Source organism: Triticum aestivum, chromosome 2B (genome assembly GCF_018294505.1).
Source record: "Triticum aestivum cultivar Chinese Spring chromosome 2B, IWGSC CS RefSeq v2.1, whole genome shotgun sequence".
NCBI lineage: Eukaryota > Viridiplantae > Streptophyta > Magnoliopsida > Poales > Poaceae > Triticum > Triticum aestivum.
Window position 1 is genome coordinate 604,397,105 of NC_057798.1, and position 72,089 is coordinate 604,469,193.

Consider the following 72,089-nt stretch of genomic DNA (forward strand, 5'->3'; position numbering starts at 1 on the left):
CCCTGCCTGATGGTGACCTTCTTCCTCCCTATGTTCACGCAGGTAGCGAGCACCAGTGGCACATAGGACTCTGGAACTTTTTGAGCAAAATTAGTGAGAACAAAGCAGCAAACAACTAAACACCTGAACATCAAACAAGAGGAGCAGCCGGCAATTTCTTCTTTTTCTGAAAGGTCTTTTTGTACTGAGACTTGAAAATGCCAAATGAAGTTGACATGTACTCGTTCTTCTTTCTGAGCCATATTAACTTCATTTTTCACAGAAAAATAGCGCCGGCTCACCACCCAGGATCCTCCAACGTCTTTGTTGTCATGCCGACATCTCTAGGAAGAAGATTTTGTTCTGCTCTACATACTCCAGCTCCTCCTGTTTGCATTCAGATAAAAACATAGACGATGTTGGGTTTGACTGAGATGCAGTACATCGGGGCAAGGATGTGTTAGTGGGGTGAGATGCATGGCAGTAGTGGTATTCAGGAGGCACTGCAGTTGTGAACCTCCAGGGGCGCGTAGTTGAATGGCCGGAGTGTAACGGCGACGAGCGCCATTGGTGCTGCGGCAGTGGAGCACCATCGAGAGGAGGCGGAAGGAGCGAGCAGGAGGGGACAACCACGAGGAGGCGGAAGGCGGGAGCCCCATCGTAGGTTGCATGCGCGCAGGGATGCAGGCACTTGGTGGCGCCGTGAAGTGGAGCTTTGAGGCACTATTGTTGCCGTCGTCGGTTTCCTGGGAGGATCCTTGGCCGGTGGCAAAGCACAGGGATCTAGGGGTGGCTGTGTCGCGTTGTGATGCTTGGTCTCGGTGGCGCACGGGATTCCAGCGATCTGGCGGCGCGCGAAATTTCAGGATCCGGCGGTGATGCGAGGGTCCGGTGGCGCCGGGAGGCGCGTCGGGCCGGGGGGAGTGGGTGCCGGCAGCGGGTGACGTGCTGGGGGCCGGTGGCGCCGTTGGGAGGTGGTTGGGTGGATCGGGCAGAGGTGGTGCGGGAGGGGGTGGGCCGGCCAGGCCCTTTTTTCTTGTTTGGTCGAGTTCGGGAACAAGTCCATCGCGTCCTTATAGGGCTGATCATGATCAGAATAACTATTCTGATCCCACGATCAAAATAGTGTTACTCTCTCTCTCTCTCTCTCTCTCTATATATATATATATATATATATATATATATATATATATGGGCTATTCTGTTACCCTTTTTGAACTAACGGTTGCAGGTGGTTGTACTGATGTTTTTGAAGTGGTTGAACTGATGCTTTCAGCTGTGTTTAACGGATCGTCTTCTTTAGTTCAAAAACCTTTTGTAATTTTTTTGTCGGAACGGGGCGTGTAATATATCGCTGGAAAGCTCTTGACAACCATATTTCAATTATATTGAACGTTTTTGCAAAATAATTATGGATTAAGAGCAGTTTTGAAAAAACCAATTTTTTTCAAAACTGAAAACGTGAATCGTATTTTGTTCTCAATTTTCAAACGGTTTGTCGGAATTGAGCAAATAAGATGGCGTTGGAAAGCTGGTGAAAATCCGCATCTTCCATATATGTATTGTTTTTTCTAATTCTATATGATTTAAAAGTAATTTGAAAAACGGTGAAATTCTGGGAGAAAAGTATTTTCGCGATTTTTTGCAAACGGTTTGTCGGATTGACGCAAATGATATGGCGTTGGAAATCTATGGAAAATGTGCAACTTTTGCGTATAAAAATGTTTTTCTAATTCCTTACGGTTTAAAAACGAGTTCGAATACGGTCAAATTTGATTTTGAACGTGATTTTTTTAAAAAGTTTGTCGAAATATGGCAAATAATATACCGTTGGATAGCTATCGAAAATGCAAAACTTAATCATGTTGAACGTTTTCTCTACTTCGAAACCGTTTAAGAGTAATTTTGAATACGGCATGACGGATCCTGCAGTTTTCTCGTCTGAAAAACAGAGTAGTCGTACTGATATATGTGTATGTTTGTACCGAGCTATTTTTTGTAGAGTAATTTTGAATGGTTCCGAAAAAGGGTACTTATACTGATGCTTGCATGGTTTTGTACTAAGCGTGTTTTCACTAACTAGACTTTGCTCTGTTTTTTGGGTAATATTTTTCTCGTAAGTTTTCAACGGTTTACTGTATCGTCGTCCCTGTACTTGTATGGTTTGTATCATCGAACTGAATGATATTTTATTCAAAAACAAAATGTGTTTCTTTTGTTTCTTTTTTTTAACTCAATATTTTTTTGACAACATTGTTCTGAACTTCTCTCATTTACGACTTGTACTAAGGTACTTATTAAGCAGGATTTTCATGGGTTTTTTTGCTTGAACTTTACAATTTGAATTTCTGCCATTTCTTTTATTTTGAACGGACCACCGTTTTTAACTCGTACTGAGGTACTTACTACGCCCGAACTGGGGTGGCTGTCGCGTGTCTCGGCGTGTTTTGAACTCGAGGAAAATGTTTCGCATGTTTTCTTTTAACTCAATTTTTTTTACAATGATGTTCTGAACTTCTTTAATTTTACGACTTGTACTTTTTACCATTTGAATTGCATGGGGTTTCTTTTTGCTTGAACTTTTACAATTTGAATTTTTGTCATTTCCTTTATTCCGAACGGACCACCACTTTTAACTCGTACTGATCAATATTTTTAATTGCAAGGTAGGACGAACTCGTCTTCACCCCCGCCATGGCAGCTACCCCGCTTCCCCCGCTGATGGCTAGCAGGGCCACCCCGGCGTGGAGGGCGTCCAAGTGCCCTTACTTACAGATGGAGGGGTTGGCCGACGGCGGTACGGCCGTGGGATCTCAGGGGAGAAGGCGGACGGATCTCGGGGAGGAAGGTGGACGGAGCGTGGGGAGGGAGGTGGACTGATTGCGGGGAGGAAGGAGGCCGGAACACGGGGAGGAAGGCGGCCGGAGCACGGGGAGGAAGACGGCCGGAGCGCGAGAAGAAAGGCAGGCAGAGCGCGGGGTAGGGAGGAGGCCGGCGCGCGAGGAGGAAGGCGACCGGAGCGGAGGAAGGAAGGCGACCGGAGCGGAGGAAGGAAGGCGGCCTGAGCATGGGGGTGGAGGAGGCCGGCGCGCGAGGGAAGGCGGCTGCCGGCGCGAGGGAGGGCGGCTGTCGGCGCAAGGTAAGGGCGGCGCCCGGTGTAGGAGGGAAGGAGGCGGCGGGGGTCATGAGGAGTGACGGGCGTGGGCTCACAGGGATGAGGAGGTGGTGCTGGTGGCGGCGAGGGCCGTCGCAGCGGCACGCTTGAGGCGAGGCCGGCCGGAGGCGCGCTGGGAGGAGGCCGGCCGGCGGTGCGGGAGGGGGAGAAGGCCGGCCGGCAGCGCGCTAGGAGGAGGCCGGCCGGCGGCGCGGTGGGGAGGAGGTCGGGCGACGGTGGGCACGGGGTAAGAAGGATCTGTGGGGGGATCAGGATAGTTTTCTTTTTTTGGGCCGGCCGCGCCTTATAGGGGGCGAGGGTAACATAATAATATTCTGTTACCCTCGCCCCCTATAAGGCGCGACGCGTCCAGGACTGGCCCAGCCCTAATCCGGCCCGCCTCCTACCACCGGAGGCAGCCGTCGTGGGCGAGCGAGCGACGGCGGCAGCCGGATCGAGGGAGCCCGCGGCGCCATGACGGGTCGCTCGACCCACTCGCTGCCCCCGGCCGGCCCGTCCGCACGCCTCCCCGCCAACGGGCTCACCTCCTCTTTTCCCAGACCCCTTGTCGCGAACGATTCCCCCAACCCGATCCCACCACCACGAGCGCGCCGCCGTCGTGCCCCTCATCGAGCGCACCGCCGCCGGCCACCTGCCTAGCACCGCCGCCCCCCTCCCCAGCGCGCCTCGGCCGGCCACTACCCCACCACTTTCCCCATGACCTCTTCCCTCAATCTCTGGATCCCCCCAAACTCGTGGCCGCATTTCTCGTCATAGTACGCCGGCGACCCCGCTCTTCCTCCTCCCGACCGAGTGCGCCACCGGCCCCGCTCTTCTTCCTCATCTCAGCCATGTGCGTCGCCGCTCCCGCGCATGATTCCTCCTCCTGCCATGCGCGCCGCCGCCCCGCGCCAACATCCTCCTCCTAGCACGCGCGCTGCCATCCCCACGCATCCTTCCTCCTCCTAGCATGCGCCCCTCCGTCCCTGCGCCTCCCTCCTCCAAGCACGTCCCCACCCCCTTCCCCCTCCCGGCATGCGCACCGCGGCCCCGACCTTCCTCCCGCACTCACCACCGCTCGCCCCCATCTCCTCCCTGCTTCCATAGCTGCCTCAACCCCATCTCCTCCTAGGTTCCTGCCGCCGCCCCACCCCCATCTTCCCCAGCTCCGGCCGCCGCACCGCACCTACATCCCCAAGCTCCGGCCGCCGCAGCGCCCCATCTCCCCTCGCTCCCACACCACGCCATCTCCTCCCAGTGGGGCTCCGCCGCCGAAGCGATCTGGCCGTTCACACCCACCACCCCTGTCCGTTCACCTGTACAAGATGACCAGGCCGAGGTACGCTGTGTCAAGTGATTCGTGCCCGGCTTTCACCAAAATTTACCTCAGTCCTTAGCTCTAACATTGATGTTATTTTCGATTGCCTAGGAGGCAGCGATCTAGTAGAGTTCATTTACTGAAGGTGTTCACCTTTTGTGTGATTATCAGTTCACGTTTGGTGTGATTTTCTGTTCAGCAAGCTTACTATTTCATCATCAGGTAAACTGCAAAGCTCTGCGTCTGATAGAATATCCCATGTTATAGCTAGTTATAAATATGTCTAGATGCAAGGAAAGAAAAAAACTCCAGCCAACTTTTGCTTCGCTGAAATAAATCATGCTCTGTTTTGTTGTCGAGCAACAACATGGATTTCACAGTAACCAGAAAGACACGAACATGATCACTAAAGAAGTTGAAGCATAAGAATGGTATGATCAACAAGCACCGTTTGTTGCTCTGGAGTCGAATGAAAATCACCATTATTTTAGGTACACCCAGTGCTAGAGTCATAGGCATCTAAACCTTCTAAAAATAAAATGAATGACAAGTTATCTGCACTTAATTTTATGAGCAGTACTACATGTTACTTGTTTCGACTGTGAGCGTTCAGAACACAAGTTGGTGATGTTGAGCAATGGTGAAGGATCTCGTGACACAGCTCCTGCCCTCTTATCATTTCAACTGTAGTCGTCCATGGCGGCCTGTGCCCCCACCACAGCGTCCACCTGTCCTCGAACGCCCTCACCAGCGCCTTCAGTTCAATCCACCTCCTGTTTCTGAAAATCAGTTCCTTTAGTTCCACCGTACTTAAAAAGTCAGTGCAACCTCTCCTATTTTTCGAGAACATGTACACCCTAATTTCGACCTAGGAGAACGGTCATTTTCTGGATGATTTTTTTCTTTCACGGCTCACTAGTGTCATGTTTTGCTATCGATGCTGTCTAATTTCTTCTCCCTGTGAGTGTTAGAGAACAATGTAGTGTTGCCTATCAACTACTGGTTTGGCCTGTTTCAAGTTTCGGCCTGGTTGAACTTTTGATTGAACATTGGTTTGTTGTCAGTTCTAGTGCGCTCAAGCATAGGGTGGGATTGAACTATTATCGATGGATCACTACTAATAATTCAACTTACTATTTTTTTTGCAGGATGTAGCAAAAAAGCAAGATTCACAAGTTCATCTTCTGGTTGCTTTTTAGTACATCTACTTCCCGTTGGTAAGTCAAATTTATTCTGTGCTTCCATCTTCCTATAGCACAAACAAGTGCTTGTGGTTATGCCGGATAATGATGTTGTACACAAAATGGCTTATGGGATATCAGGATAATGTGTATACAAAATGATTTTTGGTTAATATTTTGTATGATCCATTTGACAGAAAAGATTCTTGTTATTTGTGGAGTTTATACAACTCTTCTGTGATCATAGCTTATTCATGTTGGTAGTCTAGGTGCAAACACAAAATTAAGTTCGTGTGCATCTACAGGGAAGGTTCGCCTATAAATAGAGTTCAATTCGGTTAAAAAAAGTAAATTTTACAGAAAAATGTGCTTGAAAGTTCAATTACAGTCACTAAGAAAGTTTGTACACTTTATTTTCAGGACTGCATATCTTGCGCGTGCTGCTACTAATCTCAACTTATTGTCCAAATCATACTAGTACTGATGAATATCGAGTTGATGAAAAATGTAGTGTTACATGATATTGCAGTACAAGACAATGTGCATGATAATGCTCAGGCTTGATGGTTAGATATTGTAGTCTCATAAATACATGATAATGCTGCCATGATCTATTAGGTAACTCATCTCAGCATGATAATGCTGCCATGATTTATATAATTTTGTAAAGAAGATCTATATGTGCAAGTTTTCTCATAAAATAAAGAAGAAAATCCACTAGCAAATTTAGGGAAACATGTGTACCTTGAGAAAAGTTTACAAAATAAATGCTAGGAGGTTCATTTCGTGTACGTTTAAATTGGTACCGCTTCGAAGAAAAAAGAAACAAAGTTCAAAAAGAAAATTTATGAGTTCACCTTCCATAAAGTTTGTAAGTACAGAGATATCACCTTGATGTAGTATGTAACTATGTATTGCAAATACATCAGTTCACCTTGAATAAATTACCGAAGTGCACTGTGAAGATTTCCATCAGTTCTCTTATAAAAAAACAGAAAGTATTTGAATAAAATATTTTGTGGGTAAGTAAACTAATCATGTTCTTGTAGTTTGGAGGGAAAACATAATAAGTTCTACGGAAATAAATATGGAAGTTCATATTTCAAAACAAATGAAGTATTTGGGAAGTAAAATGAAGTATTTCAAAGTACACATCTTTTTAGGTTTTGCTGTGAACATGTAATGTTACTGTACATGAACTTGTTGTTCTTTTTACATGAATTTGTGCATGCTAATTGGTGGCTGTTGTGTGTGTGCACGAAGGGTGGCATGAAGCAGTTGAGTAGGTGTGCGTGGTAGCAGCTACTGAACTTATTCAGACACTACAAATATAGTCCCACACAGCCTTCCGCGCGCCGCCAGCCGCCACCTCCCTCCCCCGCGCCGCCAGACATCGCCTCCCTCCCCCGCGTCGACGGGCGCCGCCGGACGCCGGCGCCACAATGACCACCCTCCCCGACGCGTCATCGCCACACCCCCTTCCCCAGCGTGCTGCCTCCACGCCCCCCCCCTCTCCAGCTGCGCACTCACGGTCTTCTGCATCCACCGCTGACACGCAACCTCTTCTCCAATTTCTCTACATTATGACATTCAGTTGCGGTTCAACAAAAGAACAGCAGCAGTACATACATCTCTTTCCTGTCTACTGCTCTTTTCTGTCGCTAATTTGTTTCTCTCTATACTGCACCACGAGGGAGGTTGGACGGACTGCAAGACAAAAAAAGCTATGTTCTACACACAGGCCTAGCCACCTGCATGCACTACTTCCTCCGGTCCCCGTCTAGGTAAGGGGCTCACACCAGTACAACTCTTCCTCCCTTATCCGTCCGAGCACCTCCTGCCATGCTCCTTTACGAGCGAGCTTTTGCCGGCACTGGTGCACGCCGCCACATGTTCAAAAGAGTGTCTTGGAAAAAGTTCAGAAGTTTGGTTCCATGAAAAATTGCACTTGCTCGTCTTGAAAGACCATGAAAGTTCAGAAGTCAAGGTGCCCAGCACCTGTTTGATGAAATGGCAGGGGTGCGAGTTGCTCCTTGCCGTTTTTGAGCCTATAAGTTCTGCTCCTTGCCGCCATTGGCGCTCGCTTGTCATGACAAATAGGCCGAGCAATGCGAGAAGAGGCAGGCTGGTACCGAACCTAGTGTGGTGCTGCATGTGCTTTTCATCGTAGGAGAAATCTGCAGCGTGATATAATTGAGACTTCATTTTCATAGCAGCATTGTAGGACAGAACAGTACAGAATGCCTATCTGTCTTCTCAAAGATTGACTGTGTTTGTGCTTATACGTCTCTCTCTACTAATTGGTGTGATTAAATTTATATTTTGATCATTGGATCCTCGCTTGTTAAATCTAGCATGCACGAAAGTTTAGGAAAAGAGGCCTGAACAAATTGGGTGCACTCTACCTTTTTGTTCTTATGCTTGGTAAACCTTGTTCAGTTTGCATCGGAGAACTTGTACTATTCCTGTTGCTCTCAAGCTATATGTTTATATGCCTAAAAAGAACTTCAACCATCCTTTTGATGTTTCTTTATTGTCAAATAGAAGCTATATAGTCTGGACATATGTAGTAATAACATTTCTTATGGAGCAGTACACATATTTAGAAATTTAATGTAGTTACAAAACATGAATCTCATTCCCAAAAACCTGCAATAAACATCAATTTATATATTGACATTTGCTGCCGGTCCTTTTCTTGTGTATGTTCAGTTCGACATATGGTGGTTCTCCAGATCAACATTGTGTGCTTTTTTTAATTCATCCTGCGGGTGAAAAAAGGAGCTCCCTTTTAGTTCAAATGGATCCAAAAAATGGGTGATGCATTACAGTTCAAGACCATTCTGTTGGTTTAGGCTCCATGTTGCTAGTTTGGCAAATATTTTTTGCATCTACTTGCGGATGGCTTCCATTTTGTGCTCCCATGGGTGTTTGTTCTTATTCCTGAAAGAAAGAAAATAATCTATTGCATGTGATAGTTCATCTGATTTGTATGATTTTTTTACCTATTTTGCTCCATTTTTTTCCTTGCAGATCATGATCTTGAGAGGCTCACCGTCGAGGCTGAAGGTAAATTCCATTTTCCAATGGTTCTTTCAGTAGTACTATTTCAGTCCAAGTTTTCCCAAGACTAGTACTGGTAATTGTTATTTCACTATGTATTCTTTCCTCAGTCCATAGAGAAACATGGGAAAAGTTTCGATCATGTCGGATATATAGTTCAATTTTATATATCATAAGAAGAAAAGAACATGTTTTCTATACGAGAAAATCAAAAACATTATTAGCAATTCACTATGTATTCTACCATCAGTTCTGTGTGTGTTAGAGAGAGGGTTCGGTGTCTCATTGTTTTCACTTGCCCCGAAAAATATATATTCTATTGCAGATTAGGAACATTGTATTTAGATTTTTTTAAACAAAGAACTAATCAGTTCATATAAGTTCAAAAGACAAAGCGTTGAAAGTTCAATCAAAAGCTCTCACCACTTTCCTTTCTATTTCTTAATTATTATACGGCATTTCAAGCATTGAGCAAAAGGGATTAGTATAAATTGCAGAAGTAGTTGCAGGATGCTTAAGTTCTTTTTGACTTTTTTTCTCTCATTCTTCATGTACTGACGAGTTGTTTCATTTTTTCTGGTTTCAAAAGTAGAAGGGGGAGATGTAGATGCTGGACTACTCAGGGGTCAGGGCCTTTGCCGCTGATGTTGTGTTGTGTTAGGTCAACACGAAGTACTAGAATTATTTTGCAGGAAGAGAAGGCAGCGAGAAGATGTTCCAGGTGACACGCCCTTCCATCAAAAAAAAGTTCAAACATAGCAAAAAGTCACAGAAAAGGATGTGAACATAGCATACTCCCATGGTTGTATGAGTAAACATACACTAAGTGTAGACGTTCACCATGTGCTTTATCATCAGTTCAAAAAAAAAGCTCTGTGTGTGCTACTGAAATTGACATGGTTTAGTTTGCTTTTACTTGTATTCTACTGATAGATCAACAATATTTGCTTGTGTACTGAAGTGACTAATTTGAACCACACTGCTTGTGTACTAATGTTGTTTGCTTTTGTACACCTGCTTATATTTTTTGTGGTAGTCCCAAGTATAATTGTTTAAAAAGTACAAATGAATGTCTGCAAAAAAGAAAAGAAAAAAATATTTGTGGCATCTCAATATAAAAAGAAAATAAAAATTCAGTAGATCAAAGGTGAGAAAACAAGATGTTTAGAATAAAAAGGAACTTAAAAAGAATACACAGGAAGTTCCCAGTGTGAAAAGAACATGATGATCATGCAATATAAAATAAAGAAACACTAATAAAGATCAATGTAAAAAATGTCGGGTGAGTTCAAAACTAGAAAGATAGATAAGTCCAAAACCCACACAGAAAAAAATTCACCTACGAAAGAAAATGTGGCACTTCCACATGAAGTTAATAAACAAGGGTTAGAAAAAAAGCATGTTTATATAAAAAGAAAGTGCTCAAAACTTCAAATACTCTCCATGTGAACGTTCATACACTATTTCAAAAAGAGAGTGCACATTTTACTGGGATTTTTTTTGGTAAGTTCTAGGACAGAAAAAACAGAAGTTCAAAATCAACAAAATAGTTGTGAGGAAAACAAAGTAAAAGTCTGGTATGTGAAAAGCACGCTTAGTACAAACCCCATACGAAGATCAGTTCGAGTACTCTGTTTTCGGGACGGAAAAAACAACACGACCGGTCTCACCTTATTCGACACAACTCTATAAAAAATACCTCAGTAGAAACATACACATAGATCAGTACGGTACTCTATTTTTTTGACAGAAAAACAACACGATGGGTCATCCCGTATTCAAAATTATCATTGGAAAGTTACGTATGATTCAGTTCAACATACAAACCATGCAAAGTTCGAAGACTATGATATCGTGTACCACTGAAAAGTTACGAGGAAAATCAAACCGAAAAAATAGCGCAAAGTCTAATTAGTGAAAACACGTTCAGTACAAATCCATGCGAACATCAGTTCAAGTACTCTTTTTTCGGAACCTTTCAAAATTACTCTCCGAAGAATACATCTGTACAAACGCACACGTAGATCAGTACAAGTACTCTGTTTTTTCTGACGGAAAAACAGCACGATGGGTCTCACTGTAATCCAAATTAATCTTCAACGGTTGCGAATTTGAGAAAATGTTCAACATGACTAAGTTTCGTATTTTCGATATCTTTCCAACCGTATATTATTTGCCTCATTTCGACAAACTTTTTAAAAAAATCGCATTCGAAATCAAATTTGATCGTATTCGAATTTGTTTTTAAACCGTAAGGAATTAGAAAAACATTTCAATATGAAAAAGTTGCGTATTTTCCATAGCTTTCCAACGCCGTATCATTTGCATCAATCTGACAAACCATTTGCAAAAAATCGCGAAAATACGTCTCACCCAGAATTTCACCGTTTTCCAAATCACTTTTAAATCGTATAGAGTTAGAAAAAACATTAGATATATGGAAGATGCGGATTTTCACCAGATTTCCAAGGCCATCTTATTTTCTCAATTCCGACAAACCCTTTAAAAATTGAGTCCAAAATACAATTCGCGTTTTCGGTTTTGAAAAAATGGTTTTTTCAAAACTGCTCTTAAACCATAATGATTTTGCAAAAACGTTCAATATACTTGAAATATAGTTGTCAAGAGCTTTCCAATGATATATTACACGCCCCATTCCGACAGAAAAATTGCAAAAATTTTGAACTGAAGAAGACAATGTGTTAAACAGAACCGAAATCATCAGTTCAACCGCTTCGAAATCATTAGTACAACCGCCTGAAACCGTCAGTTCAAAAAGGGTAACAGAATAATATTCTGTTACACATAACAGAATAACCCAGATGTATACACACACTTGGATGTAGGTTCTCATAAATTATTATTGTTGACATTACCCTTGAGGTAAAAGGTTGGGAGGCAAAACTATAAGCCCCTATCTTTCTCTGTGTCCGATTGAAACTTTATACCCATAAGTATCATGTGAGTTTTAGCAATTGTGAAAGACTGGATGATAGTTGAGTATGTGAACTTGCTGAAAAGCTCTTATATTGACTCTTTCCGATGTTATGATAAATTGCAATTGCTTCAATGACTGAGATTATAGTTTGCTAGTTTTCAATGAAGTTTCTGATTCTACTTTACATTGTGAATAGATTGTTACTTTAGCATAATAAATCATATGACAATATAAGTTGATGTTCTAAGAATGATGATGATGCCCTCATGTCCGTATTTTATTTTATCGACACCTCTATCTCTAAACATGTGGACATATTTTTCGATTTCGGCTTTCTCTTGAGGACAAGCGAGGTCTAAGCTTGGGGGAGTTGATACATACATTTTGCATCATGCTTTTATATCGATATTTATTGCATTATGGGTTGTTACTACACATTATGTGACAATACTTATGCCTTTTCTCTCTTATTTTATAAGGTTTCCACAAAGAGGGAGAATGCCAGCAACTGGAATTCTGGGCTGGAAAAGGAGCAAATATTAGAGACCTATTCTGCACAACTCCAAAAGTCATAAACTCCATGAAAGTCAGTTTTGGAATATATTTAAAAATATTGGGCGAAGAAAGCACCAGAGGGGGGCCACCCAGCAGCCACGAGGGTGGAGGGCACGCCCTACCCCCTGGGCGCGCCCCCTGCCTTGTGGGCCACCTGGCAGGCCCCCGATGCCCATCTTATACTATATGGTGTCTTTTGCTCTGGAGAAAAAATCATAAGCAACCTTTTGGGATGAGGCGGAACCTGGGCGGAACCAATCTAGGGCTCCGGCGGAGCTGTTCTGCCGGGGAAACATCCCTCCGGGAGGGGGAAATCGTCGCCATCATCGTCACCATCGATCCTCTCATTGAGAGGGGGTCAATCTCCATCAGTATCTTCACCATCACCATCTCCTCTCAAACCCTAGTTCATCTCTTGCATCCGATCTTTGTCTCAAAACCTCAGATTGGTACCTGTGGGTTGCTAGTAGTGTTGATTACTCCTTGTAGATGCTAGTTGGTTTATTCGGTGGAAGATCATATGTTCAGATCCTTAATGCATATTAATACCCTTATGATTATGAACATGAATATGATTTTTGAGTAGTTATGTTTGTTCCCGAGGACATGGGAGAAGTCTTGTTATAAGTAATCATGTGAATTTGGTATTCATTCGATATTTTGATGTGATGTATGTTGTCTCTCCACTAGTGGTGCTATGTGAACGTCGACTACATGACACTTCACCATGATTTGGGCCTAGGGGAAGGCATTGGGAAGTAATTAGTAGATGATGGGTTGCTAGAGTGACAGAAGCTTAAAACCTAGTTTATGCGTTGCTTCGTAAGCGGCTGATTTGGATCCACATGTTTCATGCTATGGTTAGGTTTACCTTAATTCTTCTTTCATAGTTGCGGATGCTTGCGAGAGGGCTTAATCATAAGTGGGATGCTTGTCCAAGGAAGTGTAGTACCCAAACACCGGTCCACCCACATATCAAATTATCAAAGTAACGAACGCGAATCATATGAGCATGATGAAAACTAGCTTTACAGTAATTCCCATGTGTCCTCGGGAGCGCTTTGCTTTATATAAGAGTTTGTCCAGGCTTGTCCTTTGCTACAAAAAGGATTGGGCCACCTTGCTGCACCTTAGTTACTTTGGTTTCTTGTTACCCGTTACGGATTACCTTATCACAAAACTATCTGTTACCGATAATTTCAGTGCTTGCAGAGAATACCTTACTGAAAACTGCTTGTCATTTCCTTCTGCTCCTCGTTGGGTTCGACACTCTTACTTATCGAAAGGACTACGATAGATCCCCTATAATTGTGGGTCATCATGTTAAGAAAGCCAAATGAGTTTTAGAGCGAGTAATTCTCCCAGTTTGAATATCATCGAAGATTTGTTCGACGGGATGATCTCTTGAGACTCTTGCTCGAACTCGTGAGAGCTTTTGGTTGGGTCAGGGTGGAACATCCTCTTCATTGTCTTGTTCTTCCTCTTGTCTCTCTTCATTGTCGTTGGTGTTGTTGTTCTCTCGTGGAGGTGGAGAAGGAGGTCGATGAGGTTCATCTTGTTGTACATCCTCGTTTCCATCATCTTGATGTGTTCCACTTGTGGATGCCTCCAAGTCAACTTGTGGTTCACCTGTGTGAAGTTGATGCTTCCACTTGGACGGACGAGGTACTCTCCTTCACTTCCGTTGGGCAAATCTTGCTAATAGACAAGTCTTGTATTGCTTCCGAAGGGTCTTTGTCACCTACATCAATTGGCAATTGCTTTACTTGAGAGCCGTTGCTACCTCTCGAGCTTGTGTTGGTTTTTCCCTTGAAGAGGAAAGGGTGATGCAGCAAAGTAGAGTCAGCATTTCCCTCAGTTTGAGAACCAAGGTGTCAATCCAGTAGGAGACAACGCACAAGTCACCGAATACCTGCACAAACAATTAACAACTTGCACCCAATGCAATAAAGGGGTTGTCAATCCCTTCATGGTTACTTGCAAAAGTGAGATCTAGTAGAGATAGATAAACGGTAAAGTAAATATTTTTGGTATTTTTGGTTTATAGATCGGAAAGTAAAAGATTGCAAAATAGTAGATCGGAAACTAGTATGATGGAAAAGAGAACTTATATGATGGAAAAGAGAACTTGTATGATGGAAAAGAGAACCGGGGGCCATATGTTTCACTAGTGGCTTCTCTCAAGATAGAAAAATAATACAGTGGGTGAACAAATTACTATCGAGCAATTGATAGAAGAGCACATAATTATGACGATATCTAAGGCAATGATCGTGAACATAGGCATCACGTCCGTGTCAAGTAGACCGAAACGATTTTGCATCTACTACTATTACTCCACACATCGACCGACTCCTGCCTGCATCTAGAGTATTAAATTCATAAAGAACAGAGTAACACATTAAGTAAGATGACATGATGTAGAGGAATTAACTCAAGCAATATGATGAAAACCCCATATTTTTATCCTCGATGGCAACAATACAATACGTGCCTTGCCGCCCCTACTGTCACTGGGAAAGGACACCACAAGATTGAACACAAAGCTAAGCACTTCTCCCATTGCAAGAAAAACCAATCTAGTAGGCCAAACTAAACCGATAATTCGAAGAGACTTGCAAAGATATCAAATCATGCATATAAGAATTAAGAGAAGACTCAAATAAGATCCATAGATAATATGATCATAAATCCACAATTCATCAGATCTCGACAAACACACCGCAAAAGAATATTACATCAAATAGATCTCCAAGAACATCGAGGAGAACATGGTATTGAGAATCAAAGAGAGAGAAGAATCCATCTAGATACTAGCTATGGACCCGTAGGTTTGTGGTAAACTACTCACGCTTCATTAGAAGGACAATGGTGTCGATGTAGAAGCCCTCAGTGATTGAATCCCCCTTCGGTAGGACGCCGAAAAAGTCCCCTAGATGGGATTGGTGTCTAATACGCAACTTTATTCTTGTAGACACGTGTTGGGCCTCCAAGCGCAGAGTTTTGTAGGACAGTAGCAATTTTCCCTCAAGTGGATGACCTAAGGTTTATCAATCCATGGGAGGCGTAGGATGAAGATAGTCTCTCTCAAGCAACCCTTCAATCAAATACAAGAAATCTCTTGTGTCCCCAACACACCCAATACAATAGCAAATTGTATAGGTGCACTAGTTCGGCGAAGAGATGGTGATAAAAGTGTAGTATGGATAGTAGATATGACTTTTTGTAGTGCGAACAATAAAAAACAGCAAGGTAGTAAATGATAAAATGGAGCACAAACGGTATTGCAATAATGTAAAATGAGGCCTAGGGTGCATACTTTCACTAGTGCAATCTCTCAACAATGCTAACATAGTTGGATCATATGATTATCCCTCAAAGTGCAATAAAGAATCACTCTCGAGTTCCTATTAGCGGAGAACAAAAGATATAAATTTTTTGTAGGTACGAAACTACCTCAAAGCTATTCTTTCCGATCAATCTATCCTAGAGTTCGTACTAAAATAACAGCAAGCTATTCATCGGTCTAATCAAGAGTTCATACTAAAATAACACCATATGATGCATATCAACCAACTCTAATGTCACCTAGATACCCCAAAGTCATCGCGAGTACCCGTGAGTTAATTATACGATATGTATCAAACAATTTCAGATTCATAATACTCTATCCACACAAAGAACTACGAGGAGACCCCCAAAGTTTCTATCGGAGAAAAGATAATAAAAACGTGCATCAACCCCTATGCATAGATTACCACAAAGTCACCTCGGTAATCCGCAAGTTGAGTGCCATAACATGTATCAAGTGAATCAAAATAATACCCCATTGTCACCATGGGTATTCATATGCAAGACATATTTCATGTGTTCTCAGATCTGAACATTCAATCCGACAAGACAAAACTTCAAAAGGTAAAGACCCAATTCATCACAACAAGTGTAGAGAGGGGAGAAACATCATATGATCCATCTATGTTAACAAAGCCCATGATACATCAAGATCGTGACATCTCAAGATCGCGCGCACGCGAGAGAGAGAGAGAGAGAGATTAAACACATAGCTACTAGTATAAACCCTCAGCCCCGAGGGTGGACTACTCCCTCCTCATCATGGTGGCCACCGGGATGATGAAGATGGCCACCGGAGATGATTCCCCCCTCCGGCAGGGTGCCCGAACGGAGTCTAGATTGGTTTTAGGTGGCTACAGAGGCCTGCGGCGGCGGAACTTATGATCTAGGGTCTCCTCGAGGGTTCTCGGAATATTTGGGAATTTATAGGGCGAAGAAGGGGTACGAGAGGCCATCGAGGTGGGCACAACCCACCAGGGCGTGCCTGGGGGCCCTAGCGTGCCCCGGTGGGTTGTGCCCCCTTGGGGCACCCCCAGGTGCTGCTATGGCCCAATGGTTCTCTTATGGTCCATAAAAAATCCACAAAAAGTTTCGCGGTGTTTGGAGAACTTTCATTTCTGCACAAAAAACAACACCACGGTAGTTCTGCTGAAAACTGTGTCAGTCCGGGTTAGTTCCATGCAAATCACACCAAAATCATATAAAATTATTGTAAACATGGCATGAATACTTCATAAATTATAGATATGTTGGAGACGTATCAGGTATCTCACGGGTACAGAAGGTTGCGGCAGTGGAAAAGTGTTTTCGTGGCTCCCCCTGATGGTTTTGGGGTATAAGAGTATATATGGGCGAAAGAATTAGGTCAGGAGAGCTCCGGGGGGCCCACGAGGTAGGGGGAGCGCCCTACCCCCCTGAGCGCTCCCTCCACTGTCGTGGTCGCCTCGTTGAGTCTCCGACTTCATCTTCAAGTCTCCTAGTTTTCTTCTGGTCCAAGAAAGATCATCGTGAAAGTTTTATTCCATTTGGACTCCGTTTGGTATTCCTTTTCTGCGAAACTCTAAAACAGGAAAAAGACAGAATCTGGCACTGGGCTCTAGGTTAATAGATTAGTCCCAAAAATAATATAAAATAGCATATAAATGCATATAAAACATCCAAAATAGATAATATAATAGCATGGAACAATAAAAAAAATATAGATATGTTGGAGACGTATCAGCCGTTAGATTCATCAAACTTCACATCTACCGTCTCTTCAACCTTTCGGGTGAAATTGTTGTAGACACGATAAGTGTGGGAGTTTGAGCCATAACCGAGTAGGAAAACTTCATGATATTTAGGAGCAAATTTTGAACGACAATGCTTATCAAGAATATAGCACTTTGAGCCGAATACTCAAAAGTATCCAACTTGGGGTTTGTTACCGGTGAGAAGCTCGTATGTCGTCTTGCCGAGTAGCTTGTGAAGATATAAACGATTTGTTGCATGGCAAGCTGTCTCAACCGCTTCCACCCAAAAGTGTTTTGGCATCTCGTACTCATCAAGCATCATTCTCGCCATTTCAATAAGAGTCTGGTTCTTCCTCTCAACAACTCCATTTGGTTGAGGCGTGTACGTAGTCGAGAACTCATGTGAAATCCCTTCTTCGTCAAGAAAGATGTCCACATTGGCGTTCTTGAACTCCATCCTGTTGTTGCTACGAACCTTCTTGATCTTCACTTCAAATTGATTTTGGGCCTACCTAGCGAAGTTCTTGAAGATCTTTTGGACCTGCAGTTTATCATCAAGAAAGAACACCCACGTAAATCTTGAAAAATCATCAACAATGACCAATCCGAATGAGTTACCACCGAGACTCTTGTAGGCATTGGGCCAAAAAGATCCATGTGAAGTAGCTCGAGTGGTCTTCTCATGGTCATGATGTTCTTTACGGGATGACTTCCTCCAGCTTGTTTTCCTGCTTGACAAGCACTACAAAGTCTATCCTTGTCAAATATAACATCTTTAACACCAAGGATATGATCACCTTTAATAAGCTTATCAAGATTTCGCATGCCTAACTGTTTATGCCACAACCAGCCTTTAGAAGATTTAGCAATTAAGAAAGTTCAAGGTTGAGCCTTTTTAGTGAAATCAACAATGTATAGATCACCTCTACGTATGCTGATAAAGACCATATTATGATTATCTCTTTGAAACACTTGGCAATCTACTTCAGTAAATAGGACATTGAAACCGAAATTGGCTAGCCTAGATACATAAAGTAAATTATAGCCAAGAGATTCAATGAGCATAACATTTTGTATGGAGCTATCATGTGAGATGGCCACTTTACGAAGTCCAACCACCTTACCCTTTGAGTTATCACCAAAAGTGACATACTTTCGAGGGCTGTTGTTTTCAGCAAGCTCACGAAACATATCCTTGTCTCCGGTCATGTGATCGGTACATCCACTATCAAGAACCCATTCCTTTCCTCCAGCCATATAGCCGCGAAGGTTAGCCATAAGACCAAAGTGTCTCATAGACTCATCGAGATCATAGTCACTATCATCATCCTCATCATAGTATCCATGTTCAACATCGTCTTGTGATTGATCATTTCCTAGAGAGAGTGATTCATTAGATTGATGTTCATGACAATGTGCATCTCTATGAATTCTAATGACTTCAGAGATGATGTTACTAATGATTCCAACATCTCCTTTGGCACGCATAAGGTCACGAAGCTCAAATAGACAATCACAAAACTTAGGATCATTAGGACTCGTCTTATTTAAAGCAATGGACTTGTGAAGAATCTCATATAAGTTTTTCAAGAAATAGTCTGGAAAGCGTTCCTCAAGAAATCTCCCTATAGTGTAAGCACATTCAAGAGTTGGCAAGCAAGTAATCAAATTTCTAAGCAATCCTCTAGTGACAAGATTGATAGTTCTAAGATTGTGAATCTTGTCAAGAGACACATCGGGGGTAGGACGCAATGGATCAACAAGGGGTGCACAAGGGCTATTAATGTACTTGTTCAATTGATATTCATTGAAAATCTCAAGCATCTCATTTTTCCAAGCACTATAGAACTCTCCATCAAGCATATGCACTCTACGTCTAATACTCCCAATCGTAGACTCATCCATCTTCCTCCAATGGTGATTAAACCAAAGCAATGGAGACCAAAGCTCTGATACCAATTGAAAGGATCGAGAAGGGGTGTCTAGAAGGGGGTGATTAGACTCTCAACAAGTAAAGGTAGAAGTTTTAAAGTTTTTCAAGTTGAGATTGGAGATTAGCACAATTTTAAACATTCACAATACATTTCAAGCAAGCATGGAAAGAGTATATGAGCAACGGAAAGTAAAGCATGCAATTTTCTAGAAAGTAAAGGGATAGGATTGGAGTGTGCAAACGCAATTGGAGACACGGAGATTTTTTGTGTGGTTCCGATAGGTGGTGCTATCGTACATCCATGTTGGTGGAGACTTCAACCCATGAAGGGTAACGGTTGCGCGAGTCCACCGAGGGCTCCACCCATGAAGGGTCTACGAAGAAGCAACCTTGTGTATCCCACCATGGCCATCACCCACGAAGGACTTGCCTCACTTGGGTAGATCTTCATGAAGTAGGCGATCTCCTTGCCCTTACAAACTCCTTGATTCAACTCCACAATCTTGACGCAGGCTCCCAAGTGACACCTAACCAATCTAGGAGACACCACTCTTCAAAAGGTAATAGATGGTGTGTTGATGATGAACTCCTTGCTCTTGTTCTTCAAATGATAGTCTCCCCAACACTCAACTCTCTTTCACAGATTTGGATATGGTGGAAAGATGACTTTAGTGAAAAGTAACTTGGGATGGCTAGGGATCAATATTCTTGTGGTAGGATTGGAATGTCTTGGGCTCAATACATGAGTAGGTGGTTCTCTCTCAGAAAATGAGTAGTGGAAGTGTAGGCATGTTTTGATGGCTCTCTCATGAATGGAGAAGGGGGTGGAGGGGTATATATAGCCTCCACACAAAATCTAGCCATTACACACAATTTACAAAACTCGGTGGGACCGAATAGTGAAACTTGGTCAGACCGATCTGGTTCAAAATGTGAACGTTAGAGTTTTTGGTGGGACCGACAAGGTCAAATCGGTGGGACCGATGTGCTAGGGTTAGGGAAAAACTTCATCTCGGTGAGACCGATTTCATCAATAAGCAAACAGAGACTTGGTCAAGCAAACTCGGTTGGACCGACTGCATATCTCGGTGAGACCGAAGTAATTGCAATAGGCAACAGAGAGTTTGCAGGGCCATCTTGGTGAGACCGAGATCCCATCTGTGAGATCGAACTGATTAGGGTTTCTGTCAGTGGCTATGTCAATGCGCCGGATGAATCAAATCGGTGGGACCGAGTTTGACTTTAGATTTTGGACATATGTGGAAATGAGAAAGTGGTTCAGGGCTTTGGAGCATATCACTAAGCACTCTGAGCAAGCAAGCCATTAAGCAACACCTCATCCCCTTTTAATAGTATTGGCTTTTCCTATGGACTCAATGTGATCTTAGATCACTAAAGTGAAAAGAAGAGTCTTGATCTTTTGCCAATGTTTGTCCTTAGCATCTAAAAGGGGTTCCACATCCTCTTGTCCTGCCACTCCAATGTTGAACTCATCTGAAATATACTAGATAAAAGTATTAGTCCAACAAGAGATATGTTGACATTAATTACCAAAATCACCTAGGGAGCACTTGTGCTTTCACTTTCAAATATTAGGGTAACATGCTATGTAAAAAATGCCGGCACAAGACCCAACCAAGATCACTATCAAGGTGCGGGTAACGAGTTCATACCCTTGATGATCTGTCAGCCCAGTGGAGATATTGACGATGTCGATGTAATCCTCTGACTCTCATAGCAAGTTTATGCCTTCGACCTGCGAGAGTTTCCCCTTGTGTTGATCTGCCCAATCAAGGGTCGAATATTACGACACCTAAGGTATTCACGTGTATTGAAGTAGAAACACCGCAACACTTCATGGACCGGCACAAAGAGCAACGAGGAAGAATTAGATCTAATCTAGATAGGGGGGAGGTGGGCAACTAGAGTGGGAAGGATGCAACCAATATGAGAGGGTCGGCCAAAGGCTTGGGTGCTTTGCTAGTGTGGCCCTAGTCCCATATATAGGTGGCCAGGAGGAAGGGGTCAACCGACCCCCAGGTGGAGTGTGTGCTACTAGGACTCCTCCTAGGGTTTGCTTTCCTCTCAAGGAAAGAGGGGCACTGCCAACTTGGTCCCCTTGGGTTGCTCCTCCCCCCCAAGCAAGTGGGGGCGAGGGACAATAGGAATATTCTAAAACCTTCTCGGAGCCTTCGAGACCCTTTCAAAACCTTCCAGTACCTTCCGAAACCGAATTTCATTGGACACTCCATGACCTCATGGAACACTTCCGAGACCTTCCAAAACACTTATGAAACCCTTCTCACTCATTCTCCATTAAATCATAGCATTCTGACATGTTGCTAAAACATTAAGCATGTGACCCTACAAATTCAGGCATATGTGGACATGTACAGAACACCTTCCAGTCAATAAATATTAGCAAGATCTGTACATCCATAGTAATTTCCACATATTGTCGACGATCTTTACCGAGCGAACCTTGTATTATCGCATACAATTCATTTCACTTCGCTATATTACATAACCCAAGGAAAGACTTTGACGGTTATCTTCGTGATCAACACTTTAATCACTATACATAGTTATCTTCGTTATCAGTTTGTCCCCTTTTCCCATTATCACATTTTGGTATCCCCTTGACTAGCTACTTAGTTACAACATCTCGTCAGGCGATGCTAGAAATCACAATACTAAGTGGGCCCAAAGGGTATCTGTTGGGTAACTTTGCATGGAAAACAAAAAAAATCTACGCACACGAAAGATCTATCCATGGAGATGCTTAGCTACGAGAGGGGGAGAGCATATACACACCCTTGTAGATCGTTAATCGGAAGCATTTAACACATGATTTATTTAGTCGTACTCTTTGCGATCCGATCATGATCCAATCATTCTAGTGCCGAACGGACGACACCTCCGAGTTTAGCACACGTGCGGCTCAATGACGTATCCTCCTTCTTGATCTAGCAAGCGAGAGTGGAGAAGTAGATGGGATCACAACCAACATGACGGTGTGGTGGTGATGGTGGTGGTGGAGCATCGACAACGCTTCGCCGGGACGAGGCGATGGAACTACGGAGTAACGAGAGAGAGAGGGGCGCCAAGGGCTTGGTGTATCCTCTTGGGACGCCCCCACACCTCTATATGTAGGTGGATTAGGAGAGATAAACAGCCCCTCCAAGCCCTAGGGTGGACCTAAGGGGGAGAGGACTTGGACTCCAAGTCCAATCCTATTCCTACTAGGACCCCTTCCTTTTTGCCTTCCCTAGCCACATGGGCTTTTGAGAACTTGGTGCGCCTAGCCCAATAAGGCTAGGGCGCCTCCCCGCAGCCCATGCTAGCCCTTGGGTCGTGGTGAGCCCACTTGTGGACGTCCGAACCCCTCCGGAATCCTCCGGAACCTTCTGGAAGCTTCCCGGTACAATACCAAAAAAACTGCACCTTTTTCTGGAACCCAAAATATGACTTCACATATATAAATCTTTACCTCTCGACCATTTCAAGACTCCTCGGGACGTACGGGATCTCATCCGGGACTCCGAACAACATTTGGTTACCACTCATCAAATATCCCAATACTACTCTAGTATCAACGAACGTTAAGTGTGCGACCCTACGAGTTTGCGAATTGTGTAGTCATGACCGAGACACCTCTCCGGTCAATAACAAATAACGGGACCTGGATGCCCATATTGATTCCTACATATTCCACGAAGACCTTTTATCGGTTGAACCTTTATGACAACATACATAATTTCCTTTGTCTGTCGGTATGTTACTTGCCCAAGATTCGATCGTCGGTATCTCTATACCTAGTTCAATCTCGTTACTGACAAGTCTCTTTACTCGTTCTGTAATACATCATCTTGCAACTAACTCCTTAGTCACTTTGCTTGCAAGCTTCTTGTGATGTGTATTACCGAGAGGGCCCAGAGATACCTCTTTGATACACGGAGTGACAAATCCCAATCTCGATTCACACCAACTCAACAGACACCTTCGGAGATACCTGTAGAGCATCTTTATGATCACCCAGTTACGTAGTGACGTTTGATAGCATACAATGTATTCTTCTGGTATCCAGGATTTGCATGATCTCATGGTCAAAGGAACATGTATTTGACATTAAGAAAGCAGTAGTAATAAACTGAATGATCATATGCTATGCTAATAGTTGGGTCTTGTCCATCACATCATTCTCCTAATGATGTGATCCCGTTATCAAATGACAACTCATGCCTATGGTTAGGAAACATTAACCATCTTTGATCAACGAGCTAGTCTAGTAGAGGCTCACTAGGGACACGGTATTTGTTTATGTATCCACACATGTATTTAAGTTTCCAGTCAATACAATTCTAGCATGAATAATAAACCTTTATCATGATTAAGGAAATATAATAATAACCATTTTATTATTGCCTCTGGAGCATATTTCCACCGGTATCTCTCCATGTCGGGAGGGGGTCCCATTACTAACATATGTAGCACCACAACATACTTTCCAGTGTTCCCAAAAGTTGTGTTGTCTTAGGTCTTCTTTTATCAGTGCATTTTTAGCCTCCTATTGACTCAAGGCGCAAAAAGAGAAGGTGACACTTCAGAATCCTCCAACAAAGTTTGGATGGCATCAACATCCAAGGCAAATGTTATTGCTATAGTAGAAGTAGTGGCACGTCAGAACCTAGATTCTAGTGATATGTACAATCGCTAGTGATGTCTCCAAACATGCAGCACAACTTTTCTTCATTGTGAAGTCCCATACTTCTTGAACTAGCCACAACCTTTAAGGTCATGTCATGCATTAAAATAAAACATTAGTAATAATAGAACTCATGTGAATTCATCAAAAGATATGCAAAACGTAAACATGACAACTCATAATTGTCTCCTTTTTTCACTACTCATGATCTTGTTTACAGTGTTGAACTCAATGCCACATCCCCATCCGATATCTCTCAACTTGAGCTTTTTTTGCGAGGTCTCAACTTGAGCTTATTAAATATGTTGTAATCAAATTTCAACTCGTCCCATTTGTTTTTGAATTGGAAATGCCTGTATTCTGATATGTTCTCACTTTGAATTGAACTGCCACATCGTCAAATGCATTTGGGATCAAGTAAGTGTTTGGCCTACTATCGGTCCACACTTGCATGATGGTAACTTGGTGTAACGCCCCGAGACCGACGCTCTAGAAGACTTCCAGTTATTCCGAGTTTCGCCGTGTGTTTCTTTTGTGCTTGCTCTTTTATTTTTGCTTTGCATCATGTCATCTCTTGCATTGCATCGTTTCATCATGCCATCATGTCATTTAATTTTTAAAACTCTTTTAAATAAATTGTATGGATTTTTCGATCCATTTAAATCGAGGGATATTCACATGGTGATTTCTCTTTAAAACATATTCAAAGTCTCCTACTATTATTAGGGAGCTATAATAAAAATATTCCATTTATTTGGAATTAACCATAACCCACTTGCAAAATATCCCATGCCGTTGTTATCTCAATTCTTGGTCTCCAACCTTGCCAATAATTCTTTTGTCATTTTCCGGAGCTCCACCAAAAATCCGAACATTTTTGGACCTTCCTTTTATCAAGTCCTAGTTCAAACCATTTGAATTAAATTCAAATAAGTTTGAATTTAAATCTTGCATTCGTGCCTCTTTTCTATTTTTCCTGGATCGAGCTCATTTTTGTGAGCCCGGGAAAATTATCTGCATGCCAATGTCATTTCTCTAACCTTTTTCCTTTCTCTTTTTTCCTTCTTCCTATTATTTTCTGTTTTGGAAAATAAAAGAGTAGAGAGAAGAGAGAGACAGCCCAGCCGCCACTTGTATCCATCTAGGCCAGCCGCAGCCCACTACCTAAGCCGGCCCAAGGCCCAGCCGCGCCCTCTCTAACCCTAGCGCAGGGGAGAGCCTCCTGCTCGATCCCCATCTCCCTCCAGCGCCGCACGCATCGAGCTCCCCTCGTCTCGATCCCCTCTGCCACCATGAAACAGGAGGTCCTCGCGCCTCCGCCTCCGCCCAACGCCTCGCCCTTCCTTCTCCCCCGCGTCCCCATCGCCACCCGCCGCCGTCGGCGACCCCCAGGAGGACCACCCCGCGCGTGGCCCCATCCTCTCCGCCGCGAGTCCTTCCCCTCGTCGCCTCCTCTGCGCCCCGTTGACCCGCGCCCGTCCGCCTCGGAGCCGGCCTCCACCGCCTCCTCGCCAGTGCTCGGCCTCCTCCCCGAGCTCATGCTCCCTTCGTCCATGGCGCCAGCCAGCCCCGCAGGCCGCGCCGTCGCCTCCTCCGCATCGAGCCAGGGAGTGGTGCTCCCTGCGCCCGGTCCCCTCGCCCCTTGCCGCCTCCTCCGTTGGTGGCGACCACCAGGAGCTCCACCAGGAGCCCGGAGTCCCCGCCATCAAGCTCCATGCCGCACCCCTGCATCCTGCGACCGCAGCAGCAGCAGCTCGCCCGCTTGTCCCCGTGGACCCGATTCAGTCAAATGCCAGGTCCACGGGTCGGCCTCCTATTCGTTGACCACCGAGACCTGAGGCCCTTTTGTATTTCTTCGCCATGGATACGCCAAGTTCCGCTCCGAACGTGTACGACTACACCCGGTGATGCGACAAGTACCCCGACAACGTGTACCTCGACGACCCGCCAAGTACCCCTTTGGATCGCCAAGTTCATCTACCACGTGTACCACTACCGTCGCCCCGAAGATGTTGGATTCGTCAAGTACCTCTCCGAGACGAACGTGTGTACAACTACCGTCGCCGTGTACCACTACTTCCACTACCGCCACGAGAACAACTACTTCCCTCGACGATTTTGAACCGCCCCGAACCGCTCCGAAATGCATGCTTCGAAGGTATAAGCCCCGAGACGATCAACCGTGGACCAAATGAATGTGTGTTGTATGAGATGCTTGTGTGTGCACCACGTCCGAATTGTCGCTCTTTGCCATGCCACCGACACGTGGGAACCCGGAATCCGGGAGCACCCACCATCTCTAGCATGTTGCGCACATCCGCACGCCTCCTTTTGCACCGGTATCTCCGTGAGCTATCGGAACCGATATGTTGCCGTGGCATCATTTTCGGATATGTTGCCGTGGCACCATTTTCGTTTCGTCGCCGTGGCACCCGTTTTGTTCCGCCATGGTGACCAAATGCTTCATAACATGCTCATGTTAACATTTTCATAAAAATTGCATAAACTTGTATATGTCATCCGCATCATGATAACAACATTTAAATGCTTAAAATTGTGTTCGCTTTAAACTACTAAATGACATATGGGGATTTCCGGAATTGTTGTTCGTTATTTCCAGCCTCATTTAAACTTGCCTAGATAGGTAGTTTAATTATGTTTCACCTCTTGCCATGGTTAACAACATTTAATATTGTTTGGTAACTTAAACGAGAGCGAACTAAATATTGATGTGGTGTTCCATCAATATGCAACTCGTTGCATATTGAGCTCTACTTAACTTGTAGTGTTGTTTTTGCATATTGCCATGCCATGCCTCATTAAACCGGACATGCATCATACTTGATTGTGCATCATGCCATGATTATGCTTGTGTGTTTACCATGTTGTTTGCTTCTTTCCGGTTTGCTTCTCTCGTTAGCTTCGGTTTCATTCCGGAGTTGTGAGGATTTGTTCGACTACGTTCGTTTGTCTTCTTCATGGACTCGTTCTTCTTCTGATCGGGATTTCAGGCAAGATGACCATTACCCTCGATATCACTTCTATCTTTGCTTGCCAGTTGCTCCATCCTATCGCTATGCTGCGCTACCTATCACTTGTTTACCATGCCTCCCATATTGCCATGTCAGCCTCTAACTTTTCACCCTTCCTAGCAAACCCTTGCTTGGCTATGTTACCGCTTTGCTCAGCCCCTCTTATAGCGTTGTTAGTTGCAAATGAAGTTGAAGATTGCTCCATGATGGACAGGATTATGTTGGGATATCACAATATCTCTTATTTAATTAATGCATCTATATACTTGGTAAAGGGTGGAAGACTCGGCCTTATGCCTGGTGTTTTGTTCCACTCTTGCCGCCCTAGTTTCCGTCATACTGGTGTCATGTTCCCGGATTTTGCGTTCCTTAGGCGGTTGGGTGATTTATGGGACCCTCTTGACAGTTGCTTTGAATAAAACTCCTCCAGAAAGGCCCAACCTTGGTTTTACCATTTTTCACCTAAGCCTTTTTCCCTTGGGTTCTGCAGACTCAAGGGTCATCTTTATTTTAACCCCCCCCCGGGCCAGTGCTCCTTCGAGTGTTGGTCCGAACTGAGCTGCCTGCGGGGCCACCTCGAGGAAACTTGAGGGTTGGTTTTACTCGTAGCTAGTCTCATCCGGTGTTGCCCTGAGAATGAGATATGTGCAGCTCCTATCGGGATTTGTCGGTGCATCGGGCGGCTTTGCTGGTCTTGTTTTACCATTGTCGAAATGTCTTGCGAACCGGGATTCCGAGGCTGATCGGGTCTTCTCGGGAGAAGGTATATCCTTCGTTGACTGTGAGAGCTTGTGATGGGCTAAGTTGGGACACCCCTGCAGGGTTTATTATCTTTCGAAAGTTGTGCCCGCGGTTATGAGGCAGATGGGAATTTGTTAATGTCCGGTTGTAGATAACTTGACACCAGATTCGAATTAAAACGCATCAACCGCGTGTGTAGCCGTGATGGTCTCTTTTCGGCAGAGTCCGGGAAGTGAACACAGTTTTGGGTTATGTTTGACGTAAGTAGGAGTTCAGGATCACTTCTTGATCATTGCTAGTTCACGACCGTTCCATTTGCTCTCTTCTCGCTCTTATTTGCGTATGTCAGCCACCATATATGCTTAGTCGCTGCTGCAACCTCACCACTTTACCCCTTCCTTTCCCATAAGCTTAAATAGTCTTGATCTCGCGGGTTTTGAGATTGCTGAGTCCTCGTGACTCACCAGATACTATCACAACAGTTGCAGGTGCCGATGATACCAGTGCAGATGACGCAACCGAGCTCAGATGGGAGCTCAATGAAGATCTTAGTTGTTGCTATATTTCGTTTCATGTTGATCAGTAGTGGAGCCCAGTTGGGACGATCAAGGATCTAGCAGTTGGGTTATCTTCTTTTCTTTTGGCTTCGTCCGTAGTCGGACTATGTGTGTACTTTGAATGATGTATGAATTATATGTTCATTGTGTGAAGTGGCGATTGTAAGCCAACTCTTTATCCCATTCTTGTTCATTACATGGGATTGTGTGAAGATGACCCTTCTTGCGACAAAACCACAATGCGGTTATGCCTCTAAGTCGTGCTTCGACACGTGGGAGATATAGCCGCATCGTGGGTGTTACAAGTTGGTAATCAGAGCCATCCCCGACTTAGGAGCCCCCTGCTTGATTGTTTGCTGGCGTTGTTGAGTCTAGAACAAAAATGTTTTGAGTCTTAGGATTATATATATCGGAGAGTAGGATTCTTTTTACTCCTCAGTCCCTTCGTCGCTCTGGTGAGGTCTCCTGACGTAGATGTTTTGTCTTTCCTCGCCTCAAATTTCACTAATTTTTTTTAGGATCACGCGGGTATCTTGGAATCGTTCTGATGGTTTTGTGACGAGAACATTATTCTTGGTGCCTCCTGTCTATTATGTGGCTTTGACCCGGGGAGTTGAGCTCCGAGGTGTTGTCGTCACAATTTTATCGTTGCAGTTCTAGAATACCTGAGTTTTGCCGACATCGAAAATCTCTTTTATGCAGTTGTTGGTGAGATAACCTCGACGCCACCCAGTACTGGGGCGGGAGTTCGGGAGTATTGCCATAGCTTGTATAACGGATGCTTTTCGAAGGTTGAGGTACACGATTTCCGAAGGTTTCTTGGTTATGTGTTGACGGATGGATACAGCTGGATGTAGGGATTGTTAGTTTTGGGTGAGATATATATTGCTTCCCCTGTATCCCCAACACCAGATTGCATAACCAGAAAGTTTCGGGAGTTTTATAGGTGGGAATTCAAGTAGCTCCTAGAATATCTTTTCGACAGATGCATGATATGAGATTGGGGTTCGACGTCTAGTGGTCCGCCTTTCCACGGTCGTTTTTACAGTGGTCTCGTTGTGTCTTAAAGAACCCTTGGCTATGCTGGTTCGGGGACACTTCGTATGTCATGTGCACTGCCTTGTACATGATGGTGTTGTATGATCGAGTCCGTGTGGGCCCCACCACGAAAACTTCGGACAAAATCTCTATCATATGTTTGTTCCGGCTTATTCTGCAAGCCAAATCCTTTGTTTTGTTTTATTTGTGGTATTTGTCAAATGTTGAATCCATACCTTTCCTAAATGGTTTTCTCATATTGCTATGTGAATACTAATGCTTCTTGATCATCGAGATTGTCATGTTAATTCTTTTCCTACCGGTGTGCTTCTCTTCAAGTGGATCCGATCATTCTCCCCATCCGCAAGATCAATTCTAAGTTTTTCTCAACGGTATCCATTCCATCTGCCCCAAGTTGCCTTTGTTTTCCCGCCCTCCCACCCTTTTAACTTCAAGGACTCAGATTTCTTAATTGGGTATCCATTTTATTGATGGGAAGTCTCTCCATTCTTTTCTTTCAATGTTTTTATCCGGCGATTCTCAAGAAGATACTAACGGAGCTTCAAGTCTATTATTCTTCGTCTCTTTTCTTCTCCGGTGGATCCAATTCAAGCTTTCGGTGTTGATCATATTCTTTTTCTCATTTCAAGTGCTTTCTTATGCCGGTGCACCTCTTAATCATTCACTTCTCTATATTCCTTCGTTCTCGAGTGTTGAATATATCTCAGAAGGCTCGTCTTTTCATTCAAGATCAATTCAAGTTATTTTGAGGTTGTTATCTCATTCAGGCCATTTAACTCAACCGTTGCAATATCCCTTTCAAGTAATCATTTCATTGGTGTTTCTCTTGAGTGGGCCCTAACCCACATGTCTTTTCCCAGGATCTTACCTGACTCTTCTAATTATCAGGAGCTATTCTCAAATTCATTTCCAAGTTTGACATAAGAATGACTTCTCAACAGTCAAATGTATCCTCCAAGTTCGCTTTCATATTATTTTTTTCATCGTTGGTTCAACCTTTCTTTCATCCCAGAGTATCTCACAATTCATGGTGGTGTTTCTCGTCGTCATTCTCGGATTTTTAAGACCGAAGAAGAGTTCCTCTTAAATCATTACTCTTTCTTCCAAAGATGCGTAGTTCAAGCTTGCCGCCATCCTCATAATTGTTTTCGATTGTGAGAATTGTTTTCTTACCATCCGGAGCATTTCATGAGTTGTTTCCATTTCTTTCCTCCGAAGGCCATCATGTCATAATTCTTCATTCTCAGCATGTAGCTATCGTTCTCCAAATCTTACCGGTGGATCGTTCAAGTTTACTCTAGTCAGCTCATGATCTCTTTGTTCTCTTGTGTCTAAATTATGTCAAGTATCTTCATTCATTCTCCAATTCTTCCCGGTGAATTGTGCCTTTGCTACTTTCATTTTCAATTCTTTCGGTGGTTCGTTCAAGAGTTCTCTTCCTTCGCTATCATATAGATTCATTCGTTCTTTTCAATCCTACCGGTGGTTCATTGAAGACCTTCCCAAGTTTGCGCCATATCTATCTTAATCCTCTCCACGAGAATAAGTAGTATGCCAAATCCGTTGCTTGTCATCAATTTAAATTGGTGAAGGATACGCATAACGTAATTCTTATTATTGTTTCACCCAAGTAATCTAGTTTCTTCTTTCCAGAGTTGTTCATCATGTCATTTTTTTGGTTCGAGATGCTTCATCTTTTCTTTTCCGGAGTTCCAAGTTTTCCACATTATCTTGTCGCGAAGCTCCATCTAAATCATCGCAAGGCTTCACCTTGTATTTTCAACTTCTCTTTCTTTCTATCATCCTTTTATTACAGAGTTTTTCATGGAGGCTCTACATGATGGTTCATCAAGGATTTAATTCCTTCTCGAAGTATTCATCGAGATTCTTTTCAGAGGAGTTCAAGCATTCTTCATCTTGCGTTCCAAAGTGCAATTCTCCTACCTTATCTTTTGAGATGGTGTTATGTCATTCTTGACAATTTCCCTTCATGCTTCATGATTCACATGTTGTCAAGAATGAGGTATTTTAAATCCATCAATCTCTTTGTTGGAGTTATCTTGTGTCATATTTCACCTAAAGCCTTCCCTAAGGATTGTTGCTATTTGTGGTGCTTATCAATGATCCAAGCTTTCTCCGTATCCTTCTCGGTGAAAGAGGTTTTTCATCTCTTCGTTGATCTCAAGCAAGCAATTGTTTTTTGTTAGTGGCAGAATTTCACCTCAATTTTGAGAAGTTTTCCATAAGCCCACTACAAGCTTATTCATTTTGTTGTTGGTTTTTTTCCAACAACTCTGCTCTAACCTTCTTGGAAGGGTGCTTTCCAAGCTCATTTGTGGCAGAAGTTGGCATTTTCTTCTACATTCTGTTATTCCAATGATCTATCTTCTATTCTTTCTTACGGAGGCATTGTGATGTTGCTCTTTTCACTCATCATCTCGAATTGTGAGGATCATGTTCTTTTCTTGCTTATCCATTTAACCGGAATGTTGTTTCCTCTCTTCAAGTTCTTTTCATCTTATCAAGTTTTGCCTCTCTTTTCAACCTGAGTGCTGTCTGAAATCCTTCTTACCCCTTGTGCCATTCTTTCAATAGTTCCGGAGGCAGTGTGTTGTTGATTTCATCAAGTATCATCCCATCTTCTCAAGTTCATGTTCAATTCCTTCCATTTTCAGTTGGAATGCTGCCAAAATTATATCATTCTTATTCATTCTTATGTCGTTTCAACCAGAGTGGTTTCAATTCCTTCTTGTCCATTCTACTCATCATTCATAGCTTTGCAACCTCCAAGGTTCACATGGTGGTCCTTGTTTCTATTTTCTATCATAGTGCTCTCAATTGTGTTCAACTCCGTTGTGTTCTTTCTTTCAACTTTTCAACCCCACAAGGTTCTTTGGTTTCACTCTTTTGTCGAAGAAGCAACTTAGTTTTACCTCTTCTCTTCCTCTTCCGCTTCTCTCCGGTGCCATCCTAGATCTCGGGACGAGATCCTCTTGTAGTGGTGGAGTGTTGTAACGCCCCAAGACCGACGCTCCAGAAGACTTCCAGTTATTCCGAGTTTCGCCGTGTGTTTCTTTTGTGCTTGCTCTTTTATTTTTGCTTTGCATCATGTCATCTCTTGCATTGCATCGTTTCATCATGCCATCATGCCATTTAATTTTTAAAACTCTTTTAAATAAATTGTATGGATTTTTCGATCCATTTAAATCGAGGGATATTCACATGGTGATTTCTCTTTAAAACATATTCAAAGTCTCCTACTATTATTAGGGAGCTATAATAAAAATATTCCATTTATTTGGAATTAACCATAACCCACTTGCAAAATATCCCATGCCGTTGTTATCTCAATTCTTGGTCTCCAACCTTGCCAATAATTCTTTTGTCATTTTCCGGAGCTCCACCAAAAATCCGAACATTTTTGGACCTTCCTTTTATCAAGTCCTAGTTCAAACCATTTGAATTAAATTCAAATAAGTTTGAACTTAAATCTTGCATTCGTGCCTCTTTTCTATTTTTCCTGGATCGAGCTCATTTTTGTGAGCCCGGGAAAATTATCCGCATGCCAATGTCATTTCTCTAACCTTTTTCCTTTCTCTCTTTTCCTTCTTCCTATTATTTTCTGTTTTGGAAAATAAAAGAGTAGAGAGAAGAGAGAGACAGCCCAGCCGCCACTTGTATCCATCTAGGCCAGCCGCAGCCCACTACCTAAGCCGGCCCAAGGCCCAGCCGCGCCCCCTCTAACCCTAGCGCAGGGGAGAGCCTCCTGCTCGATCCCCATCTCCCTCCAGCGCTGCACGCATCGAGCTCCCCTCGTCTCGACCCCCTCTGCCGCCATGAAACAAGAGGTCCTCGCGCCTTCGCCTCCGCCCAAGGCCTTGCCCTTCCTTCTCCCCCACGTCCCCATCGCCACCCGCCGCCGTCGGCGACCCCCAGGAGGACCACCCCGCGCGTGGCCCCATCCTCTCCGCCGCGAGTCCTTCCCCTCGTCGCCTCCTCTGCGGCCCGTTGACCCGCGCCCGTCCGCCTCGGAGCCGGCCTCCACCGCCTCCTCGCCAGTGCTCGGCCTCCTCCCCGAGCTCATGCTCCCTTCGTCCATGGCGCCAGCCAGCCCCGCAGGCCGCGCCGTCGCCTCCTCCGCATCGAGCCAGGGAGTGGTGCTCCCTGCGCCCGGTCCCCTCGCCCCTTGCCGCCTCCTCCGTTGGTGGCGACCACCAGGAGCTCCACCAGGAGCCCGGAGTCCCCGCCGTCAAGCTCCATGTCGCACCCCTGCATCCTGCGACCGCAGCAGCAGCAACTCGCCCGCTTGTCCCCGTGGACTCGATTCAGTCAAATGCCAGGTCCACGGGTCGGCCTCCTGTTCGTTGACCACTGAGACCTGAGGCCCTTTTGTATTTCTTCGCCATGGATACGCCAAGTTCCGCTCCGAACGTGTACGACTACACCCGGTGATGCGACAAGTACCCCGACAACGTGTACCTCGACGACCCACCAAGTACCCCTTCGGATCGCCAAGTTCATCTACCACGTGTACCACTACCGTCGCCCCGAAGATGCTGGATTCGTCAAGTACCTCTCCGAGACGAACGTGTGTACAACTACCGTCGCCATGTACCACTACTTCCACTACCGCCACGAGAACAACTACTTCCCTCGACGATTTTGAACCGCCCCGAACCGCTCCGAAATGCACGCTTCGAAGGTATAAGCCCCGAGACGATCAACCGTGGACCGAATGAATGTGTGTTGTATGAGATTCTTGTGTGTGCACCGCGTCCGAATTGTCGCTCTTTGCCATGCCACCGACACGTGGGAACCCGGAATCCGGGAGCACCCCACCATCTCTAGCATGTTGCGCACATCCGCACGCCTCCTTTTGCACCGGTATCTCCATGAGCTATCAGAACCGATATGTTGCTGTGGCATCATTTTCGGATATGTTGCCGTGGCATCATTTTCGGATATGTTGCCGTGGCACCATTTTCGTTTCGTCACCGTGGCACCCGTTTTGTTCCGCCATGGTGACCAAATGCTTCATAACATGCTCATGTTAACATTTTCATAAAAATTGCATAAACTTGTATATGTCATCTGCATCATGATAACAACATTTAAATGCTTAAAATTGTGTTTGCTTTAAACTACTAAATGACATATGGGGATTTCCGGAATTGTTGTTTGTTATTTCCGGCCTCATTTAAACTTGCCTAGATAGGTAGTTTAATTATGTTTCACCTCTTGCCATGGTTAACAACATTTAATATTGTTTGGTAACTTAAACGAGAGCGAACTAAATATTGATGTGGTGTTCCGTCAATATGCAACTCGTTGCATATTGAGCTCCACTTAACTTGTAGTGTTGTTTTTGCATATTGCCATGCCATGCCTCATTAAACCGGACATGCATCATACTTGATTGTGCATCATGCCATGATTATGCTTGTGTGTTTACCATGTTGTTTGCTTCTTTCCGGTTTGCTTCTCTCGTTAGCTTCGGTTTCGTTCCGGAGTTGTGAGGATTTGTTCGACTACGTTCGTTTGTCTTCTTCATGGACTCGTTCTTCTTCCGATCGGGATTTCAGGCAAGATGACCATTACCCTCGATATCACTTCTATCTTTGCTTGCCAGTTGCTCCGTCCTATCGCTATGCTGCGCTACCTATCACTTGTTTACCATGCCTCCCATATTGCCATGTCAGCCTCTAACTTTTCACCCTTCCTAGCAAACCATTACTTGGCTATGTTACCGCTTTGCTCAGCCCCTCTTATAGCATTGTTAGATGCAGATGAAGTTGAAGATTGCTCCATGATGGACAAGATTATGTTGGGATATCACAATATCTCTTATTTAATTAATGCATCTATATACTTGGTAAAGGGTGGAAGACTCGGCCTTATGCCTGATGTTTTGTTCCACTCTTGCCGCCCTAGTTTCCGTCATACCGGTGTTATGTTCCCGGATTTTGCGTTCCTTACGCGGTTGGGTGATTTATGGGACCCCCTTGACAGTTCGCTTTGAATAAAACTCCTCCAGCAAGGCCCAACCTTGGTTTTACCATTTGCCACCTAAGCCTTTTTCCCTTGGGTTCTGCAGACTCAAGGGTCATCTTTATTTTAAACCCCCCCCCCCCCCCGGGCCAGTGCTCCTTCGAGTGTTGGTCCGAACTGAGCTGCCTGCGGGGCCACCTCGGGGAAACTGAGGGGGCGCGGCTGGGCCTTGGGCCGGCTTAGGTAGTGGGCTGCGGCTGGCCTAGATGGATACAAGTGGCGGCTGGGCTGTCTCTCTCTTCTCTCTACTCTTTTATTTTCCAAAACAGAAAATAATAGGAAGAAGGAAAAGAGACAAAGGAAAAAGGTTAGAGAAATGACATTGGCATGCGGATAATTTTCCCGGGCTCACAAAAATGAGCTCGGTCCAGGAAAAATAGAAAAGAGGCACGAATGCAAGATTTAAATTCAAACTTATTTGAATTTAATTCAAATGGTTTGAACTAGGACTTGATAAAAGGAAGGTCCAAAAATGTTCGGATTTTTGGTGGAGCTCCGGAAAATGACAAAAGAATTATTGGCAAGGTTGGAGACCAAGAATTGAGATAACAACGGCATGGGATATTTTGCAAGTGGGTTATGGTTAATTCCAAATAAATGGAATAATTTTATTATAGCTCCCTAATAATAGTAGGAGACTTTGAATATGTTTTAAAGAGAAATCACCATGTGAATATCCCTCGATTTAAATGGATCGAAAAATCCATACAATTTATTTAAAAGAGTTTTAAAAATTAAATGACATGATGGCATGATGAAACGATGCAATGCAAGAGATGACATGATGCAAAGCAAAAATAAAAGAGCAAGCACAAAAGAAACACACGGCGAAACTTGGAATAACTGGAAGTCTTCTGGAGCGTCGGTCTCGGGGCATTACACTTGGTAAGAATCCTAGTGTTCTCATCAACCAATTATGCATCCACTTATCTATAAGAATCATGTGAGCTTCTCGTATACATAAAAAAATGTGCACATCTCAAACCTAAACAAATGCTCGCATAATTGAAGGGACGTCCTACACACATAGCAATTTTATGAACATAGCAAAATTATTCATGATATGATAGAACAAATAGCATTTTTATGTTGTTGTTGTTGTTGTTGTTGTTGTTGTCGTTGTTGTTGTCGTATACATAGAAGTTTGTTGCTGTTCGTCAATGAATGACACTAATGATAGTAGCTAGCGGAAGAAAATACAGCTTTTAAGATATTGTGCATTTTTCATCCGTCAACGAATATCCATGCAAAAACAATTACAATAGAAATTGAACATGCGCATACAAGTAGAAGATGCTCTGTCTAACAGGTTAGATTAAAAGTTCATTAAAGCACACCAGTAAGAAGTGTATTAGCATAGCAACCACTTCATCTATGAAATCGTCCTTCCGCTTCATCATCACAAAGGAGTGTGTTAGCATAACAGTCAGAATTAATACAGCCAACAGAGAGTGCACATGAATACTATAAGAGTAGAAGATTGACATCCATTGAAAAACATGAAGAAACAAAAACTATGAGTCCCCTTGCTAGAAAAAGGAGAATAAAGATGGGATTACTATCGACTAACCAATTTGTGCAAGTCACTCCGGTCTACACCAATTGTGTTGAGCGCCTGCAAAAAATTAGAGAGAGAGAGAGAGAGAAAGAGAGAGATAGTGGAGGTGAAAACTGAGAGATTTTGCTTATGAAAGAAAGCAGAGGGAGAATATAGGGGAGGAAAGAGCACCTTGCGTTGTAGTGCAATGCAAGATGGTCGAGCAGGCCTTCTGTTGAAGGTCGTGGCATGGAGGAGCATGGAGGCCGGCATCCCAGTCCACGAGTTGAGGGCGTCTGGATTGGGTATGGGTGAAGGTGATGAACGGGTTGTTCACATCTCCCATCAGTTTGCAGAGGAATTTAATGAAAGAGGTCATGAACTGTTGTCTCTCTTGTTAATCTGTAAATGCAAGATGAAGACGGGTAATTCCGAGTGATTACTCATGCCACTAAGAATAATATAGAATCTGTAAATGCAAGATGAAGACGAATAGAATAAAAGTTTTTTTCATAAATTGTTGTCTCTCTTGTTAGTAAGTGAATGGAAGATGAAGACGAATAGTCATGCGTGATTACTCGTGCCATTGAGAATAATATAGCTCTTCATAAGACAAATAGAATAAAAGATTATTTTTTTCAAAGATGAGGTGGCATGTGTGGGGCACATGTGGTGAGGTGGATAGGCTGCATGTCAAGCGAAATAGCATGGTGGGGATGAACTATTTAGGTATTATAGATTTTTTACGTTGTTGTTGTTGTCGTATGCATAGCAATGTATGTACTAGTTCTTGTCGTCATATACACATGGTACTGGTAGGATAGAACATGTACTAGCATAAATATCACCGCATCCACGGCACACAACAGACACATACACATCAACAAGTCAACAACCACATCCACAACACATCTCACCTTCGGGGAGGCAAAGGAGGTTCTCGGGCAGATATGGTCGGGGAGGGAGAGGAGGTGCTTGGAGATGGTGCCTAGGGAGGTGCTGGGAGGAGGTGGTCGGAGTAGTCCTTCGGGAATCAGATGGGGTGCTCGGGGAGGGCAGCAACGGAGATCGAGGGCGGCGACGAGTGCAAGGGGAGTGTTTGGTAGCGAGGGCAGTAACGGGTGCGTGTAGTGGGATATGGTGAGTGTGAGGGAGGTAGTGCAGGTCGCAACAATGCCTATCTTCGGGTGCCCAACATGGCAGTTAGGACCCCATTGCATAGGGATCAAATATTTAAACTATTACGTCCACTTCGCGGTGTCATTTGCCCGTAATTTTGGTCAACCCTATCTGCTTTGATTTTTGAGATTCTGGAATCGTCAACTCTGGCTCCTCAAAATTTGCATTATGACCACCGCCAACTTCTCATTCTCGACTCTGCGGAGTTAGGCCGTTCGGCCCGGCTCTGGTGGTGGAGTTGGCGGAGCCGAGAGCCGGGGTGTCGAATAGGCCCTCAATTGCCACGGTTAGTTCCTGTTATCCATGCGTGTTTCCACGATCGCGCACATGACCATGCCTGACCGATGATCGCCTACCAGCATGTTCCCCCAATCGCCTATGCCGTCACCGACACCCTAACTGATTAATCGATTAACCGATCCCCTCTAACTGCCCTGCTCCGTTCATCCATTCCGATGTTTGTCTGCAGGACATGAGGTCAGATTATTGATTTTTCTAACTGTATCAATTTCTTGATTTAGTACTACCTTTACTCTTTTAGCATTAATATTCGATATATCTTAAAATATTGTATGGAATAACACATCTTTCAAGTTATATCGATTTCTTATATTGTAGGACACATTTTGTATTTAGCCCCAGAGTTCCAAATTCCTGGAGACAGCCTTGGTGGCTTCAAATTCCTCCAGGGAATTCCACAGGTGGAGTCCTCCTACTCGCTTTGATGATTTCTTGCTGCAGCGAAAATCTTTCTGGTGCGGGTGGTTCTCATCGACGGCCGTTTATTGGAGTTAAGGGTAGTGTTTTTTCCATGTTCAGGGGCCTTGGTGGAAAATTACATTTGTACCGTGCTCATCGGTAAAAAAACAGTTCTCGTTTTTTTTAAAGGACATGACACCAATCCAACTAGCTATAGCTTCTCTTATCTCCACTATTTCCTTCCCTCGAACATTGTCTCCACTATCGGGAACCACGAAAAGGTTCTTGTCGTCACAAAGAAGCTGCAATATCTGTTTCTTTCAGCATTTCGGCGTGCTGTTTTCTCCTGCACCTCCCGGCTGATCCCCCGTGTTCTTCCCTTTTTCTTACAAGAGTAGCAGTGAGCAACAAATATGCAGACATTCAGTAAGATACCATTACCTTTCACATGCGGGAACACAAGCAAGCAAGCAATCCGATCAATTTACAGAGATCAAAGACCATTGCACGACTCACCGGTGCCACACTGCAGCGAGAGGCTGGAAGCAGTGTAGCTGAAGGCCCGAAGCTGTCAACGCCGATACCCACAATCCCTGAACCTTAAGCTATTTCCAGTTACAGGGCAACTCTCCTTTGGCAGAGCGCTGAATGGAGCTACATGGCCTCACACGCTCCCTGCCAATAAAGAGGAGCCCTGAAACTGGATTGCTTAATTAGACATCTCACTACTGAATCTTGATTGTTCAGAACAGTCGCTTCCTTTCTTCTTCTTCTTCTTCTTCTTCCTTGCCTTGACCTTGCTGCTCTCCCTCTCTGCCGCATCACGGGATTTATAGGGGGCAGAAATCCAGCTGGGGAGGCATATACGTGCTAGATTTTCAAAGGGTTTTAAACCATGGATATCCTCTTGGCATCCAACATCTCCCTTTCCCTTTTACGTTCTTGGTTGTGCCCTCTAAAAAGCTCAGTCCCCACTACGGGATTCTTCTTTCATTTTCGAGACCCATCTTTGGGGGGTTGGAGTTGACACTTTGCTGTTTTTCTTTGGTCAGAAAACTAAGAAGAGATGGGTGAGTAGATGACGTTTCTGAACAAGATTTGACCAAAAGTAAGTCAGTAGCAAACGTTTCTGAACAAGATTTGACCAAAAGTAAGTCAGTAGCAAACGTTTCTGAACAAGATTTCTTCTTAAACACAAATCTATTTTTTCTCCGGACAATACAGATTTCGTCTTGATAACCGTACAAATGAACACACACTTCCAATAATGACGCGCAACTCATTCCAATTGTTCACATACTGCAGTTACAAATACATAATGTGCCTGCCAATCTTCGTCAAGTGGACTACAGTTTTCTCCTCCTTAACCCTTCAGCACGCACCCTCTCGTCTCGCATCTTAACCCCCATATACCTGTCAAGTTACAGACATGATCATTATTTTTTAAGAGAGAAAGAGAGATTGATAGGATCCGACCTAAAAATGCAACCATTGAGACCGAATCAGTACCCACTATAGGAGTCTAGGACCTTGGCTAAAAAGTGGTATACATTTAGGGATGGTCATCCAAAATGACATGTACCCCAAAGGAGCAAAAACGGGCCATTACCTGCCGAGCATCATCACGGTGGCCTGCGGGTTGGTTCCCGGCGAGGCGTTGAACGTGGAGCCGTCGATGACTCGCAGCGCGTCGACGCCGAGCACCCGGTACTCGGCGTCGACGACCCTGCCGACCTGGCAGCCGCCGTGGTAGTGCCAGATGGTCATGACGGTGTCCTTGCAGAACTGCTCCAGAGACTTGGAGTCGTTGTCGTGCCGAGGCAGCAGGTTGACGGGGAACTCCGCCGTGATGTTGAGCAGCTCCTCCATGGAGAAGTAGGGGTACGTGAAGTTCTGGAAGGATTTGGACTGGATGACGCGCTCGATGAGCGTCAAGCCCTCGACGCAGCGCCGGAGGTCCTGCGGGTGCGAGAAGTAGTTGAACGTCACCGCCGGGTTGTCGTCCGGGTTAAGGTTCCGCAGCTCGAGGTGGCCCGTGGACGCCGGCCCAAGGACCTTCTCCAGGATGAAGCCGCCACGGAACACCGAGTCGTCGAGCTGGCTCATCGCGTCCGCCGCGCGCGCGATAGCCTCCGGCGTGCGCTGCTTCGGGGGCACCGTGGCCAGCTGCCCAGTCTGCAGGAACAAGAGCACGCGGGGATCACAGATGTTCCGTTCCACTGATCATTTGGCAAGCTGTGACAATGTCACTTGCAATGTGTACGTACCTGTGGAGAGAACATGCCGAAGTTGCGGGGCGGCCGGCGGTTGCCGCCGGAGCCCTGGTGGCGCGGGTTGGCCCAGTTGGAGCCGCTGGCGCCCTCGATGTAGCTGCCGAACTGGGTGATGCCGACGACCTGGATGAGGGAGACCTCGACGGGGGAAGGCGACGGCACGAAGATGGCGTTCATGGGGTTGTCGGCCATGCCCTGCCCGACCGCCGACTGGTTCAGCACGAGGGTGATGTTGAAGGAGCGCAGGTGGTCCGCGGGGCCGACGCCGCTGAGCATCAGCAGCTGCGGGCTGCCCATGGCGCCCGCCGAGAGGATGATCTCGTTGCGGCGGCCGGTGTTGAGGTACGCCTTGTGCATCCGCCCTCTTGAGTCGTGGAACACGACGCCGTGCGCCACCGGCCGTGCCCGGCGCCCTGGCGCGAAACAAGCGCGGGTGACGAAATTTCAGTTCGGTCGGCACGCAAAAATGCCGCGTGCATGCATGTTGCCTGGCCGTAAACACAAAACGAACTTTGACTGATAGAGCTCTGACCTCCGACATTGAAGAGGATCTTGGCCACTCTGGCCCGGAGCAGCAGGTCGATGCCCTCGGGGCGCGCGTACCGCAGCAGGTCGGCGGCCGTGTGCCGCCGGCCCTCGTCATCGAATATGGAGCCGCCAACCTTGGTCCCATCGATGTGGTCGAACGTGAAGCCGTTGTCCGGCGCCACGCCGACCTCCATGAGCCCCCTCTGCAACGCGCCCTGCCAGGGGCCGAGCTCGGGGTGGAACGCCACCACATCCTCCACCCACCGGTACGCCGCCTTGGCCGCCGCTAGGTCCCACCCGACGTCCAGCACGTACTCGTCGCTGGCGCGCGTGTAGAAGCCGGCGTTGATGCAGCTGCCGCCGCCCAGCACCCGCGGGCGCGAGTTGATGACGCCGTCCTCGGACACGAACCGCTGCGCCGGCGACCCGGCGGACGTGTCGGCGAGCGTGGCCGTGAAGTGGGTCATGTTCTCCACCCGCTGGTCGCCGTAGGGGGACCCGCCGCGCTCCAGCAGGAGCACGCGGAAGCGCTGCGACAGCGTGGCGGCGAGCGGGCACCCCGCCGTGCCGCCGCCCACGATGATGTAGTCGTAGTACGACACCGCCGGCGCCCGCGTCGCGTCCCGGGCGAACGTGTAGTTCACTCCTCTCGCTGCTTTTGTTTCACGGCATGCACACGCTCATCAATCAGTAACACAAATGGCACAATGCATGATGGACACGGAGAACTAAACCAGTCACCTTGTGGCGAGCAGCACAGGATCGCGCAGATGATCACCAGTGCTCTTGCGAACGGCTGGTCGGAAGCCATGGCGACTACGTGCAAGTCGAGCGTGACGAGGTTGGACTGAGAGCGCTGGAGCTTGGTTCTTGTGTGACCAGCCCGTGGGATACCATGCGCCCTTTATATCGCCGTGCTCCGGTAAATCGCCCGACGACCCGGCATGCACACTTGTTGCACGCATGCGACCACATCCCACGGTACGTGTGCAGTGTGCTAGGGTACAGCACGCCGCGGTGAGCACGCCATGAGCGTGGTAAAGAAGCGGTAGGAAAAGGACTCAACGACCGGAGCAACCAGACAACCAGTGAGCTCATCTCCGTGGCCGTGCGGAGCGGCCGTGTCAAAGGTGACGCGCCCTCTTCCCTGTTTGGTCGCGACCTACCGCCGAGCCGGAGCGAGTCAGCGGGTGAGGATTTGGCATGGCCCAGCTAAACGGTTGACGCATGCCGATCTGGCGCGCTCGAAACGGCCCGGCCCAGCGACGTTTCTTTAACACGCCCCAGCGCCTGCATTTGGCACCCCGCGTGGAGTTAGATCATCTACTCCGGGAGCCGGGCGTTGGGAGCTCAGCGGGCGTTGGGAGCTCAGTATTAAAGCCTCAGGATTGCTTAGAGGAGTACAGAAATACCTTGTCACTTCAAATTTATCAGTGTGCGCCAGAAATCATATCCATGTTGTATTTCCAACACACACTAAATGCATCTGAATTCGCAAGTTCAGGGATACAAATAAAAAAGCAACTTAATTTACATCTGTTTGATGCATGTACTATTGCACTACAACGCCTTTTTCTTACATGGACGTGCAACAGACCAACATTTACACAGTTTATTGAAGTTGATTGATGAAGTCTACAAACAAATATCGCCACTACTTGAACAACCCAGCCCAATGTGGGCGGGAACCATTTTCACTGTCTGTACATTCTTCAGAGAGTAGAAAAGGTCTTACTGATCAGCCTCCTCAGTAGAGGGTGTTGTATGTGCAGAACGTTGCGACGATGGAGACGATGGTGATCACGAGAGGCGGCAGCAGGGTGACGTTGAGGAGCATGTCCGTGCCTAGGTAGCCTGCCGCGGTGATCGTCGCGTCCGCGACCACACGGGCCAGCGTCCCGGCCTCCGTTGAGAGGAGGCCGCCGTTGTAGGTCCCTCGCGACAGCCTCGACGACATGACCCGCGAAAGCAGGGATAGGTTTACTCCTGCATTTGATCGTCAGCAATGGAGAGGTTTATTACGGTTGTTTCAGATATATTGCGTGTGCTGCTGAGCTGAATGGTTATGGTGTACATACCTTCCAGCACCTCTGCGAATACAAACGTGATGAGAGCCGAAGAGACGTACTGTGGAATCGAGTAGTGAGGCGTGTAACGGAAGCTCATGATAATGCCAATCAGAACCATGATTTCAGATGCCGCCAGAATTTGCCTGCGAAAGAAAGAAGTTTGACAATGTAATTGATGATTTTGACAATGTAAGAGCAATAGCACATTTCATTTGTATTCGTATTGCATGGTTCAAAGAAGGCGAGAACAACAATATGACCAGTAGAATACTTAGAAAATAGAAGGATTTCATATATACACTGGTATGCCTTGTTAAGAAAAGTTACCTGTCCTCAAACCAGTTCGTAACGTAGCTCCCGACAATGGCATTTACTGGAAGAACAGTCAATCCAAGAATCGCTAAAAAGATGGCCACAGCACTTGTATCCCAATTAAAATAGTATGTGGTGACGACACTTGATTCGGAGAGCAAAATTTCCATCGCATACTTGAGCATAAAGTATATCAATAGTTGTACCTGAGAAATCACCATTCATATAAAGTTATTAAAGGAAAATACACAAGACAGTAGTTTCAGTAGATAAGCAAAATACACAAGACAGTCTTTTTAATTTTTTGTCGATGCCAACTTACCTTCTAGTAATTAGAATAAAATTATTTTTAACAAGACACCATACCTCACGTCATGGAGTTCAGAATTTTTTGTATGAATGAAACTATGGAGATAATGTGTTTCCTTTTTGGCATGCTTGAGTTCAGGGAAAACAAAAAGAGCAGTTAGGCGAAAAACAAACCTTCACAGAGGGTGTCAGCAATTTATATGCTGAAGCAAATGATGTTGCTGGCTCATGGGAACTTTTATCATCTTCATCATCATTATCCTCCGAAATATCATCCAGCCTCTCTTCTGAACCTAGAAGCAGAGGTTGTGCTAGACCTTCCTCCAAATTAGCACTTTCTTGATGACCTATTTTCTCAAGAAGTAAACTTCGTGTTAGAACAACTTCTGACGATGTTACATAATGCCTGTGGTGGAGCACACACTGTTATCGTACAAGGATGAGTTCCAGCGTAGTTTATGTTTTCAAACAGAACATTTTGTTCTTCCAAAAAATATAACATTTTGCACTAGCAAAGCTACTACTGTGGGCTGAGAGCTTACCAGATTCAGAAGGCTGCGGTGTTCTGGCTGCAGCCTCGGCTGCAGCCTTAGCGAAGTGTTCCGGCTCTTTGAATGAAAACCACAGCCACACCAAGTAAAGAAGCCAAGCAACGGACATGACCCATCCAGGCAATGTGCTCTGGTTAAAAGTCAGCGAGTATATCGTAAATTTTGTCTGAAGAAAACCAGCAAGGCCAGGGCCACATGCCATTCCAAGAGCACTAGCACTGACGAACCCTGCAGAGGCTTGGAGCCTGATCTTGAGAGGCACGCAGTCACTGATATACCTACGGTTCACAGCTCTTGCAGAACCCAACCTGTTGTCAGTATGACAAAAGGAGCTACTTCAGAAAATCTCAAATCATAAAGAATGGTGACATGTGGTCTGAAGTCTGATCGAGAAACTAAAAACGAATTCATAACAGTAAGTTTGTCGAAGTGAGAAAAGAAATCTACATACCCGCATAGTATCCGGCCAATCAGGAGAACTGTCAAGGAGTTCAGGTCATATGCCAATGCATACAGCAGATTCCCAGAGAATAGCATAATGCTGCTGAATACTAGAGGTCTGAAGTATGACCTATTCGACCAGGCACTGAAATAAACCGAAGAGAACACCTGAGCGACCGCCATCGATCCAATGATTATGCCACAAACTGTCGCGGCGGCTCCAAGGCTCACTGAGTAGTCGTCTGCGGTCGGGACGATGATATATGTGTTCACCATATAAAGAAATGTGTTCACTAGGTTAAGCATCAGGGACATGAAATGGTAGCTCTCATCATCGACATTATCCTCCGATCCACTGGGTGTGTCGTCTTGGACGATAAGTGCGTGTTGTCCCAAGTATTGCATAAAACTCGTCGCGTGTGTGAGTTTCTGTACTGCATGGTTTACCTGGTCTATGATAGGGTCCTGAACATAAAAGAAAATAATCACAACACACTTTTAAAACCGTACAACAAATAGAACTGAAAGAGAGTGGACCCGTGGAAATACATTACCTGCAGCACAACAGATGGGTTATCATATATGGATAAAAAGCTTCCTCGATGCTCATGTTCCAGATATGCAAGGTTGCGTGATAAAGCACCTGCAACGGCTACAATTCCCTGTATCGATAGAAGCGCAAGATAAGTTGCAGAAATGCTGATTAGCTGCTGGAAAAGAAGAAGAAAAACCTGTTGCCAACGTATGATGCCAGAAAATTACCACTTGCTTAAAGACTTGCTGAAGCTGTGAATAAGGATGGTTTGAACGAGTGGTGACATAATAATCTGTAAACTTATAGCCAAACCGCTTATCGAATTTCTTCAGTATCTTCCTTAGACCGGTAGCATTCATGTCAACAAAGCGGAGAAGCTTTACGAGATCTCTTCCAACATCTCTGTAATCCTCACGAAGTTGGAAAACTCTTGATGTATCAACCTGCTGCATAATGGCAGCACGCTGTGCTCCCAATTCCTCAATCCTTCTAGAGAGGTGGCCTTGTTGTTGCAGCAGAAAGAGCACGATCCTTTCAATCTGAATTTAGTAACACCAAAGAACTTTAGCTAATTGCAATATATGCTATTTCAAGACACTAAGCTCGTGGTGTAGGATACGATAGACCAAATGAACAAGTAGCTTAAAAATTTGTATGTATGATTATTTCAAGAGAAATCACTCTCTGCATACCTGATCATCAAGAATCCTCGAGAACTCCTTAAGAACTTGCTCGCAATCTTTGCCACCAATTTGGGTCTGTTGAACGTATTGCTTTAACAATTTCTTCATCAATTTGTAGTTAATATAGTACCTAACAACAGAAAGATAAAATAACTCATAAGATAACAACAGGAAATTTGTTAGACTTGTGAAGGACTTCAAGACAAACATACCCTTTCCATTCTTCTACTTGATCTGCCATCAACTTCTTCCCGAAGTTCACCATCTTGCTGTTTCAGTACCAGAATCTAAAACAGAGGATAAATCATTAGATGATATGGCACATAAAAACCCATCACAAAGGCAGTATGAATTAGACAGCAATTGTATTAAATAAGCACGTCTAGGGAATTATTTTCGAAATTATCATATTTAGTAAATTAATTCACTTGTTTCTATCAAATGGATCATGGAATTGCAGTCTAACGTAGGAAAGCAGGAAAGATAGCGATGTACAACTAAGACGTAGTAGCCGCCCCCTAAATAAGGAATACTATGATTTAGCCAATAAACAGTGTGCGTTCACAAGATTCAGCATCAGTCAAACAAAAACTAGATAGAAATTATTTAGCACACGCTACCCGTCTCCCTGTTTATACAAAATGAATTTAGGGAACCGTCCACTCCATAAGAGATACTACATCATTCGCCATGACAATTTTGCCATTCACAACGCAAGGGTCGATTCACGGCACACAGTGAGTACTTTTTAACAGTTCTCTCAAGGAGAACAAAGCTTTTGCGGAAAAAAAAGGATAACAAAGAACTAGAGAAAAAAACTAGTACTGCATGTTAGGAGGATCGCACAGGTTAATTATGGTGTCGAGAACGATTGATGAGTCACTGGAGAGGTAAATGTTAGTCTGCTGTAGCATTCAGTCAAAAACGTGCTAAATATCTGTCTATCGCATGACTTATCACTGATTGCACCTACATCAGACCAGTATTAAGTATTAACAGAGCGCAATTGGACAAAATTAATCTATGGTCCGAAGTTGGGACGGATCTGCCAGGGATAATATTAACACCTCAACATCAGCAGCCATCGATTGGTTGCCGGATGAGAAAACTAATCTCCAAGGTTGATATGCCAGGTAGCAACAAAACCCAGAACCTGCATGTGTCGTGGCGACAAAAATGACGGGCCTCCTTGGTCAGAGGAGCTCAATCATGGGGCACCCGGAGTACTTCAACAACTTCTCTTTCACCTTGTCTTTGTAACAAGTCTTATTCTATTTTACTCTTAAAGTAAAATACAGAGTCCTTTCACTTGTCCATTTGTCTTGCAGTGGTTGTTTTTTGGACGAAATCTTGCAGCGGTTGTTGAAGCAGAGCCGCGAAGGTCAAAATTGCTGTCTTCCTTACGTTGTTACCTTGTGTTATAAGTTTGTTGGTACAATGAAAGTTGAAGTTCGTCATGATGGGAAGGGAGAAAAAAATCTTCTTGAGGACCGAAAGGTCGAGTCAAAGAAAATCATGGAATGTACAGGATGAACTTGATGAGCACACATACATCCATCAAATCTTTCATCCAAAGTTGTATGCATCAAACTAGTTTGATCCCCCCCCACCTCCTACTTCGCCGGAAAGGAAAAACATCTGGCTCTCTTGTTAGGAGCACGGAGTACTGACTACCAACCAAAAGGAAGAATAATAATTGGAGAAGCAAGCAACATGCACCCCTAAGCCACACCTGGACACAAACACATGCACCTAGCAACTGGACCGATCTACTTCCACTGGACACTTCTCTGTAGATAGCCTGACGAACTCACATGTTGAATGAGACGACCGGACAGTGCACAATAATGAAATCTAAGGATCTATGGGGAAGCAAGAGAAACATCACTTGTGAGGTGGAATGAAGCATTTTGCAATGCCAAAATTCGTTAAAAAAACACGGCGCTCTGTAGAAAATGTCGCAGAGTTATACGCAGGCAAACTCAGAGAAGGAACTCACCTTGACCCAAGCTTAACCGTGACCAATGGCCAAGGGAACAGGCGAATTCGAAGCTCGATGGATCCCTGGCTCTCCTTTTTCTTTCTTTCTCTGTGGGCAACTCTGAATTCTCCCCGGGTAGTTAGATGAACATCAGCAAACCTGGCCGAGCCGCCGCAACGCAGCCGTTCCTGCAGCACCGGCGAATCAGTTTTCGGCCGAAGCATTGACAGAATCAATCAGTCACGCAGGGCGTGCAGAGATGGAACAGTTAGTTACTCACACATATGTACGACGCTCAGCCGGGGGACAGGTAGCCAGGCAGCGTACTCGACAGGAAGCGTGCGATGGCTCCAGGTGCGCAGGAGAGAGGACGGGAGAAGGAGAGAGACGAGAGGTGTGGGGCGGCCCAGGGGGTATATATAGGAGCAGCACTCGCCGTGGGAGAGGAAGAGAAGAAGAAGAAGGCAGATTGGATTGGGAGGGGAGGGAGGGGAGGTGGGCGGAAGCGCGAGGTGTCTCCGGGTTGTGGCGGAGACGGCGCTGCCACTTTGGCTGCTGACTAGCCTGCGCTCCGCGTGTTGCGGGTGCGGACGTCGAGGATCGCATCTGGACTCTCCGGGCTCTGCCTCGCCGCCTTGTCAAGCGTCCGCGGCGGGCCCGTGGCCAGGATTTACCCGCTTTCGTTTTCTTTTCCTTCCTCGCTTCTTTCTCTGGCAATCCGAGCGACCTGCAGGATTGATCCGATCCCACCGTCGACCGCGACGGATCCAATCCAACGGTGGATGTTTTCCCTACGTATTTTCCTCTTGGCGGAGTTATATATACGTAGTTGAGTTTGCATCTTTATTATCCGTCGCGCCTGCGCGATGACTGCCACATCCACTGCTTGTCCCGCCGTTCGATTGGCACATACTGAGATGATCTAGTGGTAGGAAAAAGAAGAATATCATCTCATTTTGATGAATGATGGAGATCTCATCATTGCTGAACTTGAATTAGTGGCTCATATTACTGATTCTTACAAGCTGTTGTTTGGGCCTGCCGATGTCACATTCATTAAATTAGACGAAATTTGGTGCTCACAGTTGAGCGAGGAAGATAGAAAGATGGTTGTTGAATATTTTACTTTGGAGGAAATCAAGGCAGTTGTCTTTGGAATGAAACATAATATAGCCGTTGGCCCTCATGGTTTACCAATAGAATTTTACTAGGTTTTTTGGGAGACCATGAAGCATGATCTGAAAGAGCTGTTTCAAGTTGAAAAGCTTGATATGGAGAGATTAAACCATGGGATTATTACTGTAATTGCAAAGGTGCCTGATGCTGATAGGATTCAAAAATTTAGACCAATTTATTTGTTAAATGTCAGCTACAAGACACCAACCAGAGTTTTAGCCGATAGATCGACTTTGAAAAGGCTTATGATAAAGTCAAGTGGTCTTTTCTTCAGCAGACTCTCGGAATGAAAGGTTTTTCCGCAGAGTGGCGCGCTATGATCCATAGTTTCGTTTCCGGAGGTAGCATGGCCATTAAAGTCAATAATGACGTGGGCCCCTACTTCCAAACGAAGAAAGGATTAAGACAGGGTGACTCAATATCGCCCATGCTATTCAATATAGTGGCGGATATGTTGGCTGTCATGATTGGGCATGCCAAGGCTGATGGCCAAATTGATGGAGTAGTGAATCATCTTATGGATGCTGGCCTCTCTATTCTTCAATATGCTGATAATACGATTCTCTTCATGGATCATGACCTAGAAAAAGCGAGAAATCTGAAATTGATTTTGTCAGCTTTTGAGCAACTCTCGGGGTCTTAAGATCAACTTCCATAAAAGTGAATTGTATTGTTTCGGCGAGGCTCAAGATGAGGCCCATTTGTATGCTGACCTGTTCGGCTGCGGTTTGGGCCAGTTTCCTATCACATATTTGGGGATACCGATACACTATCGGAGACTCACAAATGCTGAATGGAAACACGTCGAGGAGAGACTACAAAAAAGACTAAGCAGTTGGAAAGGCAAATTGCTATCTCTGGGTGGAAGATTGTGTTGGGGAACATAGCAGAAATTCAAAATTTTCTACGCATCACCAAGATCAGTCTATGGAGATACTAGCAACGAGAGAGAGGGGAGTGCATCTTCATACCCTTGAAGATCGCCATGCGGAAGCTTACAAGAACGCGGTCGGTGGATTCGTACACGAAGCGATTCAGATCGCGCTTGAATCCGATCTAAGCACCAAAGATCATCATCCGACTACAGATGAAGCACAAACAGAAACTCAAACGACATCCACCCTGCTAGCCCAGGCTGCCGACCTGGAACCTATCCCTGATCGAAGAAGCAGAAGAAGAACTCAACGCAAGCAAGCATCGCTCTCGCGTCATGATCATCGCATAACCTGTACCTGCAACTGTTGTTGTAGTAATCTGTGAGCCACGAGGACTCAGCAATCCCATTACCATGGGTATCAAGACTAGCAAAGCTTAAAGGGAAAGGAAGGGGTAAAGTGGTGAGGTTGCAGCAGCGGCTAAGCATATATGGTGGCTAACATACGCAAATAAGAGCGAGAAGAGAGCAAAAGGAACGATCGTCAACTAGCAATGATCAAGAAGTGATCCTGAACTCCTACTTACGTCAAACATAACTCAGAAACCGTGTTCACTTCCCGGACTCCGCCGAAAAGAGACCATCACGGCTACACACGCAGTTGATGCGTTTTAATTCGGATCTGGTGTCAAGTTATCTACAACCGGACATTAACAAATTTCCATCTGCCTATAACCGCAGGCACGACTTTCGAAAGATTATACCCTGCAGGGGTGTCCCAACTTAGCCCATGACAAGCTCTCGCGATCAACGAAGGAATAGACCTTCTCCCAGGAAGACCCGATCAGACTCGGAATCCCGGTTTACAAGACATTTCGACAATGGTAAAACAAGACCAGCAAAGCCGCCCGATGCACCGACAATCCCGATAAGAGCTGCACATATCTCGTTCTCAGGGCAACACCAGATAAGTCAAGCTACGAGTAAAACCAGCCCTCGAGTTGCCCCGAGGTGGCCCCGCAAGTTGCTCGGTTCGGACCAACACTTAGACAAGCACTGGCCCGGGGGGGGGGCTAAAATAAAGATGACCCTCGGGTTGGCCGACCCAAGGTAAAGGATAGATGGTGGTGAGGCAAATGGTAAAACCAAGGTTGGGCCTTGCTGGAGGAGTTTTATTCAAAGCGAACTGTCAAGGGGGTCCCATAAATCACCCGACCGCGTAAGGAACGCAAAATCCAGGAACATAACACCGGTATGACGGAAACTAGGGCGGCAAGAGTGGAACAAAACACTAGGCAAAAGGCTGAGTCTTCCACCCTTTACCAAGTATATAGATGCATTAATAATATAAGAGATATTGTGATATCCCAACCAAAATCCTGTCCACCATGGAGAAATCTTCAACTTCACCTGCAACTAGCAACGCTATAAGAGGGGCTGAGCAAAAGCGGTAACATAGCCAATCAATGGTTTGCATAGGAAAGGTGTCAAAGGTTAGAGGTTCATGGCAATTTGGGATGGCTTGATAAACAGGTAATAGGTAGCGCAGCATAGCGATAGAACGAAGAAACTAGCATAGCAATGATAGTAGTGAGATCCAGGGTAGCGGTCATCTTGCCTGAAACCCCGCAAGGAAGAAGAATGAGTCCATGAAGAAGACGAATGGATGAAGCCGAACCAACCGTAGACGAACGAATCCTCACGATCGCAACGAAACAGGAACTATCGAGAAGAAGCACACAACATGGTAAACACACCACACATGAACAAGACATGATGCACAACAAGCATGATGCATGACAAAGCTACATGAGGCTACTCATGGCAAGAGATGATGCAAACAAGAGCAACACATCAAGGCAAGTTTAAATGAGGCCGGGAACAACATATAACAAATCCGGTAAGTCCTCATATGCATATTTCAAAATTGGTCCAGATCTGAATAAACCTTATGTTCAAGTTGTTAAACATCAAGTTAAGATACACAAGGATGATCTACACGAGATTCTAGTCAAGTTACATATAAAAGTTCATTTAGTTCGGAGCTACGGCCTAGAAGATATGAGCAAAACAAGTTAAACATGGCATTGATGCAAAATGCATACAAACATCAAGCAAACACCTCAAAACAAATATGCAACATGATTATATGAAACTACATGCAAAAACAAGCAAGTTTCATATAGAGCACACTCAAAACGGAGCAACGGTTCAACACATGCACACTATACAAGTTTAAAGGACAAGCTGTCCAAAACAGCAACTAGGCATATTGCAAGCATCAAAACAACATGCTACAGCACCCCAACAAGAAAACAAAAGGCATGGGCATGATGTACAGATAAAGCATTACAAAACATGAACACTGAGCTAACTCCAGAAATCACTAGAACATGCTCAAACACACATGGTAAGATTGCAAGTGATAATAATTTCAGACTTTGCAGAAAATAACATCACGATGTAATGTTTAGAGCTATCAAACAACATGTTACAGAAACTTATAATAGCAAAACAAGACATGGAATGATTCTACTCAAAGCATAGATCAAAAGTCCCTTACTGACCATAAGCCAAAAAGGATCAGAAAATATGATGGCACCCATGTAAACATGGCAAGTTATTACACAGATTCATACATGGCAGAAACAGAATTATGAAGGCATGTAGATGAGCTTGTGCAACTCACCATAGAGCAATACATGGCATCGAAAGGCAACCAACAGTAAGAAGGCATGCTTGTGAAGCTAAGCATGGCAAGAGCAAGGTCATAGGGTGCATCGATCACTAGCAAAACATATGGGAACAAGTGAACTTAATGTAAACAGGCTGACAGCAACATTATGAAGCAACTTTGAAACAAGATATGGACAAGGTACAGCAAGCTATAAATGCTACCAGGGGCATGTATGGATAGAGCATGATATGTAGATCAAAACATGTTTATAGAACATCTCCAGATTATGCATAGAATGATTAGTAGCAACATGTTTATATAGCATCACGAAATAATAGATTCAGCCCAGCAAAACAACAACATCATGTACCCTACTTAACAAGCTCGATTCACTCACCACAAGTCATTGCATGACAAGGTAAGCATAACATCATCAAGAAAACATGTTTGTGAAACAAACCAAGTCAAGAACAAGTCCATAGCATGCAAGGATCAACTATAGCAACCTTGGCCAAATTAAATAACACGTAAACAATCTGCCAGGAAACATTTTGAAGCAAAAGTAGAGCACTAAAATGACATGATAGACTACTCCATAATTGCAACAAAAGGCAAGAATGGATAGACAATAACCACATGTTCAAAACACCCTTACTGAAGTATCTTAAAATATGCATGGATCTCTCTGTAGCATCATGTTTACATGGCATCAAAATAACAGCAGAACAGGGACTAAAATCAGCAACATCACGATGCCTAGTTTGCATGCTTGTGCTAGTCACCACATTGATCACAAAAATACACGGTAAGCACCTCTGCAAAGAAGACATTGCATAGATCAAAACACATGTAGACATCAACCTCATAGGATGCACACATCAATCACGACAAAAATGACAAAAGAGCTCGTTCTGTTAACAGACAACAGAAAACATCATGAAGCAATCTTACAACGATGATTTAGGCATCTAGATGACCTCAAATGAATATGATGCAATGTAATGAAATGATGTACTCGTTGAGACGAACAATTTGACATATTACACGCACGAAACGGAGCTACAGATGCAGAGATATGATGGCATGAACATAGCATGATTATGCAAAAAAATTCAGGACTTAGTCAAAAATGAGGGCAACCTCCGAAATGGATCTGGATCTGGATCGGGTCCAGCGGGTACTGTAGCAGCTCAAGGACGAGGATGGCCGGACCACTCGCCGGAGTTGGGGAGGAAGGCGGCGCCGAGGGGCTCGGGGGAAGGCCGGGGAGGCGCGACCGGGCGGCGCGGAGGCCGGAGCGAGGCCACCGGCGGGCGGACGCGGCGGCGAACGGCGGCGGGCGGTCGGAGCGCCGGCGCGGAGGCGGCTGGGCGCGACGCCCAGGGCGCGAGACGGCTCGGGCCGCGGGCTGCGGAGGTGCGGCTGGACGCGGCTCCCACGGCAGGGAGGCGGCGACCGGCGGCGAGCGCGGAAGCCGAGGTCGCCGGCGCGGAAGCCGAGGCAGCCGGCGGTGGAGGCTCGGGCGGAGGGGCGCGCTCGGGCGGCGGCGGCGGCGCGCGGGCCAGCAGGGCCCCGCCTGGGCCCCGGCGGGCCGACGCGCGGGTGGCGGCGCGGGGAAGTGGGCGCGGGGCGGCGGCGAATCAGGAGGCGACACGTGGCGGCGGAGCTGAGGTGGCAACGCGGGATTGGGCGGGGTGAGGTGGCGGCTGGACGTGTCCGGCGCGGGCGGACACGTCCGGCGGCGCGAGGAGGAAAACTAGGGTTTGGACTGCGGGAATTTCGGGGGAGTCCACATATTTATAGGTAGAAGGAGCTAGGAGTGTCCAAATGAGGAGCGGTCGCCCACACGATCGTGATCGAACGACCGAGAGCATGGAGGGGAGTTAGATGGGTTTTGGGCCACTTTGGAAGGAGTGTTGGGCTGCAAAGAGAAAGGGGGGTTTGCGGTTACCCGGTTAACCGTTGGAGTACCAAACGACCTCCAAATGGCACGAAACTTGACAGACGGTCTACCGGTGGTATACCAAGGCCGCTTGGCAAGACTCGGTCCATTCCGAGTACGTTTAACACCTGCACATGAAAAGAGAGAAGAGGGGGACACCGGAGGACATAAGAGTGCCGGATTGCGAAACGGACAACGGGGAAAAGGCTCGGATGCAAGAGACGAACACGTATGCAAAATGAAATGCACATGATGACATGATAAAATGCAACACACAAGCAAATGACATGGAAACGACGGTGAATAACTAGCAGACACCTGGCGCGTCGAATCTGGGGCGTTACAGCTGGTTTGCCCCCTCCCCTTGGCCCATGAAGCCCCCCCAACACTTGCCGGGGCTCCCGAAACACCTTTCGGTCATGCTGGTCATCACCGGGTGCCTCCGGAACACTTCCGGACTCCAAAACCCTTCGTCCAATATATCAATCTTCACCTCCGGACCATTCCGGGACTCCTCATGACATCCGGGATCTCATCCGGGACTCCGAACAACATTCGGTAACCTCATACATACCTTCCCTATAACCCTAGCGTCATCGAACCTTAAGTGTGTAGACCCTACGGGTTCGGGAACCATGCAGACATGACCGAGACAACTCTCCGGCCAATAACCAATAGCGGGATTTGGATACCCATGTTGGCTCCCACATGTTCCACGATGATCTCATCGGATGAACCACGATGTCAAGGATTCCCGTATACAATTCCCTTTGTCTACCGGTATAGTACTTGCCCGAGATTCGATCGTCGGTATGCCGATACCTTGTTCAATCTCGTTACCGGCAAGTCTCTTTACTCATTCCGTAACACATCATCCCGTGATCAACTCCTTGATCACATTGTGCACATTATGATGATGTCCTACCGAGTGGGTCCAGAGATACCTCTCCGTCACATAGAGTGACAAATCCCAGTCTCGATTCGTGCCAACCCAACAGACACTTTTGGAGATACCCGTGGTGCACCTTTATAGCCACCCAGTTACGTTCTGACGTTTGGTACACCCAAAGCATTCCTACGGTATCCGGGAGTTGCACAATCTCATGGTCTAAGGAAAATATACTTGACATTTAGAAAAGCTTTAGCATACGAACTACACGATCTTGTGCTAGGCTTAGGATTGAGTCTTGTCCATCACATCATTCTCCTAATGATGTGATCCCGTTATCAATGACATCCAATGTCCATGGTCAGGAAACCATGACCATCTGTTGATCAACGAGCTAGTCAACTAGAGGCTCACTAGGGACATGTTGTGGTCTATGTATTCACACATGTATTGCAGTTTCCGGTCAATACAATTATAGCATGAATAATAGACAATTATCATGAACAAGGAAATACAATAATAACCATTTTATTATTGCCTCTAGGGCATATTTCCAACAGTCTCCCACTTGCACTAGAGTCAATAATCTAGTTCACATCACTATGTGATTGTAATGAATCGACACCCATGGGGTTTGATCATATCTCACTTGTGAGAGAGGTTATTAGTCAACGGATCTGAACCTTTCAGATCCGTGTGTGTTTTGCAAATCTCTATGTCATCTCATAGATGCAGTTACCACGCTCTATTTGGAACTATTCCAAATAGCTGTTCTATTATACGAATCCGGTTTACTACTCAGAATAATCCGGATTAGTGTCAAAGTTTGCATCGGCGTAACCCTTTACGACAAACTCTTTTACCACCTCCACAATCGAGAAAAATTCCTTAGTCCACTAGTTACTAAGGATATGTTTGACCGTTGTCTTGTGATCCATTCCTGGATCATTCTTGTACCCCTTGACTGACTCATGGCAAGGCACACTTCAGGTGCGGTACACAGCATAGCATATTGTAGAGCCTATGTCTGAAGCATAGGGGACGACCTTCGTCCATTCTCTCTCTTATGCCATGGTCAGGTCTTGAGTCTTACTCAATACTCACACCTTATAACAAAGCCAAGAACTCCTTCTTTGCTGATCTATTTTGAACTCCTTCAAAATCTTGTCACGGTATGTATTCATTTGAAAGTACTATTAAGCGTTTTGATCTATCCTTATAGATCTTGATGCTCAATGTTCAAGTAGCTTAATCAAGATTTTCCATTGAAAAACATTTTTCAAATAACCCTACATGCTTTGCAGAAATTCTACATCATTTTCGATCAACAATATGTCAACAACATATACTCATCAGAAATGCTATAGTGCTCCCACTCACTTCTTTGCAAATACAAGTTTCTCATAAACTTTGTATAAACCCAAAATCTTTGATCATCTCATCAAAGCGTATATTCAACTCCGAAATGCTTACTCCAGTCCTTAGAAGGATTGCTGGAGCTTTGCACACTTGTTAGCATCTTTCAGGATTGACAAAAACTTCTGGTTGTATCACATACAACCTTTCCTCAAGGATATCGTCGAGGAAACAATGTTTTGACATCCTATCTGCAAGATTTCATAAATCATGCAGTAATTGCTAATATAATTCCAACAGACTCTTAGCATCGCTACGAGTGAGAAAGTCTCATCGTAGTCAACTCCTTGAACTTCTCGGAAAACATCTTAACGACAAGTCGAGCTTTCTTAATGGTGACACTTACCATCATTGTCCGTCTTCCCTTTTAAAATCCATTTGTACCCAACAGCCTTACGACCATCAAGTAGTTCTTCCAAAGTCTACACTTTGTTTTCATACATGGATCCTCTCTCAGATTTTATGGCCTCGAGCCATTTGTCAGAATCCAGGCCCACCATCGCTTCTCCATAGCTCGTAGATTCATTGTTGTCTAGCAACATGACCTCCAAGACAGGATTACCGTACCACTCTGAAGCAGTACGCGTCCTTGTCGTCCTACGAGGTTTGGTAGTGACTTGATCCGAAGTTTCATGATCACTATCATCAACTTCCACTTCAATTGGTGTAGGTGCCATAGGGACAACTTCCTGTGCCCTGCGACACACTGGTTGAAGTGATGGTTCAGTAACCTCATCAAGTCTCCACCATCCTCCCACTCAATTCTTTCGAGAGAAACATTTTCTCTAGAAAGGACCCTTTCTAGAAACAATCACTTTTGCTTCCAGATCTGAAATAGGAGGTATACCCAACTGTTTTGGGTGTCCTATGAAGATGTATTTATCCGCTTTGGGTTCGAGCTTATCAGGATGAAACTTTTTCACATAAGCGTCGCAGCCCCAAACTTTCAAGAAACGACAGCCTAGGTTTCTCTAAACCATAGTTCATACACTGTCATCTCAACGGAATTACGTGGTGCCCTATTTGAAGTGAATGCGATTGTCTCTAATGCCTAACCCATAAACGATAGTGGTAATTCGATAAGAGACATCATGGTATGCCCCATATCCAATAGGGTGCATCTATGATGTTCGGACACACCATCACACTATGGTGTTCCAGGCGGTATTAGTTGTGAAACAATTTCCACAATGTCTTAATTGTGTACCAAACTCGCAACTCAGATATTCATCTCTATGATCATATCATAGACATTTTATCCTCTTGTCACGAAGATCTTCAACTTCACTCTGAAATTACTAGAACCTTTCAATAATTCAGACTTGTGTTTCATCAAGTAAATATACTCATCATCTACTCAAATCATCTGTGAAGTAAGAACATAATGATATCCACTGCATGCCTCAGCACTCATTGGACTGCACACATCAAAATGTATTACTTCCAACAAGTTGCTTTCTTGTTCCATCTTACTAAAAACGAGGCTTTTCAGTCATCTTGCCCATGTGGTATGATTTGCATGTCTCAAGTGATTCAAAATCAAGTGAGTCCAAACGATCCATCTGCATGGAGTTTCTCCATGCGTACATACCAATAGACATGGTTCGCATGTCTCAAACTTTTCAAAAACGAGTGAGTCCAAAGATCCATCAACATGGAGCTTCTTCATGCGTTTTATACCAATATGACTTACATGGCAGTGCCACAAGCAGGTGGTACTATCATTACTATCTTATATCTTTTGGCATGAACATGTGTATCACTACGATCGAGATTCAATAAACCATTCATTTTAGGTGCAAGACCATTGAAGGTATTATTCAAATAAACAGAGTAACCATTATTCTCCTTAAATGAATAACCGTATTGCGATAGACATAATCCAATCATGTCTATGCTCAACGCAAACACCAAATAACAATTATTTAGGTTTAACACCAATCTCGATGGTAGAGGGAGCAGGCGATGCTTGATCACATCAACCTTTGGAAACACTTCCAACACACATCGTTATCTCACCTTTAGCTAGTCTCCGTTTATTCCATAGCTCTTTTATTTCGAGTTACTAACACTTAGCAACCGAACCGGTATCTTAATACCCTGGTGCTACTAGGAGTACTAATAAAGTACACATTTAATATAATGTATATCCAATATACTTCTGTCAACCTTGCCAGCCTTCTCATCTACCAAGTATCTAGGGTAGTTCTGCTTCAGTGACTGTTCCCTCATTACAGAAGCACTTAGTCTCGGGTTTGGGTTCAACCCTGGGTTTCTTCACTGGAGCAGCAACTGATTTGCCATTTCATGAAGTATTCCTTCTTGCCCTTGCCCTTCTTGAAACTAGTGGTTTCACTAACCATCAACAATTGATGCTCCTTCTTGATTTCTACTTTCGCGGCGTCAAACATCGCAAATATTTCAAGGATCATCATACCTATCCCTGATATGTTATAGTTCAGCACGAAGCTCTAGCAGCTTGGTTGCAATGACTTTGGAGAAACATCACTATCTCATCTGGAAGATTAACTCCCACTCGATTCAAGTGATTGTTGTACTCAGACAATCTGAGCACAAGCTCAATGATTGAGCCTTTCTCCCTTAGTTTGCAGGCTAAGAAACTCGTCGGAGGTCTTATACCTCTTGGCGTGGGAACGAGCCTGAAATCCCAATTTCAGCCCTCGAAACATCTCATATGTTCCGCGACATTTCGAAATCGTCTTCGGTGCCTCAATTCTAAACCGTTTAACATTAATGAACTATCACGTAGTTACCAAAATGTGTATGTCAGATGTTCGCAACATCCATAGACGACGTTCGAGGTTCAACACACCGAGCGGTGCATTAAGGACATAAGCCTTCTACGCAGCAATGAGGACAATCCTCAGTTTACGGACCCAGTCCGCATAATTGCTACTATCAACTTTCAACTAAATTTTCTCTAGGAACACATCTAAAACAGTAGAACTAAAGCGCGAGCTACGACATAATTTGCAAAAACCTTTTGACTATGTTCAGGATAGTTAAGTTCATCTAATGAACTCCCACTCAGATAGACATCCCTCTAGTCATCTTAAGTGATACATGATCCGAGTCAACTAGGCCGTGTCCGATCATCACGTGAGACGGACTAGTCATCATCGGTGAACATCTTCATGTTGATCGTATCCACTATACGACTCATGTTTGACCTTTCGGTCTCTTGTGTTCCGAGGCCATGTCTGTACATGCTAGGCTCGTCAAGTCAACCTAAGTGTTTCGCGTGTGTAAATCTGGCTTACACCCGTTGTATGTGAACGTTAGAATCTATCACACCCGATCATCACGTGGTGCTTCGAAACAACGAACTTTCGCAATGGTGCACAGTTAGGGGGAACACTTTCTTGAAATTATTATGAGGGATCATCTTATTTACTACCGTCGTTCTAAGCAAATAAGATGCATAAACATGATAAACATCACATGCAATCAAATAGTGACATGATATGGCCAATATCATTTTGCTCCTTTTGATCTCCATCTTCGGGGCTCCATGATCATCATCGTCACCGGCATGACACCATGATCTCCATCATCATGATCTCCATCATCGTGTCTCCATGAAGTTGTCTCGCCAACTTATTACTTCTACTACTATGGCTAACGGTTTAGCAAAGAAGTAAAGTAATTACATGGCGTTATTCAGTGACACGCAGGTCATACAATAAATTAAGACAACTCCTATGGCTCCTGCCGGTTGTCATACTCATCGACATGCAAGTCGTGATTCCTATTACAAGAACATGATCAATCTCATACATAACATATCATTCATGACATTCTTTTTGGCCATATCACATCACATAGCATACCATGCAAAAACAAGTTAGACGTCCTCTAATTGTTGTTTGCATGTTTTATGTGGCTACTATGGGTTTCTAGCAAGAACGTTTCTTACCTACACAAAAGCCACAACGTGATATGCCAATTGCTATTTACCCTTCATAAGGACCCTTTTCATCGAATCCAATCCGACTAAAGTGGGAGAGACTGGCACCCGCTAGCCACCTTATGCAACAAGTGCATGTCAGTCAGTGGAACCTGTCTCACGTAAGTGTACGTGTGAGGTCGGTCCGGGCCGCTTCATCCCACAATACCGTCGAAACAAGATAGGATAGGTAACGGTAAGCATATTGAACAAAATCAACGCCCACAACAACTTGTGTTCTACTCGTGCATAGAATCTACGCAATAGACCTAGCTCATGATGCCACTATTGGGGAATGTAGCAGAAATTCAAAATTTTCTATGCATCACCAAGATAAATCTATGGAGATACTAGCAACGAGAGAGAGGGGAGTGCATCTTCATACCCTTGAAGATCGCCATGCGGAAGCGTTACAAGAACACGGTCGGTGGAGTCATACACGAAGCGATTCAGATCGCGACTGAATCCGACCTAAGCACCGAAGAACGGTGCCTCAGCGTTCAACACACGTGAAGCCCGGTGATGTCTCCCGTGCCTTGATCCAGCAAGGGGAGAGGGAGAGGTTGGGGAAGACTCCGTCCAGCAGCAGCACGACAGCGTGGTGGTGGTGGAGTAGCGCGGTACTCCAGCAGGGCTTCGCCAAGCACTATGAGAGATGAGGAGGGAGAGAGGTATTGGGAGAGAGAGACTCATGTGTTGGGCAGCCCCAAAACCTCCACTATATATAGGGGGAAGGGAGAGGGGGAGGCGCCCTAGGGTTTCCCCTAGGTGGGGCGGCGGCCAGGGCAGATGGGATCTCCCCTTTGGGTGACCTGGCCCCCAAGCCAGGAGGATGGAACCCTAGATGGGGCGCCCCAAACCCCTGGTCACGTGGGAATAGGTGAGGGGGGCGCACAGCCCCTTAGTGGGCTGGTTTGCCCCTCCCCTTGGCCCATGAAGCCCCCCAACACTTGCCGGGGCTCCCGAAACACCCTTCGGTCATGCTGGTCATCACCCAGTACCTCCGGAACACTTCCGGACTCCAAAACCCTTCGTCCAATATATCAATCTTCACCTCCGGACCATTCTGGGACTCCTCGTGACGTCCAGGATCTCATCCGAGACTCCGAACAACATTTGGTAACCGCGTACATACCTTCCCTATAACCCTAGCGTCATCGAACCTTAAGTGTGTAGACCCTACATGTTCGGGAACCATGCAGACATGACCGAGACAACTCTCCGGCCAATAACCAACAACGAGATCTGGATACCCATGTTGGCTCCCACATGTTCCACGATGATCTCATCGGATGAACCATGATGTCAAGGATTCAATTAATCCCGTATACAATTCCCTTTGTCTACCGGTATAGTACTTGCCCGAGATTCGATCGCCGGTATGCCGATACCTTGTTCAATCTCGTTACCGGCAAGTCTCTTTACTCGTTCCGTAACACATCATCCCGTGATCAACTCCTTGATCACATTGTGCACATTATGATGATGTCCTACTGAGTGGGCCCAGAGATACCTCTCCGTCACACGGAGTGACAAATCCCAGTCTCGATTCGTGCCAACCCAACAGACACTTTCGAAGATACCCGTAGTGCACCTTTATAGCCACCTAGTTATGTTGTGACGTTTGGTACACCCAAAGCATTCCTACGGTATTCGGGAGTTGCATAATCTCATGGTCTAAGGAAAAGATACTTGACATTTAGAAAAGCTTTAGCATACGAACTACACGATCTTTTGCTAGGCTTAGGATTGGGTCTTGTCCATCACATCATTCTCCTAATGATGTGATCCTGTTATCAATGACATCCAATGTCCATGGTCAGGAAACCATGACCATCTGTTGATCAACGAGCTAGTCAACTTGAGGCTCACTAGGGACATGTTGTGGTCTATGTATTCACACATGTATTGTGATTTCTGGTCAATACAATTATAGCATGAATAATAGACAATTATCATGAACAAGGAAATACAATAATAACCATTTTATTATTGCCTCTAGGGCATATTTCCAACAGATTGGTACTCATTAATTCAGTACTAAGCAATATGGTACTATATATGATTTCCTTCTTCCAATTGCGAAAAGGAGTTTTACACAGATTGGATTACTTTTGATCAAGATTCTTTTGGCAAGGAGATAGCAAGAGAAAGAAATATAGACTGGCTAAATGGAGTGTGGTTTGCCGTCCCAAAGACCAAGGCAGGTTGGGCATTCATGACCTTGAGGTTAAGAATAGGGCCCTCCTCGGCAAATGGTTGTTTAAGTTATTGACGGAAGATGGTGTATGGCAAACTCTCCTAAAGAGAAAATATGTGGGTTCAAAGGCGATATCCCAGGTGTACTGGAAGCCTGGGGACTCTCACTTTTGGTATGGCTTAATGGCGACGAAGAAATATTTCTTCCGCTATGGCTCTTTCTCGATTAAGGATGGCTCGGAAATTAGATTCTGGGAGGATAAGTGGCTAGGCAATGCTTCACTCCGGGAGCAATACCCAGCTCTGTATAATATTGTGGGCCACAAGGGTGATACTATCACCACGGTTATGGAATCATTTCCGCCAAACGTGTCGTTCAGAAGAGATTTAATTGGACCCAGACTCCAATCGTGGAACACCCTGCTCCAGCGGTTATCCATGGTGCAATTGTCACAAGGGTCCGATAAATTTCGCTGGAACCTACAAGGGAATGGTCAATTCTCAGTGGAGTCCATGTACAGAGCCTTGCTCCAATCTGATGTGCCAGTTGATAATAATAAGAAGATCTGGAAGATGAAAATACCTCTTAAGAATAAAATCTTTGCATGGTATCTTCGTCGTGGAGTCATTCTTACTAAAGATAACCTTGTTAAGAGGAATTGGCATGGAAGTATGCAATGTGTCTTTTGTCAGCATGCTGAGACAATAAAACATTTGTTCTTTCAATGTAAATTGGCTCGTTCTATATGGTCAGTCATCCAAATAGCTTTTGGCTTGTACCCTCCTTGTAGTGTTGCTAATATATTTGGCAATTGGTTACATGGGATCGAACACAAGTTTAGAACTCTTCTCAGGGTGGGAGCGCTCGCTGTTATTTGGTTGCTTTGGCTATGTAGAAATGATAAGGTTTTTAATGAGAAAAGTACATATCTTATGCAGGTTATCTACAGATGTACTGGGACACTTTGTTTATGGTCGTCTCTACAGCGTATGGAGAATCACGGTCTCTTTATGGAGGTCTGTACATGATTGGAGGCTACGGCGAGGGATACTTTTACCCAAAATGAGTGGCAGCATGATCTCAGGATTGGCCCTCCTACGTCTTAGGCGTTATACAAACACTAGATGTTTCTTAGTATTTCGACTTTTTTTGTGTTTTTGTTCTGTGTGTGGACTTCTTTTGGCTGTGTGCATCTTGGTATGTAGAGGCCGGGTGTAATGCTTAAACCTTTTAAGTAATAAAGCACCCTTTATTGAAAAAAGATTGGGACTTGGTTATTAGTTGTGTTATTAGTGATACACAAACAGTCTTTATTAAAGGCAGATATATCATGGAGGGTGTGATGGTGCTTCATGAGGTCATACATGAGTTGCATCACACCAATCAATCTGGGTTCTTATTGAAAATTGACTTTCAAAAAGCCTATCACATGATTAAATGGTCTTTTCTTTACCAAATGATACAGAAAAAAGAATTTTGTGATACTTGGGGTGATTGGGTGACGAAACTGTTAGGGGAGGCAAGGCTGCTATCAAAGTGAATGATCATGTGGGGCCTTATTTCTGTACTCACAAAGGAGTCACAGAAGGAGATGTTGAGGAACGTAGTAATAATTCAAAAATTTCCTACGTGTCACCAAGATCAATCTAGGAGGTGCTAGCAACAAGATAGAGAGGGGGTGCATCTTCAAACACTTGAAGATTGCTAAGCGGAAGCGTTACAAGAACGCGGTTGATGGAGTCGTACTCGCGGCGATTCAAATCGCGGAAGATCCGATCTAGCGCCGAATGGACGACGCCTCCGTGTTCAACACACGTACAGCCTGGGGACGTCTCCTCCTTCTTGATCCAGCAAGGGGAGAGGAGAAGTTGAGGGAGAGCTCCGGCAGCATGACGGCTTGGTGGTGGAGCTTGCGGTTTTCCTGCAGGGCTTTGCCAAGGTCTACGGAGGAGGAGGAGGTGTTGGAGGAGGAGGGGCTGCACCAGGGGAAGGGTGTGGCAGCCCTCCCCCCACTATTTATAGGGGAAGGGGGAGGGGGTCGGCCCCCCTAGATCCCATCTACAAGGGGGGGGGGCAAGGGGGGACTTTCCCCCCAAGTTTGGTGGAAGGCGCCCCCACCCCCTAGGGTTTCCAACCCTAGGCGCCTTGGGCCCTTGGGGCGCGCACCAGCCCTCTAGGGGGCTGGTTCCCACCCGTGTTTAGACCATTAAGTCCCCCGGGGCAGGTGGCCACACCCGGTGGACCCCCGGACACCTTTGGGTGGTCCCGATACAATACTGATAACCCCCGAAACCATTCCAGCGACTGGAACTGGACTTCCCATATATAAATATTTACCTCCGGACCATTTCGGAACTCCTCGTGACGTCCGGGATCTCATCCGGGACTCTGAACGACCTTTGGGAACCACATGCAATTTCCCATAACAACTCTAACGTCACTGAACCTTAAGTGTGTAGACCCTACGGGTTCGGGAACCATGCAGACATGACCGAGACATCTCTCCGGCCAATAACCAACAGCGAGATCTGGATACCCATGTTGGCTCCCACATGTTCCACGATGATCTCATCGGATGAACCACGATGTCTGGGATTCAATCAATCCCGTATACAATTCCCTTTGTCCACCGGTATGTTACTTGCCCGAGATTCGATCGTCGGTATCCCCATACCTCGTTCAATCTTGTTGCCGACAAGTCTCTTTACTCGTTCCATAACGCATGATACTGTGACTAACTCCTTAGTCACATTGAGCTCATTATGATGATACATTACCAAGTGTGCCCAGAGATACCTCTCCGTCATACGGAGTGACAAATCCCAGTCTCGATTCGTGCCAACCCAACAGACACTTTCAGAGATACATGTAGTGCACCTTTATAGCCACCCAGTTACGTTGTGACGTTTGGTACACCCAAAGCATTCCTACGGTATCCGGGAGTTGCACAATCTCATGGTCTAAGGAAATGATACTTGACATTAGAAAAGCTCTCAACAAACGAACTACACGGCTTAGGATTGGGTCTTATCCATCACATCATTCTCCTAATGATGTGATCCCGTTATCAACGACATCCAATGTCCATGGTCAGGAAACCACAACCATCTATTGATCAACGAGCTAGTCAACTAGAGGCTTACTAGGGACATATTATGGTCTATGTATTCACACATGTATTACGGTTTTCGGTTAATACAATTACACCATGAACAACAGACAATTATCATGAACAAGGAAATATAATAATAACCATTTTATTATTGCATCTAGGGCATATTTCCAAGAGTCTCCCACTTGCACTAGAGTCAATAATCTAGCTCATTGTGATGAATCGAACACCCATAGAGTTCTAGTGTTAATCATGTTTGGCTCGTGGAAGAGGTTTAGTCAACGGATCCGCGACACAGATCCATATGCACTTTACAAATATCTATGTCTCCATCTTGAATATTTTCACGAATGGAGTTGAAGCGACGCTTGATATGCCTGGTCTTCTTATGAAACCTGGGCTCCTTGGCAAGGGCAATAGCTCCAGTGTTGTCACAGAAGAGAGTCATCGGGCCCGACATATTGGGAATAACTCCTAGGTTGATGATGAACTCCTTCATCCAGATTGCTTCATGTGCTGCCTCCGAGGCTGCCATGTACTCCGCTTCAGATGTAGATCCCACCACGATGCTTTGCTTGATACTGCACCAGTTGACCGCCCCACCATTCAAAATGTACACGTATCTGGTTTGTGACTTGGAGTCATCCAGATCTGTGTCGAAGCTAGCATCGACGTAACCCTTTACGACGAGCTCTTCTTCACCTCCATAAATGAGAAACATTCCTTAGTCCTTTTCAGGTACTTCAGGATATTCTTGACCGCTGTCCAGTGTTCCATGCCGGGATTACTTTGGTACCTCCCTACCAAACTTATGTTGGAAATATGCCCTAGAGGCAATAATAAAAATGGTTATTATTATATTTCCTTGTTCATGATAATTGTCTATTGTTCATACTATAATTGTATTAACTGGAAACCGTAATACATGTGTGAATACATAGACCACAACATGTCCCTAGTGAGCCTCTAGTTGACTAGCTCGTTGATCAATAGATGGTTATGGTTTCCTAACCATGGACAATGGATGTCATTGATAATGGGATCACATCATTAGGAGAATGATGTGATGGACAAGACCCAATCCTAAGCATAGCACAAGATCGTGTAGTTCATTTGCTAAGAGCTTTTCTAATGTCAAGTATCATTTCCTTAGAGCAACTCTAGTAGACCCCGCAAAAATACGACCCGCAAAACGCGTTTGCGGGTTGATTAAGGTCGCGTTTGCGGGTCAAAAACATGCGCGGCCGAGCAGAACCCGTATCTAAATCTGCATATTTTGAAAAAATACTTTCGCGGGAGAAATTGCACAAACATAGTTCATCACATGATCAACAAACTACAAGGATAGCTATACTACATACTACATTAAACTAGTACTAGGGGGGGCGGATCTGACGGCGGCGAAGTCGCGGCAAACTGGACGACGCAGTGGAGGAGCCGGATGCTCAATTCTCCTCGCCGGAGCTGCACAGATCGACATACTTCTCTGCCTGCTCCGTGCGGATGCGGCGCCACTCGTCAGCCTTCTCATTAGCGGCGATGTTGTCGGTGACCGCCTACCGCCACTGGAGGGCTTTGAGCTCCTCGGCGTGGCGCCGGCACTCCTCCTCCTCGCGCACGCTTCGCTCGGCGATGGCGGCGGCGACAGTGTCGAAGTACGCCACCAAGTCCTCGGGCCCTATGACTCCGCGGCGGCCAACCGGAGCGGGCTCCTTGGGCTCCTCGGGCTCCGCGGCGGCTCTGGCTCCTCCTCCCGCCCGTGGTTGGTCCACTTCCGGGTGCCGTGCTTCCTCGCGCCGTCGGACCGGACGCGCCGCTCGCGCTCCGGGTCGCTCTCACGGCCGGATCTGCTGTCGGAGCCGCGTCCGGAGCTCTACATTCGCCCCCACATGGCGGCTGGAGGCGGGGCGGAGGGTCGCCAACGGAGAGAAATTGGGAGAGGGAAAGGGGAATCAGGTGGCTCGCGATGGTGGGGGGATAGGCTTTGGACCCGCAAAAGGGTCACGAAACCACACTTATAGTGCTCGTGGCGTGCGGTTTGCGGGCTGTGGCAAAAAAAATTGCGGGCCGGGCGAGTATGCGGGCTCTGTTCTGGCCGGAAAATTGGCCCGAGCCCGCATACTCACTGGAATTTTTGCGGGTCGGGCGTTTCGCAGGGCCTGCTAGAGTTGCTCTTAGACCATGAGATTGTGCAACTCCCAGATACTGTAGGAATGCTGCTTTGGGTGTACCAAACGTCACAATGTAACCGGGTGGCTATAAAGGTGCAATACAGGTACCTCCGAAAGTATCTGTTGAGTTGGCACGAATCGAGACTGGGATTTGTCACTCCGTAAGACGGAGAGGTATCTCTGGGCCCACTCAGTAATGCATCATCATAATGAGCTCAATGTTACTAAGGAGTTAGTCACAGGATCATGCATTACGGAACGAGTAAAGAGATTTGCCGGTAACGAGATTGAACGAGGTATTGGGATACCGACGATCGAATCTCGGGCAAGTAACATACCAGTGGACAAAGGGAATTGTATACGGGATTGATTGAATGCCCGACATCGTGGTTCATCCGATGAGATCATCGTGGAACATGTGGGAGCGAACATGGGTATCCAGATCCCATTGTTGGTTATTGGCCGGAGAACGTTTTAGTCATGTCTGCATGGTTCCCGAACCCGTAGGGTCTACACACTTAAGGTTCAGTGACGCTAGAGTTGTTATGGGAAATAGTATGTGGTTACCGAAGGTTGTTCGGAGTCCCAGACGAGATCTCGGACATGACGAGGAACTCCGGAATGGTCCGGAGGTGAAGATCGATATATTGGACGAAGGGTATTGGAGTCCGGAATTGTTCCGGGGGTACCAGTTGACGACCAGCGTGTCCGAAAGGGGTTTCGGAGGCCCCGACAAGCGTTGGGGGGCTTATGGGACAAGGGGAGGGGGCACATCAACCCACTAAGGGGCTGAGCGCCCCTCCCACCCCGTCTCACGTAACCTGGAGAGGTGTTGGCGCCACCCCTAGGGCAGCCACCCCTCCCGACTTGGGGGGGCAAGTTTCCTAGGGGTGGGGGCGCCCAAACCCATCTAGGGTTTCCCCTATGGCTGCCGCCCCTCCCCTAGGGAAACCCTAGGGCGCCTCCTCTTTCCCACTTCCCTATATATAGTGAGGAAGAGAGAGGGCAACCACACCCTTCCCCTGGCGCAACCCTCTCCCTCCTCCAACACCTCCTCCTCCTCTGTAGTGCTTGGCGAAGCCCTGTAGGAGAACCACAAGCTCCACCACCACGCATCGTGCTTCCGGAGCTCTCCCTCAACTTCTCCACTCCCCTTGATGGATCAAGAAGGAGGAGACGTCCCCGGGCTGTACGTGTGTTGAACACGGAGGCGCCGTCCGTTCAGCGCTAGATCGGATCTTTCGCGATTTGAATCGCCGCGAGTACGACTCCATCAACCACGTTCTTGTAACGCTTCCGCTTAGCGATCTTCAAGGGTATGAAGATGCACTCCCTCTCTCTTTCTTGTTGCGAGAATCTCCTAGATGGATCTTGCTGATGCGTAGGAAAATTTTGAATTATTGCTATGTTCCCCAACAGTGGCATCATGAGCTAGGTCTATGCATAGATTATATGCATGAGTAGAACACAAGTAGTTGTGGGCGATGATTTATTCAATTTGCTTACCGTTATTAGTCTTATCTTGATTTGGTGGCATTGTGTGATGAAGCGGCCCAGACCGACCTTACACGTACGCTTACGTGAGACAGGTTCCACCGATTGACATGCACTTGATGCATAAGGTGGCTAGCGGGTGTCTGTCTCTCACACTTTAGTCGATTTAGATTTGATGAAAAGGGTCCTTATGAAGGGTAAATAGCAATTGACATATCACCATTGTGGCTTTTGCGTAGGTAAGAAACATTCTTGCTTGAAACTCATAGGAGCCACGTAAAATGTGCAACAACAATTAGAGGACGTCTAACTTGTTTTTGCAAGATATGTTATGTGATGTGATATGGCCAAAAGGATGTGATGAATGATATATGTGATGTATGAGATTTATCATGTTCTTGTAATAGGGATCACGACTTGCATGTCGATGAGTATGACAATCGACAGGATCCATAGGAGTTGTCTTAATTTATTGTATGACCTGCGTGTCACTGAAAACGCCATGTAATTCCTTTACTTTATTGCTAACCGTTAGCCATAGTAGTAGAAGTAATAGTTGGCGAGACAACTTCATGAGGACACGATGATGGAGATCATGGTGTCATGCCGGTGACGATGGTGATCACGCCGCACCTCGAAGATGGAGATCAAAGGCACAAGATGATATTGGCCATATCATGTCACTTTATGATTTGCATGTGATGTTTGTCATGTTTACATCTTATTTGCTTAGAACAACGGTAGCATAAATAAGATGACCCCTCACTAAAATTTCAAGAAATTGTCCCCCTAACTGTGCACCTTTGCAAAGGTCCGTTGTTTCGAAGCACCACGTGATGATCGGGTGTGATTGATTCTAACGTTCGCATACAATGGGTGTAAGCCAGATTTACACATGCAAAAACACTTAGGTTGACTTGACAAGCCTAGCATGTACAGACATGGCCTCGAAACACGAGAGACCGAAAGATCGAACATGAGTCGTATAGTAGATACGAACAACATGGAGATGTTCACTGATGATGACTAGTCCGTCTCACGTGATGATCGGACACGGCCTAGTTGACTCGGATCATGCATCACCTTAGATGACTAGAGGGATGTCTATCTAAGTGGGAGTTCATTAAATAATTCGATTAGATGAACTTTATTATCATGAACATAGTCAAAAGGTATTTGCAAATTATATCATAGCTTGTGCTTTAGTTCTACTGTTTTAGATATGTTCCTGGAGAAAAATTAGTTGAAAGTTGATAGTAGCAATTATGCAGACTGGGTCCGTGAACTGAGGGTTGTCCTCATTCCTGCGTAGAAGGCTTATGTCCTTAATGCACCGCTCGGTGTGCTGAACCTCGAACGTCGTCTGTGGATGTTGCGAACATCTGACATACACGTTTTGATGACTCCATGATAGTTGATTGTGTAATGCTAAACAGTTCAGAATTGAGGCGCCGAAGACGTTTTTTGAAACATCGCGGAACATGTGAGATGTTCCAAGGGCTGAAATATGGATTTCAGGCTCGTGCCCACGTCAAGAGGTATGAGACCTCCAACGAGTTTCTTAGCCTACAAAGGGAGAAAAGCTCAATCATTGAGCATGTGCTCAGATTGTCTGAGTACTACAATCACTTGAATCGAGTGGGAGTTAATCTTCCAGATGAGATAGTGATGGTTCTCCAAAGTCACTACCACCAAGCTACTAGAGCATCGTGATGAACTATAACATA

The 72,089-nt window shown here is 45.3% G+C and overlaps 2 protein-coding genes and 1 long non-coding RNA gene across 4 annotated transcripts; 1 reads left to right on the forward strand and 2 right to left on the reverse strand.

Annotated features, from left to right (window-relative positions):
* Window positions 1-3,528: 3,528 nt before the first annotated feature.
* On the forward strand, window positions 3,529-9,714 carry LOC123046256 (uncharacterized). Its single transcript, XR_006422047.1, has 5 exons — window positions 3,529-4,472; window positions 4,563-4,673; window positions 5,600-5,668; window positions 8,666-8,701; window positions 9,288-9,714. It is a non-coding gene; the product is annotated as an uncharacterized lncRNA (long non-coding RNA).
* Window positions 9,715-39,930: 30,216 nt separating this feature from the next.
* On the reverse strand, window positions 39,931-42,483 carry LOC123046259 (protein HOTHEAD). 2 transcript variants are annotated; one of them, XM_044469564.1, is made up of 5 exons: window positions 42,305-42,483; window positions 41,568-42,215; window positions 41,030-41,448; window positions 40,372-40,937; window positions 39,931-40,175 (listed from the first exon to the last, which is right to left on the reverse strand). In XM_044469564.1, the coding sequence occupies exons 1-5, from the start codon at window positions 42,372-42,374 to the stop codon at window positions 40,109-40,111; spliced, it is 1,770 nt and encodes a 589-aa protein (XP_044325499.1). In that variant the 5' UTR covers window positions 42,375-42,483; the 3' UTR covers window positions 39,931-40,108. The 2 variants fall into 2 exon arrangements, with proteins under 2 accessions (XP_044325499.1, XP_044325498.1); XM_044469563.1 differs by having other exon boundaries at window positions 41,568-42,218; window positions 42,305-42,459.
* A 567-nt stretch (window positions 42,484-43,050) lies between these two features.
* Window positions 43,051-49,023, reverse strand: LOC123046258 (SPX domain-containing membrane protein OsI_17046). The gene is made up of 12 exons (XM_044469562.1): window positions 48,725-49,023; window positions 48,463-48,632; window positions 46,676-46,750; window positions 46,473-46,593; window positions 46,008-46,319; window positions 45,800-45,907; window positions 45,256-45,710; window positions 44,796-45,112; window positions 44,428-44,600; window positions 43,960-44,150; window positions 43,642-43,775; window positions 43,051-43,549 (listed from the first exon to the last, which is right to left on the reverse strand). The coding sequence occupies exons 3-12, from the start codon at window positions 46,726-46,728 to the stop codon at window positions 43,311-43,313; spliced, it is 2,103 nt and encodes a 700-aa protein (XP_044325497.1). The 5' UTR covers window positions 46,729-46,750; window positions 48,463-48,632; window positions 48,725-49,023; the 3' UTR covers window positions 43,051-43,310.
* Window positions 49,024-72,089: the final 23,066 nt, after the last annotated feature.

Coding starts and splice junctions, on each gene's coding strand:
- LOC123046259 (XM_044469563.1), bottom strand. CDS start 42,374: ATGGCTTCCGACCAGCCGTTCGCAAGAGCACTGGTGATCATCTGCGCG. Junction 42,219..42,304: donor CCTGTGCTGCTCGCCACAAG/GTGACTGGTTTA, acceptor GTGAAACAAAAG/CAGCGAGAGGAGTGAACTAC. Junction 40,176..40,371: donor ACCGTGATGATGCTCGGCAG/GTAATGGCCCGT, acceptor GTAACTTGACAG/GTATATGGGGGTTAAGATGC.
- LOC123046258 (XM_044469562.1), bottom strand. CDS start 46,728: ATGGTGAACTTCGGGAAGAAGTTGATGGCAGATCAAGTAGAAGAATGG. Junction 46,594..46,675: donor CAAGTAGAAGAATGGAAAGG/GTATGTTTGTCT, acceptor TTCTGTTGTTAG/GTACTATATTAACTACAAAT. Junction 46,320..46,472: donor CGAGGATTCTTGATGATCAG/GTATGCAGAGAG, acceptor TACTAAATTCAG/ATTGAAAGGATCGTGCTCTT.